The 70355-nt window shown below is 46.6% G+C and overlaps 2 protein-coding genes across 17 annotated transcripts in view; one reads left to right on the forward strand and one right to left on the reverse strand.

Moving 5' to 3' along the window:
- Positions 1 to 14070: 14070 nt before the first annotated feature.
- On the reverse strand, positions 14071 to 44499 carry YOD1 (YOD1 deubiquitinase). Of its 9 annotated transcripts, XM_053209627.1 has the most exons (7): positions 43956 to 44095; positions 29697 to 32108; positions 29505 to 29574; positions 24778 to 24973; positions 20712 to 20896; positions 18081 to 18258; positions 14071 to 16847 (listed from the first exon to the last, which is right to left on the reverse strand). In XM_053209627.1, exons 5-7 carry the CDS (start codon positions 20814 to 20816, stop codon positions 15265 to 15267), a joined length of 1866 nt encoding a protein of 621 aa, XP_053065602.1. In that variant the 5' UTR covers positions 20817 to 20896; positions 24778 to 24973; positions 29505 to 29574; positions 29697 to 32108; positions 43956 to 44095; the 3' UTR covers positions 14071 to 15264. The 9 variants fall into 9 exon arrangements, with proteins under 9 accessions (XP_053065602.1, XP_053065601.1, XP_026930369.1 ...); XM_053209626.1 differs by lacking the exons at positions 24778 to 24973; positions 29505 to 29574 and having other exon boundaries at positions 29697 to 29816; positions 30567 to 32108; XM_027074568.2 differs by lacking the exons at positions 24778 to 24973; positions 29505 to 29574 and having other exon boundaries at positions 29697 to 29954; positions 30567 to 32108.
- A 1411-nt stretch (positions 44500 to 45910) lies between these two features.
- Positions 45911 to 70355, forward strand: part of PFKFB2 (6-phosphofructo-2-kinase/fructose-2,6-biphosphatase 2) — a 25243-nt gene continuing 798 nt past the window's right edge. The window contains exons 1-16 of one of the 8 annotated variants that reach the window (XM_053209630.1): positions 45911 to 46092; positions 47710 to 47820; positions 52908 to 53033; positions 53546 to 53642; positions 54060 to 54126; positions 54257 to 54331; positions 54689 to 54745; positions 55650 to 55774; positions 57709 to 57916; positions 58321 to 58467; positions 59833 to 59937; positions 60668 to 60797; positions 61557 to 61619; positions 61893 to 61957; positions 62579 to 62770; positions 69146 to 70355. The exon at positions 69146 to 70355 is cut by the window's right edge and continues 798 nt beyond it. In XM_053209630.1, the coding sequence (XP_053065605.1) occupies positions 47730 to 47820; positions 52908 to 53033; positions 53546 to 53642; positions 54060 to 54126; positions 54257 to 54331; positions 54689 to 54745; positions 55650 to 55774; positions 57709 to 57916; positions 58321 to 58467; positions 59833 to 59937; positions 60668 to 60797; positions 61557 to 61619; positions 61893 to 61957; positions 62579 to 62770; positions 69146 to 69211 (1614 nt within the window). In that variant the 5' untranslated portion in view covers positions 45911 to 46092; positions 47710 to 47729 and the 3' untranslated portion in view covers positions 69212 to 70355. The other 7 variants (XM_015079957.3, XR_008293307.1, XR_008293306.1 and 4 more) reach the window with 7 other exon arrangements.

Raw genomic sequence — 70355 nt, forward strand, 5'->3', positions numbered from 1 at the left:
AGCCTCAGTGTGTTACAGGGCATGCCTCCTTTCTGCCAGCCTGCCTTCCATCCCTCCCTGCTTCTGTCCGGGGGCCGAGAGGACCCTGGAAGGCAGTGTTAGCGTTCCGCTGACCCAGACCATTTCCAGAATGTGCCTTTTCTGCCCTCTTAAGCATATAGTCCCACTCCTCAGTGCTTGGAGGGTGTATGTTCCAGTTCCCTTCAGGTACCAAGAGCAGCTTCAAGAAGTCAGGATGCCGGAACGGTGCACTCGGGTTCTGGGAATGAGCAAGGGTGTGAGCACGAGTTCGTTTATTCGACTGGAAAACGGGGGCAGTGGCTTTTGCAGAACAAATGTTTTCTGCTTGGGTGTGTTTACGTAGTAGCTGTATGCTGGTGAGAGAGGGGGCCTCAGGCACAACACCAGGGGTGAGGACAGCCCCACGTGCTCCCCAACCTGGACTGACCCAATGCCACCTTCCTTTCTCTGCACACTCACGCTTTCCTCAAGAGTACATGGGTCTGACCTCACCCGACTTCAGTATCAACACGGGTTCTTTTCTGTCATTGTTCCGAATGCAGTTTACTTCTCATCCCTACCTACGATGGCTGATGGCTATTTTAGACCTTTTGTCTTAGCAAGGGCCTGCCCCTTCGCCTACTTCTCTTGCCATCAGCGGTTGACATTCAGAGGGAAAATATTACCCATTAAGAGGGAACTCCTTCCATTTCTCAACCCATACCCATAAAGTTGGGTAGTTTTTTTTTTTTTTTCAATCTTTATTTATTTTTGAGAGAGAGAGAGAGAGCGTGAGCAGGGGAGGAGCAGAGGGAGAGGGAAATACAGAATCTGAAGCAGGCTCCAGGCTCTGGGCTGTCGACACAAAGAGTCCAACGCGGGGCTCGAACCCACGGACTGTGAGATCATGACCTCAGATGAAGTCGGACGCTTAACTGACTGAGCCACCCAGGCATCCCCCCCCCACTCCCCCCCTTTTTTTCTTTTTACATCTCTCCATGCTTTGCTTCTTCTCCCCTGACCTGGAAGAGAAGGTGCTGACCCTTTTTCCTAAGAATTCATTCTTGTTCACTAGATTCCATCCCTTCTTTCCTTCAAGAACCTTGCTTTATAATGATCACCTTTCCTATATGTTTTTTTTTCCTTCGTAGACTCCTCAGTGTATGATCATGCTCAAATGTTTTCCATCCCAAAGCAAAACCAAAACCAAAGCAGAACAATCCTCCTTGACCCTGATGGCCTATCAATTTCTCTAGCTTCCTTTCACCTTACAGCTAAGCTTAAATTGCATTCACTGTCTCACGTCCACGTACTGCACACAGTGCTCCTGGGTTAGCTTTCCACATGCAAATCTCCACCGGAATTGCTTTTGCTGAGATTGGGGACGTCCAAATTTCCGCATCCAATGGAAACGTTTTATTCATTGTCATATTTGACGTATCTGGGGCATTTGATACTGTTGACCATGTATCCTTCTAAAAACTCTTTTAATTAGCTTTCAAAGTCTCTCTTTCTCTCTCTGTCTCTGTCTCTCTCTCCTATCTTTCAGAGAACACCTTCCATATGTTATTGTTTTTTTTTAAACGTTTATTTATTTTTGATACAGAGGGAGACAGAGCATGATCGGGGGAGGGTCAGAGAGAGAGGAAGACACAGTATCTGAAGCAGGCTCTAGGCTCTGAGCTGTCAGCACAGAGCCCGACGCGGGACTCGAACTCATGGACCGCGAGATCATGACCTGAGCCCCAGTAGGACGCTTAACCAACTGAGCCACCCAGGCGCCCCCCTTCCATATGTTTATTAAACAAACATTTGTCAAATGCTCACTATGGGCCAAGCATTCTTCTACAAGATGGGCAAAGCCCTTGTTTTCACAGAGCTTACTTTTGGTTGAGGGAAAGAGATGGCAAATAAAATAAGTAAACAAAATAGGAGATAGTGGTGAGGCCAATGCAGAGAACTAAAGGGGGGAACTCTAAAGGAAAAGGTTGAGGGTCATCTTTAGATGGAGTATCAGCAAAGCCTTCTCTGAAGATCTAAAATTTAATCAGAGACTTGAAAGATAAGGAACCAGCCATGTAAAGATGAGGCGAAAAGAATTCTAGCAGAAGGAACAGCCAAGGCAAAGTCCAGAGCTGGGTCAAACTCCATGTGTTTAAAGAACATGCAGACATATTCCTGCATAAAGCCCTGCGACCCAAGAGGATGAGGTGGTGAAGACATAGGAGAAGCAGGTAGCACCCGGAATACAAGAGGAGAAAGGGTTTCAAAAAGAAGGGAGTTGTCCGTGAGAAGGATTGCTCAGAGACAGAATAAGATGAAATCAAGGGGGACCATTAGATCTGCCAACACGGACACCACTGCTGACATTCGCAAGTGCAATCGTGGGGGCATGGTGGACACGGACGCGTCTTTGAAGGGGTGGAGGTGTGAGTGTGGGGTGAGAAAGGAGAACCCAGGACTATTTCAAAGAACATTCCCACAGGAAAAGCAGAGAGATTACAATCACATTTGATTGCCTTTCCCTCCAGCTAGAACGTGAGCATCTTTCTAAACTGGATTTGTTTTCCCAATATTGGGTAGAGGATTGGAACTCAGGAAATTGTACAATGAATGAATGAATGAATGAATGAATGGACGAACTGAAACCAGAGACCTTGATTCTATCCCCAGGTCTATGCCTTCTAACCTCACGAGCTCTCGCAAACTCATTTTCTTCCTACGTAAAGCGAGAGTAATAATTCTACCTTTGCCAAGATCACAGGGCTGTCTGGTGTTCAAATGAAGTTATTCGTTTATGGTAGCTTTGTAGTGGCAGAAACAGCACTAACCTTGCTGACAGGCAGATGCGAATTCAACTAATTACCAACTTATGAACCTGGGCAAGGTAAGTCACCTGTCTGAGCCTCAGTTTCCTTAATGGGAGGTTGTATATAAATGTGTGGGGCTGTCATGAGAATAAGTTAGATGTTGGAGGTGAGAATGTCTGACTCATAACAGGGGCTCAATAAATGTTAGTTGAAGTGGAGGGGAGAGGAGGCGTTCATCAGCCTTGGTGGGGTCCCCCCGGGATGCCCGGTGCCTGGGGGAGAGCTCTAGTCCGAATGCTGCCGGGCAGCAAAGCCACAGAGCTCTGTCTCCTTTCCTTGTGCAGGATGACCCATGCAGAACCTCTCTGGGTCTCCGTCCCAGCATGGAGGAAGTAAGAAGAGAAACCGACATCGGCACAGTCCTTGTGCTTCCCCAAATATGCATCTCATGTATGTCTCAAAATAACTCGGTACATCCAGAACGTAGCAGAGATGTGACATGACTTGCTCAAGGGCACATGGCCATCACGCGATGGCACAATCGGGTCTCGCTGCTCCATATCCTGAGGACTTTCCCTGCTTCCTCTCTTCCAAGACTGAAGGAGAAGAAATCAAAGGTTTGAGCACCTAAGGAATGAGGAAGCCTTGATCACGGTAACCTATGCTTCCAGGAGCATGAGAAGGGGCATGAAGAGGGGGAGACAGCTCACGGGGGGCTCAGGAGACAGATCACTAGCATGGGTGATGGGTGAGCAGGAAGCCAAAACCAGCCCCAGCCTCCAATAGCTGACAGTCACTTTTTTGAGATGAACCCCAGAGAAGGGGGCGGGCTGTCTGCCTCCCACGCAGCTCAGGTGCCCACCCAGCAGGCTCTTCCTTGCCCCTGTGCCCAATCTTCCTGGGTCCAAATTCCTGCCACGTAGTCACTCACCAGTTAAGTTCAACAGTAGAGACGATGCCTCCAGATGCTGTTGAATGTGCATCATCCTATCCTGACGTGACAGGCAAGCAGAGCAGAGAGGCCACAGGAGTGGACTCTTAAGAGATCTTTCCGACTGGAACGTCTCCTGAAGTTGGACCATGTTCACCTCCTTGAAAGGATATTGGAGGAAGGACACTTTTAGGAAGCGTGCACAACAGCCAGAGTTCAAGACGGGACGCGACTTGAGTGACTAAGGGCAGCTCTCTTAATCTGTTTCTGCCTCCGTTTCCCCTCTACTAGGGGGAAGGATTAAACAGGATAGTGTGGGTAAAGTGCCTACCTCCGTGTCCTGTACATATTTAACTTCAGTAAATGTTGCCTGTCATTATAACTCTCAAGATGAGCCTCAAGGTCTGACTCCAGAGTCTACCCTTTTACCCTGTGCTCTGCTGCCTTTCAGGGACATGAGTATGTTCCTGGGGATTTAGGATGAGGTTCTCCATCTCTGGTTAGGAGGTTCCTCTGTATAGTCCCAGGCCCCGGGTGGAGACGATGTCCACACCTTTGCTTGTCAAGCCTGACTACCCAAAGGACCACTGGAGTATCTGGTTACCGACCACCATGCAAGTTGCAATATGAACAGGGCATATCCAGAGACAGTGAAAAGGTGCACCTCAGGGGCCCCTGGGTAGTTCAGTTGGTTAAGTGTCCAACTTCAGTTGAGGTCATGATCTCGCGGTTTATGAGTTCGAGCCCCGTATCGGGCTCTCTGCTATCAGCACAGAGCCCGCTTCAGATCCTCTGTCTCCCGTTCTCTCTCTCTCTCTCTCTCTCCACCTCCCCCACTCACGCTCTTTCTCTGTCTCTCTCAAAAATAAACATAAAAAGACGTCTTTCTTTAAACTTACTAATTTTAAACTTTAAAAAAGTTCCAGGGGTGCCTGGGTGGCGCATTCAGTTAAGCCTCCGACTCTTGATCTCAGCTCAGGTCATGATCTCAAGGTTTGTGGGTTCAGACCCCAAGTCGGGCTCCACAATGATGGTGTGGAGCCTGCTTGGGATTCTGTCTCTCTTTCTCTCTGCTCTCCCTCACTCGTGCATGCTCTCTCTCTCTCTCTCTCTCTCAAAATAAACTTTAAAAAAAATTCGAAAAAGAGTTCAGAGTTCCCACATACTCTTCACTCAGCTTCCCCAAATGTTAGCATCTTACAGAAGTCCACTTATTAAAAGCAAATCAAGGGACTCCTGTGTGGCTCAGTCGGTTAAGCGACCGACTCGAGCTCATGTCACGATCTTGCAGTTTGTGAGTTTGAGCCCCTCTTTGGGCTCTGTGCTGACAGCTCAGAGCCTGGAGCCCACTATGAGTTCTGTGTCTCCCTCTCTCTCTCTGCCCCTCCTCTGCTCGTGCTCTGTCTGTCTCTCTCTCTCAAAAATGAATAAACATTGGGGCACTTGGGTGGCTCAGTCGGTTAAGCATCCGAGTTCGGTTCAGGTCATGATCTCACAGTTCATGGGTTCAAGCCCCGCGTCGGGCTCTGGGATGACAGCTCCAGAGCTCGGAGCCTGCTTTGGATTCTGTGTCTCCCTCTCTCTCTCCCCCTCTGCCACTCATGCTCTGTCCCTGTCTCTCAAAAATAAACATTAAAACATTTTTTTTAATGAATAAACCTTAAAAAAATATTTTTTTAAACCAAATCAAGATGTCCTTTTCCAATGCAAGATCCAACCCAGAATTTTCACGGCATTTATTTGTCATGTCTCTTTTCCCTTCAATGTGTGATCGTGCCTTTGTCTTTAAATATCCTGGTGCCTTTCAAGAATCCTGGCCGATTATTTCTGCGGAATGTCTCTCAATTGGTATTTGATGTTTTCTCATGTTTAAGTTCAGATTGTGCGTTGCTGGCAAGAACACTGTGACATTGTGTCCTTTTTAGTGCAGTATAATAGGAGGCACTGGCTATCAACTACGCATCATAACCCGTGATGTTAACTCGGTTAACTTTGTTAAACTTGTATCTGCCACGTGTTTTCATCGCAAAGTCACTGCTCTTCCTGTTTCGACCAGTATGTATCTTACAGGTGGATACCTTGAGACTATGCAAAAATCCTACTTGCCATCATGCTTTCTTCCACTAATTTTAGCATTTATTAATGATTTTCACCTGTAACAATTATTACTGTGGTGGTTGCCAAGTTGTGATGTTTGTTTCCATCATTCCTTCAGCATTTATTTATTGGGATGCTACTGTACCAGAGTCATTTCTTAACCCCCATTTAATTATTTACTCAGTTATTTCTTTACATCACTATGGGATCATATACATTTATTTTATTCTGTGGGTTACAGTCCATGACCGTTATTTATTTTGTTGCTCAGCGTAGCATATTTGGCTAGAGGGAGACCCTTTACGTTGGCTGTTCTGTCCTTTTGACATGCTTCCACCATTCTTTGAGACTTCCTTGTGTTTTTAAAATGTGTTATTATTTTTAAAAAATGTATTAATGTTTATTTATTTTTGAGAGACACAGACAGACAGACAGAGCGTGAGCAGGGGAGGGGCAGAGAGAGAGAGAGAGGGAGACACAGAATCTGACGCAGGCTCCAGGCTCTGAGCTGTCGGCCCAGAGCCCGATGTGGGGCTTGAACTCACGAACCGTGAGATCGTGACTTGAGCTGAAGTCAGACACCAAACTGACTGTGCCACCCAGGCGCCCCAAGACTTCCTTGCTTTGGGCATCATGAGATGTCTGGGGCCCATCTTGTTCTTTCTCTGTTCTCAGCCTGAACTTTTTGAAGGACTACTGGACCCTATTTTGTAAAATTATATTAAGAAGCCTGATGTGGGTGCTAGATATGTTCGTTGCGACTGGGGTGTTATTACTCCTAGGCCCTTTTGATGAATAGAACGAGGAAATATATGTATATATTATACACACACATCTGTATCTTTATCTATACTTACCTGTCTGTATATATATATTAAAAATCATGAGTTCATATTGATAACTCCAGTTGTAATCTAAAATCACAGGGCTTTTTCTGGTCTTTCTCATTTTCTCATTTGTAACTCTCTTCTCCAACGGCAAGAAACCTAGTGCTTTCCTCCATAATAAAGTTACTTGTTTGCTCGATCCTGTAATACACACAAACGCAGAATGCTAGCCCATAAATGGGAAGTACGTCGCCATCAGCTAGAATCTGTCTTTAGCCTTTGACATCATTGTGTGAACCGGACTAACACCATCTTGGACGAACGTGTCACGACGACTGCTTTGTGACCTGAAGCTTTGAGTACAGCCCCACATCCACATTCTTTCCTTTTTGTCTAATCACACCCATAAGTACACCCTTGGGGCATAATATCCTTTAACTGCTCCGAAGACACGATATTTCCTACCTGGTGGGTTACTGGCACGTATTCCCCAGTCTCTAGAGTTATAGGAGCACATCTTACGGAGTTGAGGTTGCAGACGTACGTGTCTTGGGTCTTATAGCCACTCAAGACACGCTTCTGTCCCTGAGTCCCCTTAAGAAACCATTTCTCAGGGCGCCTCGGTGGCTCAGTTGCTGGAGCGTCTGACCTGATTTCGGCTCAGGTCATGACCCCAGCGTCGTGGGTTTGAGGATTGAGCCCCAAGTCAGGCTCGGTGTTGGGCGTAGGACCTGCTTGAGATTCTCTCTCTCTCCCTCTGCCCCCTCCCCCTGTGGCGCTCTCTAAAATAGAAATAAATGAAGAAATAAACAAATACATAAATAAATACATAAATAAGCACACCTGCCGTTATCCTCAAGCTGGACGTGTAAGCAGGTACCTCCCGTTCATGCAGCAATCACATGGTGAGAGTAGATTTTTTTTTTCAAGGTCAGACTCGTTCTTTTCTTCCCCACTCCCTTTCGTGTGGTATGACCTTCATTTTTAACGTAATTAAGTTTGTTACTGTGTGTATTTCACCTGGGATCCTTCCACCCTCCTCCAAACACACACATCCCGCTTATTTCTTTGTTATTTACATATTTATTTCCTGGATATGTGAAACATGACCACAGTTCTAAAATCGGAACTATGCAAAAAGTATACTCAGCCAAGGACAGTTCTTGCCATCCTTCCCACCCTCTCCCTGTCTCCCCTTTCTACAGCCTTCCCACCTACCCTCTGTAGCTAATCAGTCCCATTAGCTTGGGGTTCCCCGTTGCTGTACAAATGCAGGTACGCGTGCATTTCCTTAGGTCCTTTTCTTTTTTACACGAGAAGCAGCGTCCTACAGATGAAAAGATAATTTTGGCTGCTGCTGGAACGGGTGCGGGAGGGGGGGCTTGAGTGGATGTAAAGGGAACAGTTAGAGACCTGCCACCAAAAGAGAGCAGATGGGGGCACTGGGGCAGCGGTGGTGTTAGAGGGAAAGGAGGAGGACAGGTTTGAATGTTTGGAGGTGATGTGGTGATTTGGTAACTGATTACTCAGGGCCAGGGAGAGGGGCCCGGTCAGAGACGATGCATTGGTTTCCGGCTTCACTGATCAGACGGATGCTAGTGTCACTGGCTGAGACCTACAACACTGTAAAAGGATCAGATTTGGGCAGAGGGTCCCCCCTCCTGGGCCCGGGTCTGGACATGTTGAGTCTGAAGCGGAAACAGAGTTGGCAGTTGAGACATAAAACACAGAGGGGAGCTGTGAAGAGAAATGTCTCAAGCCGCGTGAATTCTGCCCTGGTTTCCTGGACACGTAGGTCAGGAAGTAAGAGTGCGGCGGCGCAGGGAGCATGATCTGCACCCAGTTCCGGTGAGGGGGGGGGGCGGCGGGGGGTTCCTTACACCACCAAACAAGGCCACAACCCCAGCTGGGTGTCCTACAGTTCAACTCCACTCTGGCACCGCTTACCCAGAGACATCAGCAGATCCACAGGCTGGGGGCCCCGTCGCACAAGACTGCTCCCCGCTTCGGACACCAGTGGGGAGTCCAGCTTGTGATCTGTGCTTCTGACCAGCTGGCTGTAGGTCAGAGGCTCCCGCGACCCCTCATTGGGTCCGATTAATTGGCTAGAGCGGCTCATAGAACTCAGGAAGCCCGTTTACCCCCTAGATTACCAGTTTGTTACAAAAGATGTTGAAGGATACGAATCAACGACCAGGTGGAGAGATACGCAGGGCAAGGCCCCAAACAAAGAAGTTTTTATCCTGCCGTGGATGCGCTCTGGTTCACCAACATGGATGTTTTCCAAACCGTGTCCTTCGGCCTTTTAAGGCGGTTTCGTTAACATCGGTCTGATTGATCAAATCATGGGCCAGTGGCAATTGAACTTCTTCTCCAGCCCGGTTCCCCTCCCCAGAGGTGGGGGACGGGGTGCAGGTAGGATTGACAGTTCCAGCCTCTAATCTCTGGATTGGTTCCTCTGGGAACCAGCCCTCACCTTAGCGGATCTAGGGGCTTTCCAAAAGTCACTCAGTAATATAACAGATGATATCCCTCTCTCCCTCTTCACAGGAAACCCCAAGGGTGTTAAGAGCCCAGTGCCAGAAACGGGCACAGAAACGAAGACCAAGTGTGTATTTCTTATTGCAAACCAAAATATTACCGGAAGATGTGCTGGTCCGGTGCAGAAGAACAACCCCAAAAAGAAAACCTTGGGAGTCACTCAACTCTCTTCTTGCAGGAGGCTGGTGGCTCAGGGCGGCAGCCCACAGGAGGACTGTGCCTTCCCAGCGGGTGAGGTCAGAGGCACAGGGCAGTGCCTGCCCCTCTAGGTGGAGGTGGGACGGCAGAAGATTCAGGCTGCAATTGTGCCTGATTTCAAGTCACCCTAAAATGCTAATGATCCTGTATGTGAAGTAACTTCAACTAAACCATATCCCCACCGCTCACAAGACCTACGTGGGCCCTGGCTATTACAGAGCCCCTGCCTGAGGCATGGGGGTTGGGGGAGTCGGGGGGGGGGGGGAGGGAACCAACCCTCTCAAGCAGATGGGCACAGCAGGGAGCGATGGAAAGGAGGCCCCTGGGATTCCTTAGGGAGAGTGTAGCGGGGGTCAGGTCAGTTGGAGGTGTAGATGCCAAAAGTCATCTTGTGTTTTCTTCCTCTCCGTTTTCAGGCCTGAAGGTAAGGAGGTAGAGAACATTCCAGAGCTCATTTCAAGGAGACAACCCTATTCATGGATAAGAAAATTTTTGAACAGTGTCTTGGGGCAGATGCTCAGATCATGAGGGGCTCTGAGCGTGGGTGTGGCGGAGAGAGCTTCCTGGTTGACCTACGTACAGCACCCACACCAGGAGGGAACAAGAGGATCGAAAGGGTGACATGGGAGGTCAGAACGGACGTGTGCCTTGTGTTAGGTCCCTTGATATCTCCTACCCCAATCTTTGGTTAAAAAGTCAGAGAACAACAAAAATGCTTCAAGTAACTTGGTTTCCTATGAGAATTGATTAAAAGCCTGGGCTTTGAGGCTGGTCGGGCTTGGGTCTGATTAATTTGCTGGGAGTGGGGACAGTGAGGGTGAAACAAGGCCACAGTGCATGGAGTAGGAGGGCGGGCAGTGCCGGGAGGCCCCGGAGCCACACCCCCAGATGGAGAGCACACAGGATGGTACATGAGCAGGTTGTCTGCAGGAGGTTCTGGAAACTGGAGGAGGGCTTTTGACTGTTCTGGGCTGAGGAATTTAAGTGTAGGCTGATATCAGTCCAATCCTCAAGGGCACCCACTGGCGTCTGAATTACATATGTATATGATAATAATATTAATAGATTCCATTTTTTGAGCAATGTGGTAAGTGTGTTTCATATGTATTATCTCATTTGATTCTATTTTCAATGAGCATCATTTCTCAAAATTATTGTAAAAGGTAAGGATTATTACTGCTTCTACAAGGTTCATTCTTATTATATAATTTTTTTTTTTTTTTACACTTCATGTTCAAACTAAGTAACTGTAGGATCGCGTTCCCTGAACCAGCATTCCCTGGTTCCCTGAACCACACAACAAAGGAAGTTAAAGGAATCAAAAATAAACCGAAAAGGAAACAGGTGCAGGGTGCTTGGCAGCCTGACTCATAAGCTTGCACTCTTGTCCACGATAGGTTTCTCTCCCCTCCCTGCTCCCATCTACCCATCCACCTATTCTTCCATCCACGCATCCATCCATCCATCTGTCCATCACCCGTCTGTCCATCCATCTATCCATCCATCCACCCATCCATCCATCCATCTTTCTGACTATATATCAACTTACAGACATAATTCCTTTTTGAGTGGGAGGTTGGATTAGATAATCTAAAACGTTCCTTCCAGGTCTTAGGTTCTATGAGGTATATTTTATCTTAGACCATATTGTGATTATTTTTGGCATGGTGTTTATCTTCCTAATTAAGTTGCTTGGACTCATTTTAACATATGTTTCAGAGCTGGCATGGATCTAAGAGATAGTTCCGTCCAAGTTCCCCATTTTATGAGTGAGATGCAGTGACTCACTATAGCTCATCTGGCTTTGCCAGGATACCATTCTGCTTTGAATTATTTTGAACCCTGGATACGTGGCAAGTGCTGAATAAGGACAATGATCCAGATAGGCAATGAGCAAGAGGGAATGGAACTAGAACATCACCTGTTTTTACCTCCCTTGTCTGCCAAGGGTCACTGATGACAATGATGATGATGGTGGTGGTGATGAGGATGATGATGGCAATGACTCCTGCAATTCACTGGGCCCTTATATTAGAAGGGATTTGAGGAGTCATCCAATATACCTTCTTGTTTCCTGCCAACTTATGCCTGATTCATTTCTGAAAGATGCCTACCTTATTTAGAAAATGCTTGAGACATTTTCTAGTCTCTATTTGAGCCACCTCAAATAGATTTGAGCCATCATTCCCCTCTGTTATATAGGTTTATTCTTTTTCTCCACTTTAAAAATGAATAACTATAGAACAGCATATAGGTCACTGAACCACACAGCAAAAGCAAGTTGGAGGGAGCAAAAAGAAGTCAACTATATGACCATGGGCGACAAGACATTGGTGACAAATTGGAAACTGGGTTTGGAGATAGAGAAGCTGGCTTCCCTGAGACACAAACACCATATTCATGCCGATCCCTTTCTTTTCCAATTCCAGGAAACCTGGCGTGGGTGAAGTTGAATCACCTGGAGGGTGTGCCAAAGCCTAGTCGGTACTTTGGACTTTTACTTGCAGCAAGATCGCTCCCATTTCCTCTTGGAGCTGAGTTGGGTGAGCTCTTGGCTTCCATCCCTGCCTCCATTTGCTCCCTTTGAGAAGGAAGAAATAAGATGCCGAAGACCATACTATCATTTGTCGAGTAGCTACACTATGTTAAGCACTGAGTTTTACAAATTTCATATCACTTGTTCATCTCAGCAATGTTGAAAGGATGGTATTATTATCCCCACGTTACAGATAGGAACAGCTCAGGGTTCCCTGATTGGTAAGCGATGGCTGTCCAATTGAGCCTGACCTATATAAGCTCTATAGTCAGTCACATGAAGAAAAGAGCATGGGCGCATTGTGGCTCCATTCCTCCTCAGATTCTGAGACATGATTTCTCCTGCCTGTCCCCTGGTCGCCACCTCCTCTAGTCTATGAGCTTCATGCTCTGACAGGATGATCCTCCTCTCCCTACACATATGATCATGGATCAAGGAATGGAGTGCTTTACCTCACACACACATATTGCAGACTCTTAAATCCCACCTCCAGCTTTAACTCATAACATCAAGTAGGGCCTGCTCGCCACTCATTCATCTGCTCTTTCTTCCGTGGAATTAACACCCACTTTTGCACACCTGTGCAACGTCAGGGTGCGGGGTGGCCTCTTCCAGACCATACTTCCCACTATGGAGGGAAGCACCTACGAGGCGAGTGGGCCCATCCCGGGTAGCACACAGCCCTTCCACATCGGGTCGGAGTACAGGGCGCCCAGGGACGCACGTGAGTGGTGATTCAGAGGAGCAGCTGTCGACACACTTAAGGCACCTGTCCCACTGTGCCAGGTGGAGTCAAAGCCAGCTCCTGTATTTGGCAGATAGCTCATTCCTAGTAGCAGTAAGATCGCGGCAGGGTACGACAGAGTTACGAGGCCACGCGGAAGGAGAACTGTCACATGGGTTTTTAAAATCAAACGAGTGGCCTTTATAAACGCCCATCCGACATCTTTCAAAAAGGGATAGAGGGAAAACAACAGCCGTGACCCCACTCTTACCTCCAGCTCAAGCTCGATGAAGACCAATCCTATATGGACGTCAGAGGGTAGATAAAATTCCTCAGGTGGCTCTAGGGCCAACTTCAGGATGGCAGATGTCCCCAGATGGGTTCCTTTGCCCCTCTTCAAAATGAGGACAGATGGGTTTGGGGTTTTTATCCTAGTACTTGGATCCCAAAGACCGTCCTAAGAGCAAGACGTGCCCTTGGAAGGGCGAGGACATGGGGAAGCCAGGAGGGAGTTGCGGGGAAAATGGGCACGTCACTAGATAAGGGTTCAGGGAGGGAAGGCAAGCTGTGTGTAACCATGTTTTGTTCGAGAGACGTCGCCTCTACCAGGGGTGAGGATGTAAGAGGAGGTACTCCTGACCCACCTGTGTTGATCATCCTTGTGTTGATACAAAGGCCTCAGTTTCCTACCAAGTCTTACTTTATAGGTAGCACCAAGTGTCTCTATTCATTAGGAAAACTGAAAAAAATTAAGTGGTCATTCCCAGGTTGTCTTGAAATACACGTATGAGGCAGCTCAACCAAATATAGCATGTCAAACCAGTCCTCCAGGAAGGGCCCTCTCTCTTCAGAAGAGTCTGTAATAACGTATGGCTTGGCCAGTTGTGGGAGTCCCTATCAGCTCCAACAGGCCAGGTCTTTACCAGGGCCAGGAAGGCACCAAGGTTTTGGGTGTGTGCATGAGAGTATATACAGAAACTGTCACACCCACGTCCCACATACCATGACAGGGTGGAGCCATTTGTTGTCCTCACCTTAATCTTTTCATCATTTTTAGAAATACCATGCTTTGACAGTGCTGGGTCCCTAAGGACACAGTCCAGAAATTCTCAGCAGACCTCAAGGGCACCTTTCCAACAACAGTTCCCTTTATCTGCTCCTCCCATCTGGGGATCCTAGACTCCAACCACAGCCACGAATAATATTTATTTCCTTAGGGGAAGCAGGGGTCATGTCTAGCTGTGTCTAATTTCCAAGCCTGTATCCACAAGCCTACGACGCCTACTCATAGTACCTCCTTTTGGCATTTTCTCAAGCTGTACAAAGCGGTCAGGGAATTTGGATTAATTAATGAGTTACTATATTGCTACTTTCTGAAGACACAGTAGAAAAAACAACACTCAATATGGTCTTGAACAACATTTAATCTCTCTAGGCTTTGGGGTTGAGCCTTTGATGGCGACTCCTGATCCACAGGGTGCTGTGTAGACGTACAGAAGCACTGCTTCAGGGAGGCAGCGTGCAGCATGGAATGAGGAGCCAGGGTCCCGGCTCTGTCACTGAATGGCAGAGTGACCGCAGATGACTCCCTTCCCTTCCCCAACAGCGTGGGTCACAAGAGTCTTGTCTCTAAGATTCCTCCCAGCTCTGATATTCTGTAACTAGCAGAGAATGTATGGTGTTGCCTTCCCATAGAAACTGAAAAAAATCTATGTGTAGTAGCATAGGTAAGGCCTCAAACAGTTCTTTGGTATTTATAAAGTCTCTGGGCTCAGACTCCCATCTCTCTGTTGGCCCGGCCCTGGGGTCAGTCACATGCAGGCTGAGAGTGGGAGCGGAAGAATAGGAATGCCCCCGGCAGGGGCCACCGCACGGTTTATTATTATAAATGCATCAAGCCCGTGGACAGGGGTCCTTCCCAGTGGCCGTGTGCTGTGCGGTCACCCATCTTGCCTTCGCAGGCCAACCAGAGCACTTCTGTTCTCAGTCAATGGACAGATTTAGCTACAGGGACGCGCCCTAACCTTGGGACCGGGGTGTCCAGAAGTCCAGAACCAAGGGACGAGCCAGTCCCCTTCCATGCAGGGATTCTGGGAGCCCCACATTTCACATGACACTGCATTTGCCTAATGTCCCCAGCACATCCATTGTCTCAGCTGACCTTTTATTCCTCAGACTCAGCCCCCTGCTCCTTCTCCCCTTAGTTCTGGCTGGGCTGAACCCTGCCCAGTGGAAGAAAATCTCCAACACAAGCAGAACTCTGAGCAATGACTCCTTGTGTCATATAAATAGCTTCAATGATATATACAGCCTATAGTACATGGACACACACACACACACACACACACACACACACACACACCGTCTTGTGGAAATCATCTTCAGGATGATTTGGGCAGGTACTCAGTGACACAACCGCTCTGAATATAAACACGCGCGTCCACTGGAATCCAGTCTCTTCCACCCCTTCGCCTGAGAGGTGCGCACTGGAGAGAAGCCCACTTTGTCCGAGCCCCGGGCTGTTGGGTGGGAGAGGACCTGAGCCTCCTGTATGGCAGAGGGTGAGACGGGGATGGCGGGGCCATGCTGGTGGCCAGTGACTACTCCTTCAACAGTCCCAGCTTCCTCAGAGCCTCCCTTCGGTGCTCATCCGGGACTCCTTTTGGGGAGATCTTGACACTGACACAGGGGGGTCGAGGCAGCTTGTCGCGGCTCTGTCCTTGGAAGGACAGGCGCTTGGTGCTCTGCTCCTGCTCCAGGTCAGCCAATTTGCCCACCTGGATCCCGGCGAAGTCCTTCCCTGTGCCCAGGGAGGCAGGCCGGGGCCTTGAGTTACGCAAGACGCTGGGAGACATCTTGTCCAAGAAGGAGCCCTTACCCAGAGAGGTGCTGGTTTGGGGACTGGGGTCTTTCTCGGCCAAGAGGTAGCTGCTCAGCCCCACACCCGAACGCTCCAGAGTGTTGGACTTGAAGCTCATCTGTCTCAGGCCAGGGACGTTGCTCTCCCGGAGAGTCAGCCCCGAGTCCGCCTTTGCCTGAGCCAGAGGACCACCTGCCCCAGGGGCTTTGGGGATAGGAATCGGCATGGATTTGGCAGTTGGAACCTTGCCTGCAGTGGGCTCCCGGGCAGGAACCAACCCCTTGTCCAGAGAAGAACCCTGAGCTGGAGTCGGAGCCGGAGGCTTCGCTGGAGAAGGTCCCCGAGTGGGAGCGGGAGCCGGAGCCTTCCCTCCGGCAGGCGCAGCGGCTGTGCCCTGAGCAGGCCGCGTCGGCTGAGCTGGGGCCGGGGCCGGAGCCGGAGCCTGGAAGGAGGCCTGGGCATGGGTCTCCTTGAATCGGGTGGAGCTGGTGCGTTTACTTAAGTGGGGGCCAGGTTCATCCTGGTCCTGGGGGAGCCCCAGCTTCTCCAGGGCCTCCCGGCGCGCTTTCTTCTGCTCCTGCAGCGAGGAGGAGGCCAGGCCAGAGTCTCCCGCGGTGGCCTCGGAGTGGCGAGACAACCAGTGGTGGGGCTCACTGTGCAAACTGCTTCGGCTGCTCTTGAGAACGATATTGGGTGGCAGCTTCCGGGGCTTGGGAGCTGTGAAGGGCGCTGGCTGGGCACTGGGGTCCCCCCCTGACGGGATGGGAGCATCTCTGGCTCTCGCGCTCTGCGATGACGCGGCGGGAGGAGGCTGAGGCTGCCCCGGTCCCCCTGTTGAGCCCTTCTCACTGGCTTTTTGGGACATGGCCGCTGAAGGAGTCTCCTTCCTCTCCTGGGGGCTGAGTGACGAATGGAGCCGGGGCGTATAGCTCTGCAGCCCTGGCCTGGGGACGCCCAGGCCGCCTTCCCCACGCTGCTCTGGCTGGCTGTCCTGAAAGGCCTCTGGTGGGGGGATGGGTACTGTGTCCAACCCAAGGGCAGGCGTCGGGGGGCCGGCCGGAGCCTGGCTGGGCTCACCGTTTTGGCCGGCCTGCTCTCTCTTGGGCTCTGGGACAAGCCCCTCAGGTTCCCCCGGGATGTGGCTATTCGTCTGAGTGGTGCTTTCCCCGGGGTTCCGCTTCCTGCCGATGTGGATATTTCTGGGGAGGCTATGGGAGCCAGACCTGAGGCCCAGGCCTTCGGGTTCAGGCAGATGGGGTGAGCTGGACTGAGTCCCTGTCCTTGGCTCCGGTCCTTGTGGGACGATCTTCTCCCCTGGATATCCTGTGAGGGCCCAGGAGAACGGGCAAAGAAGAGTGGACAGAGGTGAGAACCCTGCTGCCCCGGGGCAAAGCTAATACCTCCCAAACTCTGGTCTCCACTTAGCAGTGGGTTTTGTTTTGGGTTGATTCTTTGCTCTTCAAGGAGCCGCCCTGTTGCATGGCTATCATTCACACTGACAGATCGATCTGAGCAGGTTCCCTTCAACCTAGGATTACTTTTTCACGATGGTTGGGGAAAGAGCAGCCTCACGTAACTCCAGGTCCTTGACTCGGGCTCCTTCTAAGCTTCTACAGAAGCACCAGGGTGGGGGAGAGATTCCCTCTAGCTATCTCAGGGCTCCCAAGCAACTGAGTCCAGCAGCAGAGAATAGCATGAACAGCGGATTTGCTCTTGATTCGACCAGACTTCTGCCTTCCTCCACCTTCACTTTCTATAAACACGTGAATGGCTCTGGAATGGCCACAGCCGTCCCCACAAGAGTGAGCGACATGGGCTCTTTCCTTCCAGCAGGTGCATTAGGCCCACGGACCAGGGAATCAGTCTCAGGGAGCAGTAAAACCTTTGTCCCCAGTTACACCTCTATCTCCATGGAGGTTCTAACACACTGTCAGTAAATATTTGCTAAACGAATAAATCAATGATTGCAATCCTGATAGCAGGGGGGCTGTCTTCAGGAGTAAAGTACCCCCCTCACTCTGGGACATATGGCCCCACCTTCATGGCCACACTCATGTGCCATCCTGTCCCCCTTCTACTGAGCCTCAACACCACTGGCTTTCCACCCCCTCTCACAAGAGCCTCGAGGTGCCACCCACTGAAGTTCAGGGGGCCCTTCCCCCTTATCTCTTGCAGCCTCATCCTCCTGGAGCATCCAGATTAGCTCTCTAGACTCACTTCGTGTCCCCAGAGCAACCATCCACCCTTCCCTGAACCCCTCCCATGAACCTCTGCGGTCATGTCTCTTCAGCATTTCTGCGAGAGAATGAGAGCTAGTCAAACCCTTTTCCCTCCCAGGCCTCTGAGACTTCAGAGAAAGACAGAGGACGCCAGCTTGTCCGCAGTCTCTCTTCTGTGGGACATGGCTTATTTCTAGCCAGGGGCGTGGAGAGGAGTGCTATCGTTCCTTCTGCCAATGACCTTCAGAGGAGAGGGCAAACAGGGTGCAAAGCAGCCACAAGAATGTCCTGGCTTTCTGGGTTTGTTAGTGGTGCCACCCCAGATGGTCTCTCTTACCCTGAGGAGCAGGTTGGGTGACGGGCAGGGCTCGGGGGCCGCGGGGAGCTGTGTCCTGTTCAGACTCGTCAGTGGACAGTCCGCTGTCAGCCTCAGTGTCCAGTGAGCCGATGGTCTCCTCCAGGAAGAGCAGACACTCCTTCTCTTCTGCGGACAGGAAGTCGTAGCTGCCGTCACTCTGGAATGAGGCGTGGAGGACAGAGAGAGAGGGAGAGAGGGAGCTGTGAGAGGGAGCTCCGCAGAAACTGGTGGGGCTGAGAACCACCCCGTGTCCGGAAGGAATGCTGAAGGGCTGGAAACCTTTCCAGGAGGCGACTCCGCAAGCTTGCGGGAGTTGTCTGTCTCCTGAGAAACCGCGGGCACCGGACGGGGAGGAGACTGGCGGCTGTGGGCCCACCAGCACCCAGTGCTGGGCAGGCAGATGGCAGCTGCCTTTTCCACCCAGTCCTGGGTGGGATGCTTAGGGGAACAGATCAGAAGCAGTCCCGGGTTCTGATTCCAGTTCCTGTGTGTGACTGGCATAAGCATATCCCTCTACGTGTCTCCGATTTAGCTCCGAATTACATGGGTAACATAATGACTTGACCTTAAACTTCAATGGTATTAACTTGTCAGAGTACTTTTGCACACTTGATCTGGTATGTCAAGGACAGTATAAGGACAAACAAGAAACGCAGCCAGCCACTGGCTATCAGGCCAATGGCAACAGTGGTATGAGTAGCCACAGATAAATTTACCAAATAATTTACACTTGACTTTGAAATGCATTCCATACAGGATTTTTTTTTCCTTTGTGTATTTACTTTCTTGATGGCATTTGGCTCTGGCTAACATTCAAATAAGTGTGCATTTCTTAAGCAAATATTAACTAGAGGCGGGTAGGGTGGAGAAACCGGATGGGTATGGGAGGAGGGGAAAGGAACTTAGTGTGAAATATCAAGTAGATATTAAAGTAAATAACCGTCATGATGAAAAAGCACACAGGGGTATTTGGGAAAAAGTGTTACGGCCCTTTTAAATGGTTGCTGCCCACGGTCAGCAAGGCCAGGAAGATCCATAGGATAGTTGCTCTCTAAAGTTGAAGGTTGAAGGGAAAACCAAAAGGGCAAATGGAAATGTAAGAAATTTGGCCTGAGTTCCCTCCTGGCATCTATCTCATCCCTCTTCCTAATATTTAAGATACTTCAGAGTTATATATTCTCCAGACCCACTCAGATGGCCAGGAAAGATTTGAGACAGCCCTAAAAATACCCTAGGAGATGGTTGTTGGAATAACCCCACCAGTTCCCCTGACTCCTTAAAGGGCCATCTGGCAGGCCGACCTGTCAAAGGAAGCTACAAATGTAGCCCGTGGAAGCCCTGAAGCCGATTCCAGGGGTTCCCTGAACAAAATCTTCTTTACGGCCCTCTTCTTCCCAAAATAGCTTTGCCAAAGATAAACCAACTCTGAATTTCTCCTTTGTGGAGGATTCACCTTGCAGATCTTTAATCCCTGCCACACTCTGTGTCCAGTGTTATGTAACTGCTCGTATTGGCCTCAGCCTAACAGAAACAGAAAGATGTCTCTGTGGTCCCACCATCTCAGGTCAACAAGAAATTATATACGGACTGCCCACGCTTTGGATTGTGTGTGTACGTGTGTGTGTGTGTGTGTGTGTGTGTGTGTGTGTGCTGCTTTCTCTACTCCACTTTCACATATCAAAACTCACTGGCTGTATTAAAAGTCCTTGACATTTGGTAGAGATCCTCAGCATCCTTAAATTTTCAAGTACCTCTGTAGGATATAGAGCAATAAAGTATAAATTCTCAAGGGTTAGTAGGTATGCAACAAACACCAACAGCAAAGGAATGTTTCCATTTGGACGTAGGGCAGATTTACTCTTTCGCACCAGCCTTACAACAACCTTGACTTAAATTCATCCCCAGAAAAATTACAGTTTGTTACCTGCCACTCACAAACAGTTAAACACGATGACTTTGGGCGATTCTGAATCGATGCTCCTGGATAAGGCTATTTCTTTTCTACTTAGAGGCGTGTGCTGAGTGTTTTGTGTTTCACATGCATCTCGTTAACCGCCCCCCCGCCCCCCGGGGATTCGGTGTTTACCTTATATCCCACCTTAAAACGGAGGAGACTGAAGGTTACAGAAATTCAATAATTTGCCCAAGGCCATAGAGCTTATAGATCGAGAACTCAGACCGGCTTGGCTCCAGAACCCACGCTCCTAATTACTCTGTCCTCTGTGATCTTGGTAAAAGATTGAAGGTACCCTGCTGGCTGCAGGGAGGCTTCAGGAATGTGAGTGCTATGGTGATCTACCCTCTGCTTTCCACCAGGACCTCAGATCACTGGCCCTCGCTCTCACCTCAACTTAGCCAACCCCCCCCCCTCCCCCCCGCCCGTGAATGAAAGCTGGGAGCAAGTCTCATCTCATTGCGCTTTGGGACTGTCCCACCCTTTCTCTCGAGAACCTGGGTGACTCAAAGGCAGAAATACCAACCGGTGTGATTCACTCTCTGACAAGGAAGATGAAAGCGAAGGAGCAGCCAGGCGGGCGGTGGGCAGGGCGGGGCGGGGCGGGCGTGCAGACAGAAGCAGGGGGGGCGGGCTGCAGGGCGGAGAGTACGTACAGATCCAGAGCGGGTGGACACGGTGCTCATGATGCTGTCGCAGCTGCCGATGCGGGTCACGGGTTCCGAGCCAGGCCCCGCTGGCCACAGCTCGCTCCTGAGCATCGCCTGAAGCAAGGTGCAGGGGCGGTGAGAGGGGCTCCCAGAGGGGAAGTGAAGGGAAGTGAAGAATGTCCCAAGCCGGCCTGAAAAGACAAGAATCAAAGCCACGTGTGAGCCGATGGAGGCTCTCCGGGCCAGGCTCTGCCCAGGCCCCCGGGGCGCGGCGGCAGGGACACCAAGCAAGCAGAGAGCTGGAAGGGGCCGTGCACGGCGGTTCCCCACACCTCCCGCCTGCGTGGAAGGACGCAGAAGCGGGCTCACACACATGCAGGAGGACGGGCTCAGCAGGTGCAGAAGCAGTCTAGCCAGAGAGGGAACTCCACACTTGTCTTAGGTGCTTTTTTTCTCTGCGTCGGGGAGCTTAGGCTACATTTCCAGGACCACAAGCAATAAATAGGAAGGGGTTCATAACGTGGGTTCTGGAGGAAGTCAGATCTGGATTCAAATCCCGCTTGCATTTACAGTTATGTGACTTGAGGCAAATTACTCTTTGACTCGGTTTTTCTCATTAGGTAGGGTTAACGCAAGGATTACATGAGAACAGTTTGCACAGCTTAGTTGGAAGTAAATGCTCGACAAATAAAGGACTAACTGCTACTGTTCTTGTCATAAGAAAAAGACAAGGTCCTTCGAGGATCAAAGTAAACTGACGTAAGGGAACAAGAGTTTAGAAAAGAAGGGTTTGGGTTACGTGGGGGAGAAGGAACAGGGCCTTCAATGACACCAACCGCATAAGGTTGTCACGGACATATACTGAAATACTTCACGTAAAACACTGTGCAGTAACTGTTAGCTGCTGTCATAGCCAATATCATCAACAGCCCCCGCCACCAGGGCCACCATCATCTCCGTGGTCTGGGAGCCTCCTACGTAACTCACACAGGTTGATACAAACCCAGTTTCCCTCTTGTGTACCACCCACTCTGAGGCTGCACTTATTTCCAGCAAGGTTCCCTAATCTTTGTCAAATAAATGAGAGAAATGCCCTGCGTAGCTTCCTCCCAACTCCAACTCGTAGGGAAAAAGAGTTTCAAATTCACTCTGCCAATAGTAAGAGCAAAGGAAGCCGGTACCATTTTCCTTCTGAAAATCGCAAAGTCTAGAAAGGCCAGATGGGGCTCTCCTAAGTTGAAATAAAATTCTGGAAAAATTAAGTTTAAAAGCCAGTTCCAAGGCCAGATAGGGAGTTTGGAGAGAGCTAGGATTAGAATCTATATTTTTCCTGTGACACCATTTTATATTTTCTATCACCTTTCCTACTCCCCACCCCTCTCCCCCTTTACTAAGTAAAATGTCATAGAAAAAAATGTGTTCAATTGGAGATCTTGGGACCCGGGGTTTGGATTCCAGGGAGGTTGTCTCTTTGGCCTCTACCCGTAACTTCTTCCACTGCCAAGTCGGGTTTGGGCTGTGCTGGGTGAGTCAGCCGCCAATGCTGTAGAGCTGACCAGCACAAGGCCGATTTGGGGGGAAGGTCTGCAAATGGGACAGGTAGGGAGGGGCAGGACAATGGGGAAAGAAGAGGAAAAAATCCCAATGAGCCAGACACATGGAGTTCATAAGGGTCCAGAGCTTCTCAGGAGTTAGGGACAGGACCACAGGGGACAGACACACCAAAGAAGCCCAGCGATAAATCTGCATTGGGTAAGATAGCTCTTCAGCCTTCTTCGTGACGTTTCTTTCCCAATACCCAGAACCCCAAAGACAGAAACATGAGGAGTCACGTGGATGAAGTTCAGTCTCCTCAGCTATCCATTCCATTCATGACGGCTTAGATTCAGAGGATGCTAACTCATCCCTAACATTCTGTAGGGCTGAGGCCATTATAGCAAAAGAGATCCATTTCTCATAAGCTTAGGCACACAGAAGGCACTCAAAAAATGCTGGATGAATAAACTTGCCATCTGTTCTAGCATCTGTTGAGTTAAGCTGTTGGAAGACCACTTTTTTTGTTGTTGTTTTTGCTCTATTATTACAGACTCTTTCTTAAGTAGTTTATTTCCCTGAGAATATACGACTCAGTGGAATTTGGGCAATGCCTTCAGCTAAACTAACATTCATGAGCACCTAACAGGGATGGGGCAAGCAACACTTTATAAGACAAAGGCATTGCTTCCAAGCAGTCGGTGTAAATCCAAGGGTCTAGGTTTGGGCTCCAGTTTTATCAACATTGGAGCAATAAATATTAGTACTGTATTAATCACTGTAGTTAATATGATGTTCTCTGTGAACGGGTGACCAGATGATGCCTCTGCCTTTCAAAGACAATTACCACCCTGTTCTTCCAAGTACTCTTCAGACTTTATGATGGATTGCTAGCCTCTCCTTCCTCCCAGGGCAACCCATCACACTTTCATTTTGGAACTAAGGATAGCCTACAGTAGCTGGGAGGGAGAGAAACAATATGAATGGCACTGCTTCAAAAACAAAACAAAAACACGGTCTAGCTTACACTTCCAGATATGCCTATTAGATCTTCCAAATAGCCCGATAACTTAGGCAACAGGCGGTATTTTCTTCTTTGACAGATGACAAATCTGGGTCTCTTTCTACTGGTGCCTCCTAAGGGAAGTAGCGAATGACCTACAACTGCATATACAGGGCAGCCTGTGGATCCCGGTCCCTCCAGAAGGCATCTCGGAGATGCCAAGAGGGCCACGTTGTACCTGAAGAAGGGCCATTGGCTTCCCCTGACTAAACACTAAAAGCCCTAAGATCACCTTTCTGCTTTTACTTCACACCTGAAACCCTCTAAATTATCTGGTTCAGCTTTGTGCTTCCAGGCAAGCTTTCTGCCCCAACAACAGATGTTTCCAGAGTAAACAAACGCCACCAAATGCCCCTGGAGATTGTGGCGTCGGGCACTGCGTCATCACCGCAGAGGTGAATCTGAGCCTGAAAGCAAAGTCGGATGAGTGCTTGCATCCCGGCTCCGCACCTAGTTTTCTGATCCAAAGAACATGGACTGTAAGAGTCTTCTCTTCTTCTCCCCCTTCCCCTCCCTCTCTCAGCGCTCTGGCCTGACCTGGATGCTGCATTTCTATCCACCAACTTTACAACCTTGAAACTTGGGGGCTCTTTCAGGGCAGCCATCGAAACTTGAGGTATTTCGACCTGATAAGAAGCCTGAGAAACAAGCAAAACGCTCAGGGTGAGAGTTTGGTATCTTTTGACCCTTGACCTCTTTGGGGGATCTGAGAGGAGGAGGAAATGGGTGAAGGACATATGCACAGCCTATAGTCAGGGCCACTCAGGCAAAAGCGTGTTAAATATTAACTGCTCCACTGAAACCGGCCAAGTCTTGGAGGAGAGTAAATAAATAGCATTTGGAGTTCTGGCATGGGGCAGGGGCCGGGCTCCAGCCCCATTCCTGTTTGGCTTCTCTGTACCTTCTAAACAGACCCAAGGCCCCCTTGTCACCCTCCTCCCGTGAGCCCAGCTCCGTATCCTCCAAGAGCTCAACCTCTCTCCCCACTGGTCAAAGAGATTTCCTATTTCTTTTTTTTTTTAATTATTTTTTAACGTTTATTTATTTTTGAGAGAGGGAGAGAGACAGAGCGTGAGTGGGGGGGGGGGCAGAGAAAGAGGGAGACACAGAATCGGAAGCAGGCTCAGAGCCCGACGCGGGGCTCGAACTCACAGACTGTGAGATCATGACCTGAGCCGAAGTCGGACGCTTAACCGACGGAGCCACCCAGGCGCCCCAAGATTACCTATTTCTTTCAGAACAAGTATCTCTCCTTTTTGCCGACTATCCAGAAATATGCCTCGGGCTGAGGAACATCCTAAGAAAAACACCAGGAAGGACTAAAAGCTGCCCTGTGTGTACGTCCTTCTCCGTGAGCACATGGGCAAGTTTCTGAGTGTGTTTAGTCAACGCTAGAATCTCCTATTTCACAGATGGGTTTCAGGAAAAGGTGGGTCGAAATATCTTCTGCACAGAAGAGCTCTGTCTGACACTTACAGGCTATCTTGTCACCGACAAGTTCACCATCTGCGGCAGCCCTCAGTCAATGAGTTTGGGGGGCTGGTCCTGCGGTGTGGGCTAAGCTGAAACCAAGCGCCGGTTGCCAGGACTGGAAACCCACTATATTTGCTCAGGGCTTGTATGTGCCAGGCCCTGGGAGCCTGGTGCTGGGGTCTCCCCACTTTGCTCTTTCCTGCAGCAAGAGGAAAAGAGGCAAAGTTAGGGACCAGGACGTTAGCCCCCTCCCCTCCCCAAGGTGGATAAAGCTACTCTGAACTGACATCTACAGGTGAGCCTGCCACACAGACTGTCACCTGAAGGAGGACCACCGTAGGGGTCTGGCTCTTCTTTGTGGACTCAGCCACACTACTCTGGCCTGAGCCCCCCGGAGAACTCCCACCCAACTTGAGGTACTACTGTGAAATATTATTAATGTGGGTGAGGCCCCGGCACAGCGGGTGAGGAGCTTTGTGTTTGTCAGTCTCTGTGTCTAACAGCAGGCAAAGTCGGAAAATTGAGTCGAATCCAAAGAGACTCCGTTTTGCAACCAGGTTATTCATGGGTTTTCCAAAGGCGAACTGGTAGTCCGAGGTGGAGTTTTCCCAGCCTCACATCCCCTTACACACAGCCGAACGCAGCTCACGCCTTTACACACGTCCACAGAGAGGTCCATTACCACGCTACCATTATTGCACACACACACACACAGCACCCTTTATTGAATTCTAGACACTGAGTTGATAGAACCATGGGCAAATTTCCTGTTATAAAGGCAACGGAGAAACCATGGCACTCTTCTCCCCTGGGTGATACCCCATTTTGACTCCCTGTGCTCCCAACTATTCCTTTCCAAAATCACAGCTCAATTTCAGTTGGTCAGAGATGGAAATCTGCAAAACAAACCCATTTTATTTCCTTGTCATCTGCAAAATATGCTTATCCAACCTAAATAGGCAGATGGAAACAAAAAAAAATGCATCCGAGCCCTGGTCTCTCACAAAAACAGTCCCATCTGCAGAAGCTACCAGCCTACTGTGATTGCAGAGTGGGCTCAGAGAGTTAAGGAACAGAGAGGGAAGCCCCCTAGCTTCCCTCTATACAGGGTTCCACACATCCTGTGGCCCTGACTTCCCACGAAGCACCCCTTCTTGCTGCAGAATAAGCAATAGTTGGTTAGTGATTAACTCACCTTCACTGGAGGAGGGGCTGAAGAGAAGAAAGGAAGACCCTTTTATTTCAAAGGCCAGAGGCGGAGACAGAGACTGCCTCCCCTGCCTTCCACTGTTTTCTTCTTTTGACCTCCTCCAGACTTACCTGGACAGGTAAATGCTTCATCAGTGCTACCCCACCCCACCCTGGCACTGACTCCCAGCCAATCCCAGCAGCTTTCCCTCCCTACTTCTCATTCCAGCTGTTTCGGGAGGGAGGGTGTGGGAGGGGAATGGGCGGGACGCTCCCCCCCTTCCCTCCGCTCCGTAGCCAATCATCTCTTGCCCTCCCCTTCCCCGGTTAGAGCCAATAAAGAGCCCTTTAAAAAAAAAGGGGGGGGGGGGAGGAAGAAAAAGAAAAAGAAATAGGAGGGCTGGAAGGAGAAGACTCCTTTGGGCTGAGACTGGAAGAGGAGAGTTGGCCGGGAGGGAGTAGGCAAAAGATACTATTTTAAAATTTGACTGTAAAGAAACACAGACAGGCGGTATGCTTTTCTATGTCTGTTTGAAACTTGGTTTTCTATCTAGAGCTGCCTTCCTTCACTGGCGGGGCAAGTATTCCCCTGAATTCTCCAAGTTAAGATCCACTGTGGCCAGTTTTGTTAGTAGCTTTTCTAGTTGTTCGCAAGCACTTTTGCTCTCAAGCCTTTTCCTAGCAGCTCTTACTACTAGTCCCTGTCCTCAGGACTGCTGGAAAAGGTGACTGAGCCCAGGGGTGCTGGAGCTGAGACACCCTTGCCCCACTGTTTGGCAATGAGCTTCTTGACCTCATTTATTTCTGGGGGGCGTGAAGCCGTTTTCTCTCCCAAGGGGGTCCCTTTCCTGAGGAAAAAGTGACTGGATGGCCTCAAAGGAGGGAACATGCATGCTGTCATTTGGGTCTCTGATCTCTTTTGGCTGTGCCTGAAAGGTGGCAATGAATATTAAGAAATGAAAACAAAACAGGCTACCAGCCAGCTTAGCAACCTGTCTCCTTCCATAGGCAGATTCCTTGCATCTGCTGTTAAAACAACCTGAGGAGAATAGGGAGATGGGAGTAGGTGGAAGAAATCACGGCTTTCAGGAAAAAACTTCCCCCCCAGGTATGGAGGCCACTTTTACCAGAAAGGACTTTTTTTTTTTTTTTTTGCCTGGAAGCTGGTTTTTCCTGGATATAGGCCATCCTTGATGCCAAAAGGGCAGGGAGAAAAATTAAAATCAATGAACGTAATGATCGCCAACATTTATTGAGCAATTGCTGTGTACTAGGGATTATGCTGTGCTACGTGTGTTCGTGCATTATTCCATGCAACCTTTATTTCAACTTCGAAAAAGTAGGCGCTATTAGTATCAAATTTTACAGGGAGGTTAAATAACTTGCACAAGATCATGTAGCCAGGAGGCAGCAGAGCGGGGATTTCAATTCAGGCATTACGACGCCAAGCTTGCCATGCCTCAGTGTAATGCTAGTCAGCCTCCGTTTTGGACAAATTCCCAAGTGGGAAACGTGAAATACACAGATAATTTGCAGGTCTAGATTAAAGCTTTCCCATCTCATTTCTGTCTTGTAGCCATTCACACCTTTTATTAAAAAGATGACGCATGGCTTTCATCTTTTCTCTTCCTGTAATCATGGTTGGGTAGGAAATAAGAAGTACAGGGGCCAAGAGAGAGGAGAAATGGGGCAGGACTAGTCGAGGAGGAAGGAGGACCGAGGAAGCCTGGGATAACCAATACACTATCACAACTGAACGAGCTGACTGAGCATTTAAGGGTGATGACCTCTCTTTGTGGTGTGTCACGTAAACATGTATGATGTCACAGGAGTAACCAAACAGGAAAGGCAGCTGCACATCAGGGGTTCAGTGCAACGAGAGTCACACCCATGGATGGAATCGCTGAAGTTGACCCAGCTTCATACGTGTGTGATTTGAACATTTGCTAGAAAAATGAATTTGACTTATGAGCATTAACTTCAAAGATGATAGCAGGCACCATCTTGCTTGTGAACAGTTTTTCAGTTTATAATAAAATTAGTATTTGGGGCGCCTGGGTGGCTCAGTCCGTTGAGCGTCCGACTTCGGCTCAGGTCATGATCTCGCGGTCTGTGAGTTCGAGCCCCGGCGTCGGGCTCTGGGCTGACGGCTCAGAGCCTGGAGCCTGCTTCGGATTCTGTGTCTCCCTCTCTCTGACCCTCCCCCGCTCATGCTCCATCTCTCTCTCTCTCTCTCTCTGTCAAAAATAAATAAAACATTAAAAAAAAATTTAAAATTAGTGTAATTAGGAAGGACTCATCTTTTCACAGGTAGAAGTAGGAACATAGATAAAATGATTGTTCTGTTCCTCTCTCTTTCCTTTTAGACATGTCTTCTTGAAAATTATGAAATATTTCCGATACCTTGGCATGACAAACACCATTGTACCAACACCCAGTTCAAGAAATAGAATGTTATAGTTGAAGTTACTTACATACTTTGCCCCTCCCTTTCCTCCTACCTCCTCAAAACACACATATGCCCCTGCTGAAATGAACCGCTGTCCTGAATTTGGTATTCCTCATTCTCTCTATCTTTAAGTGTCTTACCCTGGAATTTTTTTGGTTTGCTTTCTTTGGTTTTGCTTGGAAAAATATCAAGTCTCTAAAGGTTCCAAGAGAGTTGGAAAGGAGGCCTGGACTAGGGGAAAGAGAGTCCTTCAAAATCAGAAACACTTGAAAGACTAAGGCTACGTAGTTGATGTAGGTCATCATTTGAGGAGGGAAGTGTGTAGTTGTTTCTTGTTGAAAAGCAATTGGATTCCTATTTGATGACCTGACCGTGAAATCCAATTACAGCCCAGTTCACCTGACTCATCCATCCTGTATGCTGTTGTGGTGTGCTCATCTCCTTGACTGACACAGGCTAGTTTATGGTTTCCTTTCTCGGTACAACTTCCTACTGAAAGATCTAATTTCCCCTAGACAACTGCATTTTTCCTACACACACACACACACACACACACACACACACACACACACACTAATTCAAAACCAAAAGTTACCACAGTCATTGGTTAATCTTTCCTCTTTGGGCCCCTTATAAAGTTGAACTCTCTGCACAATAGCTGTGGATGTCCATTCTAACCATTCATGATACTTATTCATTCACATTATAGTCACATCCTGTCAGTGTCGCATGATACTGTATACTGGGTCTCCGAGTGCTTTCCCAACATATCAGGGAGAGGGAAGCTTTTATTCCTCAAGTAGTAGCAAGAGTTTGCTTTAAAGAGAAAACGGCTGGGGTGAGGTTCAGATGCAGGTGATTATAATTTGGCTATAAGACCAAATTGGAATTGATAGGCCATATTAAGACATCAAATAGATCACCCAGTTCTCACCAAAGTGGTATTAGTGTTAAGCCTAAAATGATTAGAGGGGAACTAAAGGGTGTAATTAAGTGGGTTTGGACGAAGAAATTCTGAAATTAATCATTAAGTAATACTTAGGGGTAGATTTGTTTTTCTTTTTTGAGATAAGTGTCTCTTTGGCCCACCTACTATGGAAATTAGGAGGACTCGGCAGTCCTTTTCCTTCCAGTGCTAATGAAAGTTTGAGGGCTGAAGTCACCTATTAGGATCAGAGAGTGTCAAATCTTAACATGTTCAAAATTGAGCTCATCTTGCTCTCCGTGCCCCCACCAACATGTCCTCTCTCCCCTTTCCCCATGCCAGCTAATTGCATCACCATACCTATTCTCACCCAGGCTCCGTGCTTCATAGCAATCCTCCCTTGTCTCCTGTGAGATCATTGCCGCTCTTCTTCCTCTCTATTCAGCTTCAGGACTGCACAAGTTATAGGGTTGTGGACCACTGAAGATGTGAAGAGACGACAGGAATGTCTTGTTTCACATATTCCATTTTACAGGTGGGTTTATAGATTATGTGGGTGGTTGATCGTCTCAATTCTTGGCTGCAAGTTCATAGTGCTCAGGATTAAATTCAAAGACCCTATGTGACATAGAAAGACCCTTGTGAGCAGGCCCTACGTGCTTCTTCCTGTCACATAGTCATCTATATTGTTTATTACAGTCAATCTAATATTTCTGAAACTGCCATGCATTCATGCTTCTGAGACTTTTGCACATGTTGTACCCTCTGCTTGGACCCATTCCCATGATGTCCTCCTGGCTTAGTCTTATTTTTCCTTCAAGATTCAACTCAAGTACCATCTTCTTTTGGAATGGGATGTTAGGTGCTGCTTCACTGTAATCTGATGCAGAGCGTACATCTCTGAATTGAACCCACTAGGGTGTAACTGTCCTCTTTCTCACCCTGTAAAATTTGAATTCATGAAGAACATCGAATATTTCTGTGTATAACTCTTCTATTGTCTTACTTATAGTAGTTATATATTAATGCCAAACTGATGATGAACTTTTTGGCAACTGAAGTGCTTTACTTAAGAAAAATGTCCTAAATTTTAAACTTCCTTTTTTTTTTGAGATCGTATTGATGGATAACTCATCTATTGCCACGATTTTGCTTATTATTTTTTTTCTAAATCTTATCTTTTGACATCCTGTTACACTGTGCCTTCCCGTTCCCATCACATTTACAAACCTGCTTTCCTTTGTACTCATTTTCTTCTTCTCTCTTGGGACGACAAAGAAAATGTTTTTCCAATAAAACCCCACCGTCCGCATATGCTCTGGATCACATCTCATAGACTCTCTACCTTTGCAGTCCTCTCTCTTACATCATCTTTTTGACCTTTCTACTAAAATAATGCCCATCAGCATTCAAATATATGACACTTAGGTGTCTCTGGAGCCAAAATGTCTGATTTGATTCTCTGCTTCTGCATGTAAATAAAATGCTATTGACAGGTGGGCTCTGAGATATGCTATGTTTACTTTTCCATTTCCATTTATCTTTTTTGTCCATCTACTCTTGCCCACTGTGTAAATCTCCTCTCAATACATTCAGAGGTAGCAGTAGTTTCATCCTGGAGAAACATTTTCCAGAACATTCTGATTTGCTTCCATCTGGATATGTTGTTATCTAGTCTGTTGCATGGCTGTCATTTTCATATGTGTCTTCATCGTCCTACTGGGAAAAGTCCTTTCACCTCTTTCTTGTTGGGTTACTTGAATCTCACATCTTCCTCTTTCCTGAGTTAGCTCTCTCAGTTTGATAAAACACATTCTCTAGTCGTTTCCCAAGAAAGAGTGCATAAGATCTTACATGTCTGAAGTACTGCTATTCTAGCCTCTCATTTGATTGTTTGTCAGGGTATAGAATTCTAGATTAGTATTTGATAGATTTTGGTGCTGCTGTTGCAAAGCCCAAAGTATCTATGATTCTAAATCTAAGGCTTTCTCTTTATTTCCAGTATTCTGAATTTTCATAATGATGTGTGTTGGAGTGAATCTATACTCTGGGTACTCAGTAAATCCAATCTGGAAACTCATGACATTCAGTTCTGGGATATTTTTTTTTAATTATTTCTTTGATGAATTCCTATCATCCACTTTCTCTCTCTCTCTCTCTCTCTCTCTCTCTGTTGTTTCTTTTTGGAACTTATATAATTTGGATGTTATTGGATACCCTCCTGGACCTCAACTTCTGTTTTGTTTTGCTACTGAGAGATTTTTAAAATTTATTTACAAATTCCTATTGCATTTTCTTTTTGCTATTGTATTTTTAACTTCCAATAATTATTGTTTGTTCTCTGAATTTTTATTACATTTCTTCCAGTTTCATTGATGCAGAGTCTTATTACTTTAAGAACATATATAGTGTTAGTGTTTTTCTGCCTCTATAGAATGTTTTCTCCAAGTTACTTTTTTTTTTCCTATTTGTTTTGGCTTTTCTGTTTCTTATTAAAGAATATTTTCACATGTCCGATGATTCTTGGCTATCCACTCAAATTCAACAATTTGTCAACAAAAAGATACATTTGAAGCTGTGGCTGGGGCTGGTTGACCATGGACTTCGCTACAGAGCAATCTCATAGGGCCATTTGATTGGAAAATCTCTGATGCCTGTATCTTTACTCTTTTTTGATGGCCTGATTGAAATCCTCAGAGCAGATCCTTCAGAGAAGAGTTTTCCAAAATCCTTCTTGAAGGGCACAGTTCTGGCAGCTAGCGTTCTTGGAGCCTATGGCAGAGGAAGGTTGTTGCTCTCAGCATTTAGTATGTAAAAACAACACTTCATCCCCTTAGTTTTAGTACAGAGAAACCCTATTTTACCCTCTCCTGAGAGGGGATGTAGCAAGTTCTTAGTTGCTCTGAGTGGGAGAGAAGATCTGAGAGGTCTTAACTGTTTATTAACCAGACTCTTTACCCACCTTCCTGATTTTTTTTCCCACCGCTGTCTCCAGGGTTACTAATGCCACCAATTCTTGAATTTTTGAGGGCCGGGGGACTCCATGGTAAAAATAGGGTTGCTAGCTTAGGGTCAGCTCTTTCAAATCTGCTAGGTCAGTTACCACTCATCCAACTGCTGGCTAGCTTCCAAAATTTTGTTGCTATTGTTTATTCCACCATCTCTTTGTCCTTCAGACTTTATGCCTTTCAATAAATCTTAATAATAACTATGCATCTCAGAATTGCTGTGAAGATTATGTAAGCTAACATACGAAAAAGGCTCACAACGTTGTAAGTGCTCAACAAATACTATTATAATTATTACCATCATCACTTAAATAGGTCACTGCAGTAGCCTGTTTCTAACTGGTCCTCCACTTCCATTCTTGCCCCTTTCAACCCATTCTCCGAAGAGCAGTTAAAATAACTTGGAGAAACATAAATCTGATCTTTTCCTTAATAGACTTTCATGTCCTATTAAGGTTATACATTGATTTCATTCATTCATATGTTCATTCATTCAAATATATATTGAATGTCTACTATGTGTCCAATACTTTGCTAGGTGCTGAGACTACAATGGTAATAGGGAGAATTGGTCTCTGCCCTTGGACAAACTACTTGGGGACACTCATAAAATAAACAAGCAAATAATATGTGGCAAGTAGGTATTCAGGTAAGTGCTTAATATAGCTCATAGAGGATGCAAATCTGGATCCTTGCTTGCTTCTAAAGTCTTCATCTCAAGTCCCCCCCCCCCCCTTTTTTTTTCCTGTTTATCACGCTATGGCCAGACTGGCCTGGAAGAGGTTTCCTTTCCTCCTGCAATATAGGGTTTGCAAATGCTATACCCTCGCTTGGAATGCTCTTCTTACTCTGCAAATGACTAACCCCTATTCATGCTTCAGGTTTCAAATAGTCACTTTTGCCAAAAGACTTTCCCAGATTCACCACTTTGAGTTAGAATTTCCCTGCCCTGTTATTCCCTTCATAGCACCTGTATTTCTATTTCTTTATAGCACTGTTTGTGGACCCCTCCACCCCCACCCAAATAAACCCAGCACCTAGGGCAGTTCCTGAAACTTAGCATTCAAAAATACTTATTGAATGAATGACTATCCTTGTTAAATCCTAAGGTATTTGACAGCATACTTTGTAAGAAATAGAAGCTCAGTAAAAGCTTGTTAAATTAAACTGCTGAACAATTAATCGCAGATAAATTACGACTTTGGCTGCTTCTAGCCAAATCCAAGATCATTTTCTCAGTCTTCGTTGTTATAGATTAAGAGTAAGAAAAATAAGGCGAGATGCTAAAGGGTGGATCCAATGGGAAGGGTCATTTTGGCAGAAGGTTAACATAATTCAGTCTGTACCTTAGTTGTTTTGGCTTAAAAACTTCATTAATTTTACTCCATAATATTCAAGCTCTAAAAGAAGTAATTCAAGACCGTAAAATTCCAAAGAGAAAGACTTATCAATTGCCAGTGTGAAAGTCATAGTAGAAAGTTTGGAATTCTAATAGGTGTGATGTTCCATCCACAATTAGGATGAATAATTTTCTGAAATATCCCACATAATAGACTCTAAAAAATTATTCTCATTCCATAAGGGACACATGTTCTACTTAATTCAATATGAATACCCAACAGAGCTGAAATGAACTGTGCTAGAAATATTCATGGTTACTTGAAAAAGTATTTTCCATCTGGAATTTTAAAAATAAACGCGGACAAATTTTTTACTATCTTCCCACCATTGATGACGGAAAAAATATATTATTAAATAATTTGCTTCTTACCTTATATTTCCAAGATTATTCCCACCCGACCCCCGATTTTTTTTAGATATAAATTTTATACTAGCTGTTTCTTGATTATCATGTGAAAGATGTTGCTGGGGACTTCTATATCCGGTAACGTCGGAGTAGGTAATTCAAACAACCCCTCCTTGCTGAAGCAGTGGGGAGCTAAACATACAATGAAGACTTTGAAGAAAGAATCGCCAGGCCTGGGTCAAGATGAGGAAAGAGGTCAGGTGTAGTACAGCCAACATTTGGGACTTTTCTTCTGGAGACATCTCTCTATCCCAGAATGGGTGGGTGAGATACTAAGGGGTGCTTCTGACAGCTTCACACAAGCGAAGAATCAGCAATTGGGAGTCCAGGATCCACCAATGGATGGGGACCTAGTGTACTTAGTATACCGCCCTTGCTTGCTGTGGGTGGGGAACTCCGAGCTGCACCGCAGGAGTGAGCATAAACTCTTTCAACACTAGCTGTGTTGGATGTACTGTTGTGATTCTATGAGCCAATTAAGGGGTTATCGGGAAAAATGTCCGTATTTTGTATTTAACTTCAGCATTGACTTTCGGCTGAGGAAGCTTCAAACTTCAAACTCCTAGCTTTCAACCTACTGCAGTTATTCAATTGCAGGATTTTAGAACATGGCCAAGTCGTTGTGACACCTGCTCTGATATCTTAAGATTCACTAATGAAGCCCTTCAATTGAATAAATGCCCTCAAGTAAGATCAGAAAACCCCTGTTGGTGGACAGAAGGAAATCTTAGGACACAAAGGCAGAGAAGCAGTTGAGAGAGGCAGTCACTAAAGCAGAGAAAGGACTATTCATTCAGAACTTGTTCCTCATGAATTCTTGACTTAGTATTATTATTTTCTTTTAACTCACACATAGGGAAATCCTAAGTTTAATGAGCCTAAGGAACTATGTTATGATGCCTTGGCACTTGATCCCATCAGATAAATATCCTCAAAATCTACAAACACAATAGAGACAAAGGCAATCCAAGTTCGAACAAATTTTTTAAATAGAAAAAATATTTGAGGTGCTTGCTTTTATATTCTTGAACCTCTCGTTTTAGGCTTAGAGATATAAGAAGCATGGCATATACCACTGCCAAATATGTCAGTCCTGCTTTGCAGGCTCTGCTGTTATTACTAAATAAGAGTACAAGCCACACTCCTTTCTAAACACTAATGGGAGGGGTAATGAGGAAACAACAACAAAAAATCGATTTTCCTCTAGGGAAGAAGTTCTTTTTGTATCCGTTTCATGTAACTAGCACTTGAAACAAAATTTCCAAGATGTCAGGGACCTAATGACTTGTAGCTCTATTTCTCACAAGGCAGGAGGCTAGATCACAGTACTTGAGCTTTCATGGTAAAGCATCCCTTTCTATTTGTGTTAGGTTTTTATGGTAAATTTTGCTTTGCAATATTCACTCCTTATTGGTCTGAGTTGTTTCGTCTAGAGCCTCAGGAATAAATCTACATCTTCCACATAATACTTCCCCGAATTTGAAGCTGTCACATCGCCCTGCGATCTCTCATCCAGGTAAGGATCTCCAGTTCCTTTTGTCAAACTTCAGTCGTTCCTTAGGTTTTCCATGTAAAACCCTCACCCAAACCCCCAGTGCAATGTGACTAAAGCATTTTACACGAACACTAGTGTTTCCTTTTTTTCTAGACCTTTTAACTATTAAAATGCAACTGTTTCTGCGGCCCAGTCGCATTGCCCTGCTGGGATAGATTAGAGGTAAAATATTATTGCTATTTCTTCATCAGATCAACTACAAAACCAGTTTTTACCCATGCTGGACTCACATAATAGATTTAGAAGTTAGGGGCAGGGCTTCACATTTATGAATATCCAATCTTAGGGTTTTTTCAGTCTGTTGAAGAGTTTTGAATGGTCATTCGTTGGACTATCAGTCCCTTCTGGATTTATATTACCTGTAAATTTAGTAACTGTCTTTAAGTAGTGGATGAAAAGGGACTGCATGAAACCAAGGACAAAGGACTGACATCAGCCATCAGAGGTCTTCTGGAAGTTAATTAACTGTGGTTATACTTCTGGTTCTCAAACCGTATCATACATCAGAATCAGAACAGATTGTTGATCTTTTTGACAATTTGCATTTCTAACAAGTTACCAGATAATAAGAGAAACACACTTTAAGCAGTATTGCTTTATGGGTGCAGTTAATTATTCCACAAGCTGCCATCATAGTTTATGAGACTCTTTACAAACCTTTTAATGAGGTTTGTCCTGACTTATTCTTTGGATGTATCCTGATCTCCCACAAATTGATTAGATTATATTATGGTTCCATTTCCATAGTTTTTAAGCTTCAATGAGAAGGAACGGAGAAATGGTTCAAGTCTAAACTCTGGTCCTAGAGCTCTCTAATAACTCCAGTGTTGTTTGAAATAAGCTTAAATGTTGAAATTGTCAACAATTAAATAAATTCTCCCACAGGGATGCTGCAGTGTAGATCTCAGTCTATGACAAGTGGAAAGGGAACATTTTAGCCTTCCCACAATTGCTCAGCAACAGACACTGAATTAACAACTTTCAGGAGCTGATTGCATACCAGAAAATTTGGGAAATCAAGGAAGGAAAATTTCAAATGCCCTCTGGTGTTAAGAAGAAACATTTTAGTTTCTCCGGTCAAAGTCATTAAGATTCCACCCACAGAGTGAGATTCAGCAGATGTTGGCACCCTCCTCAAAGCAGTGGACTATTATCAGCTTTTGGTAATAAACATGCAACTTGGGTGTCATGGCTGTCCACCGGCCTGCTGCATTCACCCCAAAATATGCTCAGACAACAATATTTTCAGTTCATTTATTCCTTCAAAACAAGTCACTTCATACAGCATTTAGATACTTAAAATCATGGACCTCATAAATAAAATCAATTCATCTTAATGACAATGGCAAAATCACATAAGAGTTGTACAAAATGAAATCAGACATCTCCCAGGTAGCAGCAGTGCATTAACTTAAAAAAAAAAAAATGCTGGCAAACAGACAAAAGAACATTTTTAAGAAAACACTGTCCATCTTAATGAACAAAAATATGCCAAGAAACAAACTCTTCTGTTTGCCCTTTCCTGCTACTTTTTTCAAGTCATGTTCTAAGCTCTAAATTTGACAATCTTGTGGTTTCCTTCTTGCTTCAGGAATCTCCACCTCTACTCCATTAATACAGGAAATACAGGACTATTATCATTCTCTATCCCTTTTGACAAGCTATACATGTTGAGTCCACATTTTCAGCTGAATTCAATACTTCTGTAATGGGGAAAAAAATTACTCTTTGCTAAACAGCTTGTAAACAGCTTGAGTCATGAATGGCACCAAGGTGAACTGGAAAACTGCCAAGAATTAGGTGCCCTGGTCCTTTTCAGTAACTTATGGGCGACAACAAACTACAGATCCTATACCATGTATAAAGTCAGTCTCATGTAATCTTAGTAGAAATTCTAAACCTTTCTTAGGTTAGCCTGTTACCTACTACTTAACCAAATCGTATCTTCACATCCCTAAACTACTACATGTAGGATATTTTTAAAAAACAAGTATAAAAAGGCATCATAGCAAAATGCTCATATTCATGGTTTTATACATTAATGACAAACTTCTCAGTTATGGCCCTGCTACATTCTATGCCAAGAAATGGGTGAGGAGGGTTGGGATGACACAAAGGCATTGCTTGAAATTTTTTTCAAAAAGCATAATTCACAACTAAGGAAAGGATTCACTTGGGGATCTCTTCTGTGATAAGTGGTACTTTATCCCCCTTTCTTTTTAATCTAAAATAGCAATCTCTTTTAAATTCATATGGACCAAGACCTACCTAAATCAGCACCCCACAATTCAATATCAATGTAGTTTCTTCAAAGTCAAATATTCAAAGCACTGTAAACAAAATGCCGTTAATTTTTGGAAAAGAAAAAAAAAATAAAACCCATTCCCACAATCAGGCAACTTTTATAATCTTTCTAAGACGAATTACATGTGTTGAAATATTGTAAAACTCTTAATCTGGAAACATCTCTGGTTAATGAACCAGCTTATTCAAATAAAGTGTTTCACTTTAGACTTAAAAATGATACATTTAAGGCTAAAAAATCAGCTCCCATAAAATAAGTTTGCTTAGCAACAAATGAAGAGTTTTAAGATTCTAATCTTTTCTAAGTTGGTATAGTCCTCTTTGTGCTACAAGGATAAATTTGAATACTGCACCGTACAATGAATGATAAAGAACAATCACATTATAGAAACAGGTAACTTTCTGAATGCTAGGCCACACAGCATGCTCCCAAGTGACGGACATCAAGTTGCACTGTTATCAAAACACCAGAATGCTGTACCACTGGATGGATACAGCATACACTGATGGCAATGTTAAGAGCTGACCGTTAGCAGCTCAAGAATTATATTTTAATGTCTTTAACAAGAACCCTGGAGAGGGCTAACATGTAAACTTTTACTTCCTATCTTTTAAAGTGCTGCAAATAATAAGTGTGTCTCAACACATGAAAGAACATAAATCTTAACATATGAAAGTTTAGGAAGGCCACCTGATCCATAAAGAACAAAAATTACTCTCATTTTACATACTCCCCATTCTAATTAAAAAGACAAAAAACTACATTTAGTTATGGCAACTTGCAACATACATGTTTTAATTAATGCCTACGTAGGATAGAAAGAATATGCTGGATAAGTAAATTAGGCGTGGGCACTTAGGGGCATTTATAGAGAGACAATACATTAACGCATTCCTGATTATGACTTTGCTGGGACTTGAGCGTGGAGTAATCAACTGGCATGATTAAATTAGTTTTGTCAAAAGGGTCACGCTGACCAGCAGCCAAACTTTCAAGGGTACCACTCGACTGTGCCCATTTTTCATTCCTGGGAAATAAGAAATCAACTAGGAATGATTAACACAAGATGTGCCACCCTGATGTCTTTCTATGGCTATCCCATCCCCAAATCCCTAGGGGTATTCATTTTTATTTCTGAAATCACTCTATCCAGAAGTGCATCTTCATGCTCCCACACCGAATCTCTAAATCCAAAGAAGAATAAGGGAAAGAAGAATAAGAGAAAGGGGTGGGGGACAGGAAAGCACAGTCCTCATTCATTCAGCCACGAAGGTAAACTATCCTCATTTTAATTAAAAAGATATTCTTGAATGGCAGTCAAAAACTGAATAAAGAGGAAGAAGGGTTTCATTCTGCTCACGTGCAAATTGAAGAGAAAGTTTCTTTTGATCCTGTTGCAAGTACTAAAACCCATAGGTTTTCAAAATTCTGAAGATTAGAATTTATACACATTTATAAACTAATTTCAAGGGGCACCTGGGTGGCTCAGTTGGTTGAGCGTCCAACTTTGGCTCAGGTCATGATCTCCCGGTTCAAGAGTTCAAGCCCCACATCGGACACACGAATGTCAGGTGGGGCCCACTTTAGATCCTATCTCCCTCTCTCAAAAATAAATAAAACAGTAAAAAAACAACAACACCCAAAACTGATTTTAAGAGTTCAATAAGTGCAGTTAAAAAAAACAAACAAACAACAAAAAACCAAAAAAACAACTTTAAATTCTGTGAGGTTTACAAGCTTGAGTTTAGAATGAGCACAAGTTTGGGTTTTTACTCCTCCATAACTAAAACAAACTGTCCGCAAACAATGCATCATCTTGGATTTTCCATGATCAGAACATTCAAGTCCTAGTGCTGAATTTCAGCAACTGGTTAATTTATAACTCATTATTGACAGCAATTTGACAGAGTGATCAGTGTCCAGTGGTGAATGGACAACCTATGTAACAGGTAAAATAGAGTAAGATCCCTGGAATAAATACTTGACACTTGCTTTGTATAAAAGCATAAGCTTAAATATGCAAACAAAAACACTTAAAAATGAAGGAGTTTAATTTTATGAACTATCAGGTTCTATCTCTTTCTATTTGTTAAGTTAATCCAACATAGATAAGATACACTCCATCTTAAAGTGACAGAATTTTATGCTGGGACACATATCAATACATGCCTGGGATATTATAAATTACTCAATAAATATTTATTGCATGAATAAACCTGTCTAAAATCCCAGTAAGCAAATGTCAAATTTGGCTTCTGAAGTACCTAAGAAGGCAAGCTTTATGAATGGTGATGTGTAAAGCTCAATTTGATGGATGCTACCCAGTGGGTATTCTCGTAACTTCTAGTTTTAAACTTATTTTCTGGGGAAATGAGAGATACAAAAATCTTTAGACCAAGATGACAGCCAGGTGCAAAGAGATCTTCAAACATATTCATTTGTACGTCGTATGATTGCCAAACATTAAGTATCTCAAGCTCACAAGTGCTATTTTAAGGCTCAGTAAAATAGAAAATTCAACACTTAATTTAAGTTATACTGACCATAATTTACAATGCCTAAAGTAGTTATTCACTAAAAAGGTACTCAAGAAAGGTCACCTAATGATTTCAAGCATACTTTGTGAATTCTTCCTTAAAGGAACTTGTCCACTGAATTGTTTCCATGTTCCTAATTTTATATGGCCACCTCCACCAAGTGAAGTGCTAAAAGTAAATCTCAATTTTAAAACATTTGCCAAGAAGAGAAGCTGAAAGAGACAGAAGTGCTTTAAAATATTCCATTGGTATTCTAAGTGAGACACTTCATCAAAAATGAGACCAAGATAACAAAGCGTCACAACATTAAACCTCTTCACATTTTGTGAGATAATACATAACAAATTATAATTTAGCATCCCTGATCTTCAGAAGAATTAAGAAAAGAGGTAGGAAACTTTTATCTGGAAGATCTCATGGTGAAGCTAATTTTAGAGGGTGTGCCTCGCAGGTCAGCCCACCAAGCAAAAGAGTACACATCTAATATTAGGAAGCAGAATTCCGAGAAAAGCTGAATAAGGCAAGGATTTAAAAACGGTCATATTTTGGAAGTGAAACAAATTCATTCAACATTACTATCCCCGCTACTTTAAAACTCTTCAAAAGTCAAAGTAAAAGATAGTAGATAAGCAAAGTGCTAATTTGCGGAAATGTGAAATTATTCAAAAGAGCATTAGTGGTCAGATAAGGCTCGCATGAAAGTAGTACTGTGTAGGTAAGAAAAGATCTCACAAAAATCAAATCAAAGCATAGCATTATCCCTTTAGATGAAGACTGTTTAGGAGTTGGAGAAAAAGCTGAGGAGAGTGAATCCCTCCAGATAAATCATTAAAAAAAAAAAAATCAAGCACTCAAAATACAAGAAACTTCAATTACAAATAAATACCCTGCTTAATTAAAAATTCTTATCCAATGTGACAAACATCAATAAATGAGTTGCATTAAAACACGAGGCCAACGGTCTTTTAAAGCTTTAGTAAGCTGCTCAGGCACCTGTTCCCTCATACATTCTCCTTTTATACACTAGAAATCCTAAATTGGGTACTACCAGTTCCTTAGGTAACATTCTCAAGGAACAGACTCATCCCTGTAAAAATTGCTTGTAATGTACTTATAACTGGTTAAGTACACATTTATAAAGTCTACCAAATTGCAATATAAAATCAGTTTTGACAACTCTGTGTATCTTCATTTGAGGAATCGATGCACAATTTAGAAAATTATTACTCCAGAGTTTTTAAAAGGACTCAATTATGGAGACACTGTGGTCGATGTCCAGTGGCCTCACGTGAGGCCTTCCGCATTACCCAACATACACAGTTGTTTTCTTCTACAAGTTAAAGCTGCTGGGTGCTAGCTTATAATACTAGGACTCAATCTTCCAGTGAGTGTCAGTAAGTGGCAAGGACCACCTGGTCTGTCACCCCAGCAGAAAAAGGGCATGTATCACCACTGGAGACACACATCTGTAAACTTGCACACTCATTTTTAATCTTGACAAGGAATTTCAGGGTCTTAGTGGTTTTAAGTTAAAAAAGATGGTTCGAACATTGTGTTCCTTTGTTCTTCAGGGTTACGAATAGCTTATTGGAAAACCCAGAGCCTTCTGGATCTGTGAGGTAGTAGGCGGCAGTCCTCATCATGCATAGATCACACTTCTCCAAAGTTGGTATGGCCTGTCTCCTTGGCGTGGTCCCTTGCTTCTGCTTGTCCGACTAATCCCTTCTGACACACCATGCATCTCAGGGTGAAGCGGTTTACGTCAGTGAACTGTCTCTTTCTTCTAGCTTCGTCTGCTAATTCCAGTGCTTGTACAAGAACAATATCATCGTTAGAGGAGAAAATGGTCAGAGGCGGGGTGTCTGGGTCAGGGAAGACACGCTGAAGCGGGTCATAGTGGATGCCATCGTAAATAAGCAGGACCCTTTTGGTATATCCTGCATCTTCTCCAAAACGATCAATTCTTACTGTCTGTGTATCCACCACACAGATTTCGCACTGGTAAAATTTGGACAAAATTGATATCTCAATAGCTCCTCCCCAAGTGTCATCCCTTTTGATCCAGTCACAGTACTCTTGATTTGTTTTTCCCAGTATTGCCTCACTATAGAAGTCTGGATCACTTGCTACAATTTGTGCTATGAGGCGTCTCATCTCTGGGGCGCAAGCTGGATTCAAGACTCCTCCTTCTACAACATAGTATACACTGGTAAAGAGGCAAGAGTTGTCTGCTGGGACCACAGTTCTGCTAAGCACGGGCAAAGTTTCCCTGACATAACTAGGAGCACCATGTTTTGTAAATGCAGGTGAAGTTTTGGGCCTGGTTTGGTCTTCTTCAACGATCAGCATGTCGCCTGTTAAAAATAAAACAAAGCCAGAACTGCAGAGACATTATAGATGAAATCCGTTGTTCATAGCCAAGTTTGCAAATTACGAACAGGAAGAGTTAAAAAAAAAAAAAAAAGATAAACTGGGTTACTGGGGAGAATACAGCTTTGCAAACAAGTGATCGGTAACACCTCTTGTTCCTCAGTCTTCATAAAGACAAAAACAGACCAAAGGGAAAAACATTTGAGGGGGCATTCCAATTAAGGAGCCCTGGTTATACACCTTTATACTTACATGAAAAGATACACTTCAACAACAAAATTTCCTTATGCTCCTTCTCTGCATTTTAAAAGCACTCGTCTTCCAAAAGGCGTTTACCCAAGACTAGGCCACTAGGGGGGTTCTTGTCCTCTGAAGCTTAACATTTTATCTACCCAGTTTAGTGTTTACAGGATCCTTGACACAACAACTGAAAGCTTTTAATGGTCAATATTGCTGTTCAAGTTTTAATAGCCGACGGAAATAACTGCTGTTGTTTAGAATTTGAAAGGGCCTTCGGTGGATGTGTAAAAGCATACTCTAAAATGAGTACAACGAGCTCTACGTGAAGGTGACTGCAAAAACCAACCAGGAAAGCGAAAAAAAGTATTCTGCATCCTTCAGACCTGCTCTTTTTTTTTTTTGGGGGGGGATAGAGGAGAAAAAGCCATCAGGATAGAGAAAATAGGCCTTATTATTATTTTTTTTTTTTGGATGTTTGTGGACTCAGAAAAAAACAAAATGAATGAGACGTTTTCGAGGCAGACCAGAAAGCACATTGAGGAAGGGGGGACCCCGAGGCTTTGGGCTTCTCACACGGGTTGGGCCCTCCCTCCCTCTTTCAACCAGGTATGTGGGCGAAGAGTTGCTAGATACTTGCCCCGGCCTCCGTCAGAGTTCTCCGTTCCTTAATTTATCCTTAGCCCTGTCCTCAAAACCCCCAACAGACCCACAGTTACCTTGCCTAGATCAGTTCTGTTTCCCCCATGCCCCTCTCCGTCCTCCCAGGACTTTCCCTGGCCCCAACCTCGATTCCCTACCTGACTGGATGGGCAAATCCCCAAGAATGGTATCCTCGTTGCTGAGATCCAGGCATTCGGGCGGGTATCCTACGAGGATTCGCTGACAGCCGGGGGCGATGCCGGTGATGGCGGCAATTTGGCCCTGGAGTTCCCGCACTCGGGTCCGGCTGGACAACCCCTGCAAAACATGGGTGCCGTCCTTGGCCTTGCAGCGGAGCCGCCACATCGTGTCGGTCCGGCTGCCCGCAGGCCAGACACCCGTGGGGCCAGCTTTGGTCCCGGCAGCGGGTTGGCAAACGCCGCCGGGGCAACCAGCCGCCGGGTGGACTCCAAAATGGCCACCCTTTGCAGGGCCAAACATCGCGAGAAATCGCAGTGGCTATAGTTCTCGCGATACTTTGGTGTAGCGTAAGCTTTAGCACTTTAAGATGCGCGAACTCTCTTAAAGTGACAACTAATTCTCTGCCGCCAACCCTGCAGGAGCCAAAGGATGAAGATTTATCCCTGTTACTCCAGTACAAGTGGCTTTGCTACCTGTCGAACGAGTGAGGTGCCTTCTGCGTTGGCAGCATATATGCTCAAGGAAAGAGGGCGGAGGAAGGAGTTCCTGAATCGGGTACATTGGAATGTAACCTTGCAGTGAGTGAGGTCGGAAATTAGTAAATTGGGGCTTCCAAACTACACTGGGAGAAATAGAGTCATAGTTCAGAACGCAAATGAATACCAAGAATGGTCAGTGAGTCAAAATACCTGTCAAAAAACAATCAGACACTCGTGACTAGGCTCGTGGCTGCAGCAAACATTGACTCATTGAGGTTAAGGGAGCCAGACAACTGGCCTGGCCACCTCGACGCTGTAACTTGAAAATGTCCATTTGCCACATCAGAAAGCGCAGTATGAGGTCATCATCTGGGCCTAGGGCAATTGCTACACGTGGGTGGTAGCAGTTTAAGGAAGAGGAAGGAATGTTTGTCATTCGGATTCCAGTTCAGGCTCTGGGTATAGAGATATGAAGACGACTCCATTCCTGCCTTCAGCGTTGCAAGTACTCACTGTAATCAAGAGAGAGGGTGGGGTGTAAAGGGCACATACCCACCGAATTTCACAGCCACGTGGTAATGCTAGATTATGTGACCTTTGGCAACCCTGTATCCCTAGAACCAAGGACTGTGCCTCACCAAACAAGCGTTCAACAAACACTTGCTGAATGCATAGAGTTGTATTGGTACAGATAAGGCAGTTATACTGGTTGTTGTAAAAAGCCTCAAAAAGGAGGCGCTAGTTGAGCTATTTTGAAGGATGAATTTTATCCCCAGGAATAAAGACATCTCTGAATGTATCTCCTTTCCAAGAAATCTCTATTCCTTGTTCTTTTTCCGTCCTGGAGCAGCACGCCCTAGCCTGCGTAGAGTGAGTTTATCAACAGAATCAAGCATCAGAAAGGCCTGGGAGCAACTGTGAAAAGTTCCCTTGAAATGTACAAACTCACCTCTACTCTAAATACCTCCGAATAAGTTATATGGAAGGTTTGCCTCTTCACTTTTGTAACCCAATATTTTTGCTGGAGCAATTTTCCTCTTTGGGTCTTCAAGACAACCAGACCAGGTGGTATAGCATAGGAGGCAGAAGGGAGACCACTGGAGTATGTGGAAGGTCCAGGGAAGCTCCTGGTTCAGCCATGACAGAAGAGTAGTTGATTTTCTTAGGTTACAGTGTCTGGCCTATGGGAAGGATATACAAACCCCCTACGGTGTAATCAGCTCAAGGACAGTGGTAGCTTACTTTAGCAAAGCACCTTCTAGAGTTTACGTTCCAATTTACGGATCTAAGCGAGGTCCCTCTGGGATTCAGGGAGGAAAGCGTTAATCTCCGCAACATTTCCCCATCACCAAAAAGTCACAACCTCCGAAGACGTCTCCTTCGTTTCCTCTCGCGAGAGTATGAAAAAAACTTATGCTTTTTTATTAGCCCCGCCCCCAGCCCTATTAGTTGCCTAGCAACGATGCAACCAACCTCCGCAGTGCGAGGAAACTTGGGAGCTAGCGATCTTTTTGGCTTTACAGTTTTCATCCACCTTCCAGAGCCGGCGTCAGCGATTCGGATTTGAACCCGCCCCCTGGAGGCTGCGGGCGCCGGATTGGTCGATCCTCTCCAGGTGAGGACCGACGCCTGGGTGGAGGGGCCAGACCCGGGCACGTGATTTGCCGGCTACGGAGGTGCCGGGACCCGGGCCACAGTCTCCCGGCTCCCGTCCGCAGCGTAACGGGGAAAGTGCCGGGGCCATTGCCGGGAGGGAGCTTAGGAGGGATCACAGGGTGAGCGACAGCTGTACTGTGCCCGGGAGGGCCTGGGCGGGAGGGAGGAGGGGGGCTACGTGCAGCCGAATGAGGTGCGGGACGGTGATGCCTTACCGTTTGGGGAAGTGCTGGCACTGCTGAGAGTGCGGACTTTCGGGGACCGGGAGCCGCGGCTGGTGTTGGGGTTGGAGCATTTGTGTGGTTGGTGGAAGGGCAGTGACAAGGTTCTTGAAGCAACAGGACTTTCGGTCCTCACGAGCCCCTTGTCTGGGTGTGGGGCGTGAGCACGAGGCTATCCCACCCCAGTTCGAGTCTTAATCAGCAGGTGACCTTGGGGAAGTCATTTATCACCTCTTTGCGCCCCCGTGTTCCTTATATAGACTGCGTTCCGAGGGAGGGATGGGAAGAGGGTGTGGAGCAAGGGCTTGCGAATGGGAACACCAGAGGAGAAATGGTGACGTACTAGGGCTGTCCCTGGGTCCAGTTACAGTTTTCCTTAAGGGAACATGTTTGAGATTTCCCCGTTTCTCCCGTTTTTTTCTGTCCATCTTGCCGTTGGGCTGCAGTGACTTTATGATAATGAACTGCATCTATTTGCAACCCACCTCACCCCCAACTTCTGCCACTAGTCCCCCCAGATTCTTTTTTTCCCCCATGTTTATTTTTGAAGGGGGGGGTGCGACGGGCAGAGAGAGAGAGAGGGAGACCCAGAATCTGAAACAGGCTCCAGGCTCTGAGCTGTCAGCACAGAGCCCGACACGGGGCTCGAACTCACAGAGTGTGAGTGAGATCATGACCCCAGCCGAAGTTGGACGCCCAACCAACTGAGTCACCCAGGCGCCCCACCATCAGCATCTTTTTTTTTTTTTTACATTTATTTTATTTTTGAGAGGCAGAGAGAGACAGAGCACAATTGGGGGAGGGGCAGAGAGAGGGGGAGACACAGAATCCGAAGCAGGCTCCAGGCTCTGAGCTGTCAGCACAGAGCCAGAGGCAGGGCTTGAACTCATCAACTGTGTGATCCTGACCTGAGCCCAAGTCAGTCGCTTAACCAACTGAGCCACTGAGGCACCCCTACTCCCCAGATTCTTAAACTAGAATCTGAGGTCAGGAAGGAACTTGGATGAGCCACTGACTGATTAAACTCAGTTTTTCAACCTGTAAAATGGGGGAAAGTAACAATGGTAGCAAAATATGCCTTACTGAAGGATTATTAGAAGGATTGAATTTATGTGAATGTAAACCCCTAAGTAGCATTTAACATGGAAGGTTCTAGTGCAACTGAGTTAACAGATGAGGAAACAGGGCTAGGGAGGACCTTCTCCAAAGGTCCTCCCAACTTGTTAACTGGGAACAACAAGTTCTGGGATTGACTCTTGGCCCCGTGTTCTTTCACTTATACTGCACCTGTCCTCTTCCCTGAGTGTTTTGAGGGATGTCTCCTTCCTTCCTTCCATTCCTTTTGTCCCTTCCAGACATCTCCTGAAGAGCTGCCATGTCTGGGAATTTTGCATCTTCCTCAGAACAGAACAACAACAGCTGTGAAACCAAAACCTCCAGTCTCCGAATGTCAGAGAAGAAATGTTGTGAGTTCGGGGAAGGAGGAGGGGCTGCTCCCTCCCAGGATTTTATCTTGGGAATAGAATTGTAATCCTTGACTTTAATGCTTGGTGGGAGTAAGCGATAATTCTTTGACATGGGAACTTAAAACCAAATCTACAAGGGGAATTTCTTGTCCGAAACAAGGAGACCCAGTGAAATGTCTGTCACTGGGGCTAGACTGCTGGTATTTCTCTACATTTTCTTACTGCTTTCTTTAACTGCCTCGTGGGGTGGGGGTGGCGGGATCTGCACACTTGACTGATGTTGAAAGTTACACGGTGTGCAAGGCAGAATGGCAGGTGCAGGGATTACTTAGGGCTGATACTGTTAACAGTTTCCCTCTATTTGGGGGGCCAAGTTTTGTGAGGATGCTGCTCACTGTGGACGTGGCAGGTGAGAGCCAGCAGTCGTTCATTTTGACTGGCCTTAGGGGAGTCAACCCTGACATCTGACTTCTCACTCTGACGTGGGCACCCTGCTTCCCACAGGGTTAGCCTTTGCACTTGGCAAACTACTTTTCCCGCAAGTTCACTCCTCTGGGGACAGGTATCACCGGAGTGTTTCCCTGCCAGTTGTTTAGACAGAGACATCAGGTGGGTTTGTAGAGAAATGAAGCATCATTTCTTCTCCCCATGCACCTGCATTCCTGACCATCATTGTAGACTGTGTGGTCCAAAAGGTCCTCAAGGAATGCTAACCCTCGCCCCTGCTCCACGTGCCCCTTTCCTTTGGAACCCTGTCAGTCAGTTCCTACTTCAGTGGTTATGCGTATCAGCAGGTGGGAACGACAGCCAACCAGCACGAGACCTGGAATCCATCTCTCATGGTCAAAGCTTTCCCTCAGGTCTCGGCCTTGATGTCATGTCCTTGTCAGTCTCATGATTAAGGACGATGATCTCTTTTCATCTAGCACTGACGAAGCTTGCTGGGGTTTGCGCTGCAACAGAGGCGGCCTGTTTGGATGTGACACTGGGGTTGGCACACCTCTATGATTAGGGTCTCCGTTCTCTGCCAGAGCAGGAAGCCGGGTACTCAGGGCAAATAGGAGATAACTAGTATAGCATGATGTTTGAGTGCATCCCTTGGAGTCAGACTGCTTGGGTTTGAATCCCGTTTTACTACTTCTTAGCTGTGTGCCCTTGAACATGTTGCTTATCCTCTCCGGGCCTTAGTTTGCTTATTTATAAAATGGGAATACAAATAATATCTCCCCCTAGAATGATGTGAGAGTTAAATGAGTCAATATAAGAAAGTACTTACAAGAGTGTTTCTGTAGCTGAAGTGTGTTAGTTTTCACTGGTGACTCTATTTTCATTGCATATAAATTGAAAATGCTGTGCTGGGAGCTATTTGAAAGAGCCCTGTGAAGGATTAGATTCTCAGTAAAGAATGCTTTCTCCTCTTGCTCTACTGTAACCCAGATTTGGGGGTATGGGATGCACATCTTAAAGAGAGGTGCACACATGTTACTAGGACACTTGAGCTGGTGGGGACGCGGGCTGCACAGTGCCCAGCATCAGCCTTCTAGCTCTGCTTTATTCTCCACAGAAACCTGCTCTCCCGCTCTTCTGCAGTTTTTCTGCCTTGAGGGCTCTCGATAGTTAAGGAGGCAGTATTCCCAGGTCTCTTTCCTATCCTCTAGTCTCTGATTCCTGCTCTGGGCTCTGATTTCTCCTTTCCAAGCTCCATCTTCTTCTCCCCCACTGGAAGCGTCTGGACTGTCCTGACACCACCATCTTTCATTTACCCCCTTTTTCTTCTCCCCTCGTGGGTTGGACCGGGGGACAGCTGCAGCCACAGTCAAAGGAGAAACACACACGAAAATACGTGTTAGCCAATTTCCTTTTTTTCTGTTGCTTGCCTGTGTCTTGGAGCAGGGCTCCCCTGGCTGCTTAGTGCTCACCCCCAGCGGTGGCTTCATTAACAGGTCAGCCGTTATCCCCTTGCTGCCAGTTACACCTGTGTTGGCTGGCTTCACTCCGGGAAGTGCCTGAGCTGGGGGACCAGAGAATGACTTTAGGGAGCCACAGCCTCCAAAGGAGCATTACTGGAACTTCAGCGGCTCCAGGGATGGGGGCGACAGGGCGGTTGCTGGCCGAGGTGCCTTTAAGGTGCCCAGATGACTGGCTGCAGGGCATCTTAAAGGTACCTCAGGAATTAGGCCTGTTGGGGATAGGGGTGAGTGTGGGCGTACATGCATTTCTTTGTTTCTTTCGTTCTTTGATATTTTGAGTGGGTCTGGAACAGACCAGTTCCCATGTGTACCTCCATGTATCATGGAGCGTTTTTTTGCGTGTGTTCATAAATGCAAATTTACCTCTTTCTGCGTAGTAGTACTTAACTGCATTATCTGGATATGCCAGCCTTCCCCTGATGCACATTTGTGCTGTTTCCAGTTTTCCATCATCATAGACAATGCTGCAGGGAGCATGCTCGCGTGTACACCTTTGCCTGTTTGCACAGAAATCATAGGAGGAAAGATAGGCACATCTGAAATGTTTGTCAGCATTGCTGGTTTATTCTCCTAAAAACTTCTACGTTGTTAGCTATTTTTAATACTTCAAAGCACATGAGTGGAAATTGGGCATTATCAACTATCGCTGCAGAACTTGGCTATTTCATGCCTATCAGTCAAATAGCAAGAGGTAATTGGCAGTTTTATGACTTTTCATACAAGAAAAAAGATACTACTAATGAAATACATTTTAATAGGCTGTATATTCCAAAAATATTGGGTGTATTTAGAACATACTGTGGAAGAAGACCTTGTTCATGGAAAGGCTGGGAACCACTGACCTTCTACCTTCGAACCATCAATGCTCTCTCCACTGACCTTCTAGACCACCTCTTGGGATTAGATTAGAGAGTGTAGTCGTACTTATCACATGATTGCCGTCACCAGGTGCTGACAAGAGCTAGTGGCTGGAACTGATGGGGCTGTCATGAAACCAGGAGTCCGGTCAGAGCCCTGACTTGACCTTCTGTAGAACTGTGGGCCGAGCTGTTCACTTCCCTGGGTCTCAGTGTTTCTGTTTATAGGAGGGAGGTTATCAACCCCTCCATTCCTCTAATTATGTTCATGAGGGAGAATAAATTTAAGATTGAGAAAGGGAGGGGCACGTGGGTGACTCAGTCAGCTAAGCATCTAACTCTTGATTTCGGCTCAGATCATGATATCACAGTTCATGGGTTTGAGTCCTGCATTGGGCTCCATGCTGATGGTACGGAGCCTGCTTAGGATTCTGTCTCCCTCTCTCTCTGCCCTTCCCCTGCTCTCTCTCTCTCTTTCAAAATAAATAAGTAAACATTAAAAAACAATTTAAAAAAGATTAAGAAAGCAAATTAAACCTTATGTAAAGAAGGTAGGAGAGAATTTTCAGCATTGAAACAGCTTTCTATTATATGTCAAGGGGTATGTTTCATTGTCCCTGAAATTAATCAGCTTGAACTATCTACTCTTCAAATTAAGGTGGTAGTGGTTTTGTTTTGTAACCAGCGGGACAGAAAGTTCCTAATTTTGTCAATGTGGCAATCTGAGATAGGAAGTGTGGCTTCGTTTCAGAAACTAAGAAGTCCTGGAAAATGAGAAGCCCAGCGGTGGGAGGTGTGGTGCCTAGGGGAGTCTTTAGAGACCCCTGTTTTCTTTTGCTCTTAGCATTCTCTGACCGGTTAGGTAAGCATTCGGCAGCTGGCCCCCTGTTTAGCTTCAGAGCAGCTCCCAAGTATCAGTTCATGTTCAGCTTTAGGGAGGGTGAGAGGACCTTAGTTAGGGGGAAGTGCCTAATGGGCTGGAAGTTGTGGACAAAGCAGGCCCAGAAGTGCAGGTAATGAGGCAAATCACGGGGGATTGAGAAGAGCATCGCGCTGAGCTGGAGAAAGTGAAGACTCAGGAGAATTTTACTACTGAAACCCGAGGCAGCTGCTTCCGGGCAGACCTGTTAGGGGATCAGAGATCGGGGATTCACATCAGCTAAGTCTGCAGGTTGGTGTTTTTGCCTGGCTTTGTGCTCCCTATTTGTACAGAGATGAAAATCATTTGTGTTGCTCATTACCTACCTTGGAGGAGCCCCTGCTCAGGCCCAGGCATTTTCCCTGTGCACACGGGTAAAGGACTAAAGGCCAAGTCCCCTGACCCCTCATCTCGGCATCTACTCCTCCCTGACCACTTGGGCCACTCTTTGATTTCTGGGTACTTCTTGCCAAACACCGTAAGGAAACGCTCTTCCTTCTGTGGTCTTCCTCTACCCAGGCCCTTCTGCCCACTTCTCCCCTGAGATCTGTTGAAAATGACTTTCCCGTGCACGTAGCCCAGTTTAACTGAATTGTTTCTTAGCCTTATAGGGTCACCTTGTCTCAGAACAGAGAAGCAGCAGCGACCTGCAGGGCACCTTCTGGAAAACAGTGCTGGGAAGTGGAGAGGGGAGGCAGTTCTTTCCCTTTCCCAGCCCTGGGCGGGGCCTCCCCTCACAAGAGCCTGTAGAGCCCAAGTCCTACATGACCTCAGTTTGGGTCCTGGCCCAGGAGAGTGGCTGGCAGCAGTGGAGGCCCATCTCCTGCCGCTCCTCTGTGGCAGGATGGGCCGGGTGGTCGGGGTGCGGGCGCAGCCAGGCCCCGTGAGCAAGCTGCTCAGGAAGCTCCAGCTCTGTTGGGTCTGTTCTAGGAGCCAGCCCAGCTCTGCACTGGAGACTCTCCAGACACAAGGCGTGTCTCCACAGCCGGATCAACCTTGGGTTACCCGACATGGTTGTGTCAAGGAAGGTGCCATGGTTCTTATTTTCCTAATCCTTGCCATTTTGCCCTCTCTTCCCACCTTAGGTACCTCTGTGGAGATGTTGCATATGTGAGGAAGACATATCTTGGTTTGGGTACTTCTTGGAAATCTACATGACCTTTTAATTCTCTTTTAGGATGTTGGACTGCTATCTCCTCAGTTTGCCTTCCCAGTTTTTCCTTGGGTTTACTGAGGCTTATAAAGATTAAATCAGGTTATGGCTATGAAGTACCTAGCCCAGTGCGTGAACCTTACTCAGCCCCTAGCCATTCAGTTCTGCTCTCTTTTTCCCCCCTCTAGCATGGGCCTCTTACATGACCAACTCCCCAACGCTCATTGTTATGATTGGTCTGCCAGCCCGGGGCAAAACCTACGTGTCCAAGAAACTCACACGCTACCTCAACTGGATTGGAGTGCCCACCAAAGGTAGGTGCAGGTCATGTATTCCTTGGGAAGGGAAATGATTAGCTCTTGGGCCTCCCGGGCCTCTGGGCGATTTATTCTCCTTGGCATCAAGGTTATAGGGTGCTCCTGGCAGAAATAGTGGTTGCTTCCTGATTTACTGGATTTATTCCCTGTTTACAGACTTGTTTCCTTTTGGCCTGGGGGGATGGGCCTAGTTTTAAGGGAATGCCTTTGGTAATACAGGGCTTTGCATTTTCAGAGCCCTTCTGTATATATCATCCTGCCTCATCCTAGCAGTACCCCTGTGAAATAGCCAAAGTGACTGAGGAAATTGAAACTCAGGCAGTTTAAGACTTGTTCAAGGTCTAGTAAGTCTGAACTTGAATCTAACTTGTCTCTCAATCTGGTATTGTTCCCAACATACCATGGTGCTTTTTTCATTTCCTTGGCCATTCTGACAGTAGACCAAGAAGTCCCCTTTGGTGGGACCATTGTGTTGTTTCACTGCTGAAGGCTGTTGGTGTCATCTGCAGTGTTTAATCTTGGGGTATATCGGCGTGAAGCAGTCAAGTCCTATAAGTCATATGACTTCTTCCGGCATGACAACGAGGAGGCCATGAAGATCCGCAAGTGAGTCCTCTTAGGCCTGACCTCCCAGCCAGCTCTTTCTCTGCCATCACAAGACTAGATGTGACAGGGCTCGGTTTTCATTTCAGTAAACATCCTGTGGGGCTTTTAGCTGGAAGTTGTTTGGTGGACGGGTCATACTGGGTTTGGGAGGTAGAACAGGCTCAGGGAGATGCATGTGTGTTTGTGGGGTAAACCTGCAGAGGGACGCTTGGTATGCATGGGGCAGGGGAAGGAGAAAGGTGTGGGGGGGGGGTGTAAAAACTTCAGGGGGGAAGTTGAAAAGTCTAGTTAGGGAAAATGCTTGACCATTGGGAAAGCCGGGCGGGAGGGGATGTGAGTCCTTTAGCAACCGAGTCGTTCACGTCTCTGAACTTGGTCTGGTGCTGCTCTCGCTGATGTCCTCTGTTCTCACGGCAGACAGTGCGCTCTGGTGGCACTGCAAGATGTGAAGGCATATCTTACGGAGGAGAGCGGGCAGATCGCGGTGAGCCTTCCCTGCCCCTTCCCCATCCTGGTCTTCCAGCAGCGTGACTGCACGGCCTCACATTGGGTCTGCCTTGGTGGGATTCCCAGTCTCTCTTCCCCCTCATCTACTTTGTGGTCTCTCTTCTCAGGTGTTCGATGCCACCAATACCACTAGGGAGAGGCGGGACATGATTCTGAACTTTGCCAAGGAGAATTCCTTCAAGGTAGGAACCTGGCTTCATGCTGGGATGAGTGGAGGTGGGGAGCCAGGAGGGACACGTGGATCTCTTTGACTCTGGTGTCTGAGGACCGGCTTGGCTCTCCCTCTTCTTTTCTTGGGGAATACCCCCAGTCCTTGAGTGTTTTCTTTCAGGTCCTTTCTCAGCCCCGTAGCCGGTATGTCTGAGGCCCCGGGGATGTGGTAAGAGCTATTTTTAAACGAAGAGGCCTTGGAGGCCGCTCTCATGAAAGAAAATCCTGGAGGATGTGGTGACTGGGGTGGGGCAGGTGTGAGCACATGCTGTTAATTAACAGCCTGGCCATTTTGGACTCATTTATCACTGCCTTCTCTCCCTGGCCAGGTATTCTTTGTGGAATCTGTCTGTGATGATCCTGATGTCATTGCTGCCAACATCCTGGTGGGTGACTCCCCTGCATACCGCCACCTCTCTATCCTCTCTGCCATGTGTTATGTGTGTGTTGGTGGCTGAGCGGGGAGAATCAACCGGGTGATGAAAGAAATAGACACGTTTAACAATACAAGCTGATCGTTTTAATCTGCCGGAGCACCATTTTATACTTCCACACCCTTCCCTTGGGAGGCGAAGCTGAGGCTTTGAGGAATAAAGTAAGAGCTAGTTGTTGAATGGAAGCCAAGACTTAGACGGTAGGAGTTTTGGCCCCGCGTTCTGGGTATCAGCTGGGTGCCGAGACCTCGGTATATCCTTAGAGTGGATCCGCCCCTTCGCTGTCTGTCAGGGCCACCGTATAGGAAGTTCACCTGCCCACTAACTGTCTACCATTCAGGTCAGCGCTCCATGCACTGAATGCCTCATGCTCTGTACTGTTGTAGTGTAAACCAGTGCTCATTTGATGGGTTGTGCTGTGCTGTGTAGACATGGTGTCATGGTAGTGCCCTCCTAGCAATGTGGGAACTTGGGACCATCTCAGAAGAAGCATCTGGTCCAAGTCAGGTCTGCATCAGATCAAACACCCTATTCTGAGTGGTTGTGTAGAGAAATTGAAGTCCATTCTGTTTTCCTGGCAGGGCGCATAGAGGGATTGGGGCCCAGGAGCATTTTCAGCTGCGTGACTGCCTCAGTCCTTCAGCCAAGGGCAGGCACATGATTCCCCAGTTGTCTTTCCTTTCTTGGTTGCCAGGGCCACAGGACAGGGAGGGGGCGCTCAACGAGTGGGGATTGCCAACACTCTAGTGAAAGGGCCCTTCTGTGGACTTCCTTCTCTTTATTTAGCGCTGGCTGTTTATGGGAGGGCTGTTAAGGGCAGACCTCTGACCAGGCCCTATTCTTCCTGTGATTCCAGGAGGTAAAGGTGTCGAGCCCTGACTACCCTGAAAGGAACAGGGAGAATGTGATGGAGGACTTCCTAAAGAGGATCGAGTGCTACAAAGTCACCTATCGGCCCCTTGACCCAGACAGCTATGACAAGTAAGGTTTAAGGCCATGGTTTGAAGGGCCTGAGGCTAGGGTCTCATTTGAGAAAAGAGCCTTTCTCCCCCTGTCCTCAAACCTTCTGTCTGACAATCCAGACCTGTAATGTTTACATCCTTCCAGAGAAACAAGGTGTGGAAATGTGGCTTCGATGTAGGTCACATCTTACACTTGAATAGTGAGGTGTCTTTTACCACCATTCTTCTTCTCTGTTCTCTAAAATAGGGTTTCTCAGTCTCAGCGTTGTTGACGTTCTGAGCTGGCTAATTTTTTATCAGGGCTGTCTCGTGTATGGTGGGATGTTTAGCAGCATCCCTGGCCTCCCCTCACTAGACATCAGTAATACTCCCAATCTGCCTCAACCTAAAGTGTTCTCAGACATTGCAGATGTCCCTGGGGAACACAGTCACCCCAGGTTGAGGACCACTGCTCTGGATCCATGGTTCTCATCTAGGGTGTTGTAGGAAACCCCTCAGACAGATGTGTCATCGGTTTTTGAAAAATTTTTAAAGTTTATTGCGTGTATGTATATTGTGTAATGTGTAAGTGTGTGTGTGTGTGTGTGTGTGTGTATATATATATATATATATATATATGTTACATGTATCGCCCTAACATTATGTGGAAATATATGTTCATATAAAATATGACATGCAGACATGTACAAATATGGGTAATGTATATATACTGTTGTTTTACATATGAATGCACATAATACGAATAGATACAAACAAAAATTTATAATAAACTCAAATATATGTTATATATAAAACGTGTGTGTAGGGGTATGAGTATGCATATGTGTATATATACCTGTATGTATATGTATATGTATATGTATATGTATATGTATATGTATACACACACAGACACACGTGTCTGTGTGTGGATATATAGCACGTAAAGTCCTTGTCACGCCTGGCTCACCAGAAATGTCTGGTCGGGGCCAGCCATTATTACTGTGCCAGTGTCTGTTAGCAATGTAGTGTGCAGTATGGGATAAGTTGATATGCACGAGGTACGAGAGCTATAGTAAAATGTCAGGTCCGTTTTGGAGAAAGATGTGTACACAGAAACCTGGGAGAATGTGGCCTTTGGCAAAGTATGTAGTCGGGGCAGTTAACAGCCAGCCGTGTTCAAGAACACAGCCCTGCAGCCAAGCAAGTGGCGACATAAGTGTGCATAGCCCATCATTCGGTTGTGTTAATGGTCTGCTTAATGTTTGGAGTCTCAAAGTTCCTTCAAGTAGATTGCCCAGAACGTTAGTATTTGGATGTGTTCCTTAATTTAAAGGTTGAAAACCACTGTTCTAAATAGGGTGTAATAGTATATTCTTCACAGAGGTCCTATATAGAGTAACATTCTAAAAGTGTGTGTGTTGGTAGGTAGGGTTTGGGTGATGTTTATTTGCATCGTTACACATTTTTTTGGAAAATTTTTTGGAATGAGCATGGATCATTTTTATGGTGAGACAAATTCTCTGATGGGGCAACAGCTGTGGAAGTGCCTCTGAGAGAGGCTTGGTTCGGTCGATGCAGGAATGTAGAGAGATTTCTAAGATTCTGCTGCCTCCTGCCCTCCCTGCCAGCGAAGCTGTTCTCGCTCCCTTGGATGGGGAATGTGCTTCTCACCAAACTTCAGGGTAGCAAGATTATCACATCACCTAGTCTAGCCCCTGAAGGAAGGTCTGGATTCTTTGTATCATACCTGTCTACACTGCATGGCACAGTATAGGCCCTGAAGAAGTGGTAGACTGGATCTGAGGTGTAACCCATCTCTTACCGCTTGTTTCCTTAAATGTGAGTTGGCTCTGATAGGAGAGGAGGAGGAACTGTCTTGAGCCCGAAAGTGGCTGTGGGAATCCTTCCCTTCCCACTGTTATCCTCAGATTTTCATTCCCGGGGATTCTCTTTTCTCCTGCTCTGTCCCAGGGATCTTTCTTTCATCAAGGTGATAAATGTGGGCCAGCGATTTTTAGTGAACAGAGTCCAGGACTACATCCAGAGCAAAATAGTCTACTACCTCATGAACATCCACGTGCAGCCTCGCACCATTTACCTTTGCCGGCACGGAGAGAGTGAATTCAACCTCTTGGGGAAGATTGGGGGCGACTCTGGCCTCTCGGCACGGGGAAAACAGGTGAGTGGTTCGGCAGCAGGCTGAAGTTCCCAGGCTTAGGGTTGGAGGAAGGGCATGGCAGAGGTCACGCCTCTTATCCCATTACTTCTTCCTAAATCCCATTGGGGCTTAGTCAAGCAAATGTTGAAGACATTTTCTCATCCACTGATTCTGTGTTGTAATGTGGATAACTTAGAACCACTTCTGCTGTTCATGGGACCGTCAGGTATCTCTTGGGCACGACTTGTGTCCAAGCATAGTACAGGATGCTCCAGTTGAAGTTCATTTCCCCTTGGGTTTATCCTAACTGTGTAGCATGTTTTGAATTTTGACCATGATCCTACATGTTGTCTTTTACAGGCCAGGCTAGCAATCACGTGTATGTGCGTGTGTGTCTCCTTTTAAAATTTTATCTCAAACCCCAGTTTGCCCAGGCTCTAAGGAAGTTTCTGGGGGAACAGGAGATAGCAGACCTCAAAGTGTGGACAAGCCAGCTGAAGAGGACTATCCAGACTGCTGAGTCCCTGGGTGTAACATATGAGCAGTGGAAGATTCTGAATGAGATTGATGCTGTGAGTAAGAAATTCTGATGGCTACAAAGCCAGTAAGAGTCTCTTATTCAGGCAGGAACTCAGAAGTCAGGAGATGGGCAGTTTTGTCTAGAAAACCAGAACTACCGGGTAGTAGTACGTGGGGAGGAGGTGAGAACAATTGCACCCCCAGTCAGGACTGCCTGCCTCATGCTTGAGCCCCTGTGCCAGTGATGGGCCCAAACCAGTTTGCAACCTAGCCGCTCTGGTACATGGGGAGAGGGAAGCTCCATTTTGTTCCTTTGCCTATTTTTCTCCTGGGAAAAAGAAATGGCTAACAACACTTTAATTTCTGGTTAGATCATTTGGTCAGCTCTTTTGGAAAAGTCCTTTCCAAATTGTTCTTGGCTTTTTCTGCCCTTGAGCACAGAAGTAGGCCTCTCCTTCTTCCCTTCCCTTCCCTTCCCTTCCCTTCCCTTCCCTTCCCTTCCCTTCCCTTCCCCTCCCTTCCCCTCCCTTCCCCTCCCTTCCCTTCCCTTCCCTTCCCCTCCCCTCCTCTTCCCTCCTTCCTTCCTTCCTTCCTTCCTTCCTTCCTTCCTTCCTTCCTTCCTTTCTCCCTCCCTCTCTCCCCCTCTCCCTCCCTCCCTCCCTCCCTTTCATTATTATTATATATTTTTGAATGTACATCCAAGTTAGTTAACATACTATATAAAAATGATTTCAGGAATAGAATTTAGTGATTTATCACTTACATATAACACCCAGTGCTCATCACAAGTGCCCTCCTTAATGCCCATCACCCATTTAGCCCATCCCCCCACCTACCTCCCCTCCAGCAACCCTCAGTTTGTTCTCTGTATTTAAGAGTCTCTTATGGTTTGCCTTCCTCTCTGTTTTTACCTTATTTTTCCTTCCCTTCCCCTATGTTCAACTGTTGTGTTTCTTAAATTCCACATGAGTGACGTCATATATCTTATTTCACTCAGCATGGTATATTCTAGTTCCAACCATGTTGTTGCAGATGGCAAGATTTCAGTCTTTTTCATTGAGAAGTAGACCTTTCTTTTTCATTTCTTTCTCTGTACCTTTTTATGCCTTCTGTAAGAATTCTCTGGTCCCTTCAGTGTCCCCTCTTTCCCTGTTTCCTGTTCCCTCTATCCTGCTGACTTTTCTTGACTTCTGACTCCTCCGAAGTAGCCGGAGCAAGCGACAGCTTCAGCAGCCACGTCCTGTCCGCAGCGGCCCTCCCCCTGCCAGTGTCACACGCCTGGGCCAGTCAGTGGCAGCGCGGGCAAGCACCACAGTGCCTGGCATGCAGTGAGAGCTGGGGTTCTTCAGTGTTGTCCCCCTTGTGTGGGGGGGTGCGTGGGCCGGTCTGCCTCCTCCAGCCAGCGTGGCTCCCTGCAGGGTGTGTGCGAGGAGATGACCTACGCAGAGATTGAGAAGCAGTACCCAGAGGAGTTTGCGCTTCGGGACCAAGAGAAATACCTGTATCGATACCCTGGCGGGGAGGTGAGACTCCCGTCACGTGGGGCAAGTGCCCAGCCCTCGGTTGGGGGTTTAGCTTTAAATTGGGGGAAGGAGTGAATGTGATGTGGAGGGTCTAGAAAGGGTGGTCACCGCATCGTGTCGTTTTTCCCTTCTGCCTTTGGGTCACGCCGTGTTTAAGTCAGCTTAGACAGTCGAATGGCTCATTGAGATCTCCAGGGGAAAAGGTGACAGGATGTCTTCTGTGTTGACTAATTGCAGAATCAACATCATCTCTTTTACGTCTTTCTTTCGTACCACTCCCTCTGTCCCACCCCACCCAAGCAGGCCTAGGCCCCAAGTAAATATATGGGACATGAATGATCCCCCTATCATCTGGCATGTTTGAGGCCATTCCCTGGCTTGAGTGCTTTGTAGTCTGGAGTTGTGACGCAACGGCAGAGGCCCGGGGAGCCCCTAGGAGACTCTCGTTGCCTCACGTGCTGCCTGTTCTTCTGTGGGAAGGGGAAAAAACACAGGCTGAATTCAGATTTCCTCCTTTGGACCGCAGTTTTCTCGGTCCGAATGTTGCTCTTGAGTATTCTCAAGAGATCCCAGGGCTGGGGGGAGTTAGCAGGCGACATGAAGTCGCTGAACCTCCAGGAGGAAAGCCAGCTGGGGAAGGAGAAGTGGCCTCTTGACTCCGGACCCGGCCGCCAACCTGGCTGCTGGCCTGTGCCTGGCCTCTTACCGGTGTGCCCCACTTCCTCCGCAGTCGTACCAGGACCTGGTGCAGCGGCTGGAGCCTGTCATCATGGAGCTGGAGCGTCAGGGCAACGTCCTCGTCATCTCCCACCAGGCTGTCATGCGCTGCCTCCTGGCCTACTTCTTGGATAAGGGTGCAGGTGACATTTGAGGGAAGGGCCAGGGGACACAGTCATGGGGAGGGGGCTAGACTTGAGGTGGCACCAGGATCCTGGGCAACTGGACCTCCCCTCTTCCACTCAAATTGGAGTGCATTCTTGAGGCAGCGGCCTGGGGCTCCCAGCAGCCACTGGGCCAGCTACTGGCTGAATTTACTCCGCTGGTACAAAAGCCCTCACCGGAGAGTGGCCGCTGCTGGAGTTCCTTGATCCTCCTTGGCTAAAGGGCCAGCGTCAAGCTGACACTCCTGGCAGAATCAGGATGTTCAGTGGTCAAACATTCCCAGCTTGTTATTTGGTTACGAGGAGCGTGGTGTCTTAGAACCATCTTCATTCTTTGGATTGGGCGTAGGACAGTTTCTGTCTGGGTAGAGCCCTAAGGAAATTGCTGGCTTTTCTGACCCTTTCCTTCGTGATCTACCTGAGCTGCTGGGAAGCTTGCAGGCCGGCCTCTGGCATACCCAGCTGGGCCCCCATGTTCTCATTCATGGGGCTCTGGCTCCTGCTCTTACTCCTGTTTTCCCTGCGTGGAAGGATCCAAAATGGACTGATTTCCTTTCTTAGCCTCTCCATAGCTTGGGCAGCTTCTTTGGTGACTGTCCTGATAATTGTCGGGGATTCAGGAGGGGGATTATACAACTCTAGGTAGGGTAAAGAAAACTCATGGGCTGAGATTCGCCCACCAACTTGACCTTACTCCATAATACAGCGACTTCTGGCACCTGGTCTTTCTGCTTTCAGATGAGCTACCGTACCTGAGGTGTCCTCTCCATACCATATTCAAGCTTACTCCTGTGGCCTACGGTAACTATGAGCTAAGGAGCTGGGCAGGAGGTGGGGACCGAAAACAGTCAGGATATTTGAATTTTGTCTGAAGTTTGTCCAGAAGTTCAACTTCATGACCCCTGTATACCAGGGGAATCCCATCAATGCCTTCCATTTTTAAAAGTATGTATGTATGTTTGTATGTGGGCATATATACGTACTTTTATGGTATGCTTCCCATACTGAAACTAAGAGTTTTTCTTTGAGCTTTTTTTTCCCTGAAAGCCTGTTCTCTTTCCTCCGTTTTCTCAGGATGCAAAGTGGAAACAATTAAACTCAACGTGGAGGCTGTGAACACTCATCGTGACAAGCCAACTGTAAGTGTTTTCTCATAGATGAACGTGCAGCTTCCCTGCCACCTTGAGTCTTTGCACCTCTGACATCACGAGCCTGGGCTTTTGTTTATGTACAAAAGGAAAACGCGTCCAGAACTCGTGTCCTGTGTAGTCTCCTTACTTCCAGAAGGAAGAGATGTTGGAATTATTATTTTTAAAAATTAGTACCTCTTTCCTGAGTCTTCACTTGAAAGGTGGCTCCTGGAAATCCTGTTAAATATGGAAAGTGTTTAGCTGAAGTGAAATACAAATTTTTTCCCCCAGGGAATGCTCCCTTTAGAATATAGGATCCAGGAGACCCTATACAGTGGGGTTAAGAGGAATAGATTCGTTCCTTGGTCTGTCCTGATAATCTGTGTGATCTTAAGCCCCTTCCTTTTGCGGGCCCTCTTTCACTATGGACTGTGATACTCAAGGACTTTTAGCTACAACCCTTTAGTTTCCAGGGGCTGGGGACAAGGCCATGGCCCACGTCTTATGAGAGGCTCTGTCTGCAGAGGAGCAGGAGTGGAGGAAACTTATGGTTACGAACATTGTTTAACCTTGATGAGTGAGCTTTTGGCTTGCCTTTCATTTGTATGGTGTCCCTCCATTTCTAATCAGAACAACTTCCCCAAGAACCAAACCCCTGTAAGGATGAGAAGGAACAGCTTTACGCCTCTGTCCAGTTCGAATACAATAAGGCGTCCAAGAAATTACAGTGTTGGGAGCCGGCCCCTCAAGCCCCTCAGCCCTCTCCGTGCCCTGGACACGCAAGAAGGGGCCGACCAGCCGAAGACCCAAGTCAGCATTCCGGTGGTGTAACCCTATATCCCCCACCCCACCCCTGCCCCGGCTTGGCCTCCTGCCCTTGTCACTAATCACCAAGGAGTCATTTAACTTCTAGTCCCCCCCCCCAACAACACACCGTGGATCTCAACAGAGAACATGAGCTCATGTGTTTCCAGACCAATCTTAGCTGTTCTCCAGTGTGAAACATCTTCCCGCCCAGGGGCAAGTTGACCTGCGGCCGTTTCAGGACATGTCCTCGGTTGGGGTGGTCTGGAGGAGGAGGAAAAGGGGTACACTCCCCTGGGTGCTTAGCATAGCTGGCTCTGAGGTTAAGTATGCCCCATAGACTTGGTTTTTGTCCTCGGTGTCTAAACTCACTAATGTCCTTGTGTTGCTAAAGTGGGGGGCAGGGCAGAGGGGGGACACAGAAGCCCATTTTGCCTTCACTTTTGTCTCTTCAAGGTGTGCTCTACTCACAGTCCTTACTTGCCTGCTTTGTTCCCCTCCCTCATCTTCCCTTTGGATTGTCCGGTGTGATGCATGGCATTGTCATCGTGGTGTCTGTCGAGGTGGGAAGGGGTGGTGGGCGAGAGAGAAGTCAAGGCTCTGTTGATGCTCTCTCTACAGGGGGCTTCAATGGATCGGGACTGGGGAGTGTGGTTTTTTCCCCGCCCTCTCCTTTCCTCTCAAGCCAGGTCGTGAAAGGGTCAGCCCAGGCCTCAGCACATGCACAGATGCTCTGGAGCCTACAGGTGGACACAGAGCGAGAGCTCGCACCTCGGTTCACGAGAACCAGTCTGAAGTGTGCGGTGCCCTGGGGGAGTTGGCTCTGAGCACGTGGGAGATAGCTGGGTTGGTAGTTTTCACTTCGGGAGCCAGGCACAGGGCCCTTGGCAGTTGTGGAGTGAGGTTCGGGAGAGGACGGTCTCTAGCTCTTACTGGGCTCCTGTAGGGCGGTTGTGTCTTTTTTTCCCCAGTGGCTCCCCATTTGCCAACCACAGCAGCTTTCCTGCCAAGGCCAGTGACCTCTGGGGCTGTTGAGAAGGACAGAGTTAAAGAGTCACCTCTGATGGAATTGCTCAAACAGCAGAGAAGAGTCCACTGGAGCTTTTTCTGATTTTCCCGTAATTTTCAACACACTCCCCTCTTTACGTTAAAAAAATTACGCAAGAGCAGTTGTTGTTTTCTTTGTTCTAAATATGGAGAAGCCTGGTCATGAATTTAATCTCCCTCCCTGGCATATTCTTTTGTCTCATCTTGCCATCCAGAAGTCTTCGGGACCCTGAGGGGTCTAGCCTTTCATTGTCCGGAATTGCCTGTTCACTTCCGTCACCTTATTTTCTCAGTAGGGCTAAACAGGAAATGTTTAGAGCAAGGAGTTCTTCTTAGCTTCTTGGTGACCCGTGGCGGCATACTCCTCCCCCCTCCGATTCTGTATCTAAAACAGGAACGTATGTGCAGTTTTCTGAGAGGGAAGTCCAGATCTCTCATGAGATTTTGTTTTAAAAGCGATGGAATGGGTCCACACCTTGAAGTTACCGATTTGCCTTTTAGAGGTAACCAGCAAGAGCCAGTTACCTGTTTGCCAAGGGTGTTTTCGTTGGGTGATAGATGACCTTTTGTCATGGTTCTCACCTAGGAGCAGTCATTAGAATCCTCTTTAGAACTTTTGAAACCTAGATGTGCCTGGGTCCACTTCAGGCTTAATACTAACTCAGAGTCTTTGGGATTGGGGTCTGGACATGCACGTGTTGAAACAACTTCCTGAATACTGATTCCTACTCCATGTTAGAACTCCTTTTTATGAAGCTGTTGGGGGGAAATACTGGAATAGTTCCTTGGACAGCACGTCAACCTAAGAATTCGGAATTCCACTCGGCTCGGAAGGGGTGATTCTTTGGAGTTAGATGTGTGAGCAGATCACAATATTAAATGAAGTGACGCCTGTGGAGGCAGTCTGCTGTGTTCTAGAGGGTCACCCTAGGTTCTAGTCCCATCTTTAACCCTTTGTGTTGAACAGATCCCTGTGTGAATAAATGCACTTGGGTAATAGCTGGGAATTTTAAGCACTCTGGGTAAAGGCACAGAGATAAAACTTGTCGAATGATAAGGGTTATCATCATAGGCAGCCCACTTGTGACCATGAGTCCTTTATTCTTACACCCATCATGGCCTTTCCAAAGGCAGCTTGCCTAGATTCTGCTCCTAATTGTGTCTAACCTGCTATTCCTGTTTTGCTGTTGCATTCTATGTACACAGTGTCTTTGTGGGGCTTGGTGGTGAGGGTGGTGGAGGGGTAGGGTACACAGAAGTAGAAGAAAAGGTCCTTGCCCTGAAGAAGGTTATATTAGAGACAGGGTGTACAATTTATGCTAAATGAACATTTGCGAAAGAGCGACACATCGAGTCTGTAAATGTAGACATTGCAGTGGAGTTCAGATTACTTCTCGTGACGTTCCTCTTGTCCTCTGGCTAGGAGACTAAAGGGGCTGGGAGGAGAGAACCCCCACCCCGCCAGGTGAGAATGAGGCCTAGGTGGTATGTGTGGCACTTTGAGAAGGTGGCCTCATCTCACTTGGCTGGCAGCATTTTAGCCTAAATGATTATTCTTTTTTTTTTTTTTCTTCTTTTTTTCCTGCTGTGCAGCGAGAGCAATTCAGAGCTCATGAATGACAAGCAGGAGCATCTTGAGCCAAAGACTTTGGATTTGGGCTGTACGTACTTTTAGTGAGAGGAGAATTCTCTAACGAGCTAGCATTGTGTTACCCTGTTGTAAACCCCACCACGGGACACACAGGTCACTGGGGAGTTCGTTCTGGCCCTCAGCCCGCCCATCGTTTCTCCACCCTCCCCCTGCCCTAGTGTGCTTCCCCTGAGAAGAGGAGCCTGAGGTGGGCTTACTACGCTCAGGTGGGACCCAAGAAATTAGGATTTGACAGTAGCATGGGTTTCAGAGTCCTTCAGTTTCTAGAGCAAGATCCCTCCAGAGAAGTTAGAGCAGGAAGAAGCCAGGAGAATACGGAAGGCATAGAGCTCTTACTCCACATTTCAGAGAAGTTCTACTTCCTTTTTTTTCTGTCTTCCTCTTCCTTTCTTACTAAAACGTGTATTGGTAGTATATACACATGACTGTAATTGTGCCTAGATCACACATTCTACAAAGAAAGGATGGATTCCGGAGTACCCTTTGCTGAGACTTTCCATTTCGTTGTGGGAGAAATAGGCGAAGGTTTTAGCATTTAATCTATTAAGTTATTTAGTCTAGCAAATGAGGAAAGGAAAATCGTTGTATATTTTATTTTCTCGCTTGGAAGCTGAACGATGAATTTTGTGACAGACTTGAACGAGGAGTGTAAAGCAGATTTAGAGAACTAGCTTCTCTGGTCTCTTAATCCTCAAATTAGAATTTAGCTCTTATTATCTGTATTATCTCTGGTTTTGTTTTGACAAGGGGATTGCTTTACATTCAGTTGCAAAGCGGAATAAGAAAATGTTTTAAAAACGTGCGTGGTGCTAGGGGTCCGCCCTCTCTTATTGTCTCAGGTTTGTTTGCTGTCCTTCCGCGAAGTTAGAGTTAGGAATACAATTTACTCCTATTCCTAGACAGAATGAATAGTGTTTCCTGGGAGGTTCTGGGTGTTCCTCTTTGCAACCCACAGTTGATCTGCAGAGGCCCTGGCATTTTGAAGAAACATGACATAACCTTGGAAATAAATCCGTCTTACAATCTTTCTGTGAGTAGGAGATCTAAGTTCTGGAGAAACTCATTGGTGCTTGGAGTAGCCAAAGGATGGGGAAGAGTATCCAAGAACTGAGAGAACTATATCCGGGTTACACAGTCTTACGCACATTCCGTTGTCTTTGCTGAGTTCAGAGGCCACGTTGTGTTCGTTTGCAAGAAATGTGATAAATTCACTCGGGTTTTCTAGTATGCATTTTCACTTGGTCACGTTTTAAATATTTTCATTTTGAAAAATATCTAACGATCGAGTCAGATTGCAGCATTGGCAACTGGATCAGGGTTGATCTCTGACTTCCCGCAGAGGTGACATCAGCCATCAGAAGTATGTCCGGGAATTTAATTTAGATGCATAGTGTCCAGAAGACTGTATCCAGTAGTAGTATAAGTATGCTCACTGACTGGCAGACCCTGGTAGAGTCTGTATGTTGACTGACTGACTGAGAGACTATGTATGGTAGGGTCCCGGTGCTGACTGGCAGACTCTGGTAAGATCCATATGCTGACCGACTGACAGACTCCAGTAGGATCTGTATGCGGATGACTGACGGACTCTATTGGGGTCTGTATGCTGACAGTCTGTTTTCTAATTGTGGCAGTTAATAGTATATGCATATTATTGTCATTCTGTGTCTGTTGCATGAGCCCTACAAAGAAAGGAAGGAAACATTCACTTTTTTTTTTTTAAGGGGGACATTCTGTATGCTATGATTTTTAATAGACCTTTCTTTTAGAGTAGCAGCCAAATCCCCACCGTTTTGCAGCAGATGATGAAAACATCACTTGTGTATAGTATTTTGTAAACTCAGCGAAGGAAATGCCTACTCAAAGCCTGAAATTGTTACCTCTGCCCGAATTCATTCCATCCATTCTCCCACTTCTAGGCAAGACTTCCCTTTCACTGCCTGTTTCTGAACCTTCTGTGTCCTCAGCTTCCCTGTTATGGGATGTAGCAGTGGCTCATGCCGCTGTGTGTAGTTGGCCATGCATTTGGCTCTCTCTCATAATCTGGTACATAAAAATGCAAGGGAAATTTTGCACTTAAAAATTGATTTTAAGAGTTGGCAGAAGTATTCTTTCCAGCAAGCCTTTCACTGGGGATCTAGGACCATTATTTACCAACTTGGTGTTTTTGTATCTGAATTGCTTGTGCACATTTTTTAAATCGTGTTGGAATAACAAAATCAACTCATTCTGATCTGGTGGCGGTTTTACTGTGGCAAAAGCAAAGGACTGATCACCAGCTGTGCCCCTTGGAGGGGGTTGGAAATGGGTGAAGGGAATGGACTGACTTGGGAACTCACGTACTAGTTATCCTGCGGATTTCCTAGGCACAGCTCTGGTGAAAAAGGAATGTGAGTCCTTACCAGCGTTCTGATTTAATCTGGTGACATTGATATCAAAATATGCCACTCAGATCCACAGAAGGTGTGTATAACTATATTTGAAATGTTTTTTGTGTGTGCGCGTGTGTGTAGAATGGGTAAATAAAATTGGCGTGTAACTGGAACCTATCAGAAGGCTTCTGGGTTTTTTGTTTTGTATTTCGGATTGTGTTCTCCACCCACTCTCCCCACCTCCAAAACGATCTCATGCTGCTCCGTGATCGAGCCTCAGACAAGCCAAAGCCAGTTGGCAGTGTGACTGGAGTCCTTGATGGAGTCATGGCTCTCTTCCACCACCTTCTGGGAAACATGGGTAGGACGTTATGGAAGGCACGTGAACTTGAGTAGGAGTTGTGTGTACTTTTTGGCGCCTCTGCAAGAATTAAGAAAAAATTAACCTTTGCCCACACCGTACTGTGACTCCCATTAGCAATGTGTACCTCTTCGTTGTAAAGAAAAAATGTAGAGATCTCTTAGAATTTAGTGGGCTGTTCCTTCTGGAATATGACCTGCCTGTTTCTAAAGCGCTTACAGCCAAAGGGATAAAATGGCATTTATCTTCTGAGACAGGAAAGATAGGTGGGATTGTGTCACTGTCTCCTGCCTCATTCCTTGGTACCCACGCAAGGAGCAGGAGCTCGTTAGACATGCAGACTCTCCGGCCCTGTCACAGGCCTCCTGAATCAGAATCTTCATCCTCATGGGATTAGCAAGTGATTCAGATGCACATTTATCACTTGAGCAACGCTGCTCTCGGGGCAAGAATTTCTCCAGGAAAAAAAAAAAAACATTAAATCCCAGTTTATGGGAAGAAGTTGATTTGTGCTACGACCGATTGCGGGACGGACTGGGATAACAACTGTAGAGACCCTCTTCACAAGCCAAGTTGCCCTGAATGTGGTGCCATTTTCTCGGCGTGGTGTCTTTTGGCTGGTAGGGGCCCACATGCCCTCCTTTTACCACAGGGCTTATGTGGCTCGTATCTTGGGCATATAGCTTATGGTCTAGGTCTGGAAGAACTGCCTGGTCCAGCATGGGTACAAGGTTGGTTTCTCAGGAAAGAAGCCCATGACTGTACCGGTGGAGTTTGGCTGAATCCCAAGGGTAAAACGGGTATGTGTGAGCACACCAGAGTGTCCACGCGTGTGTGCGGATGTGGGGATCTGGCCTGTGGGGGAGCTGTGGAAGCGGGGGCGGGGGGCAGGGATTCTGCGTTACTTTTACCAGTCCCTTTGTGGTGGTGTAATGGCTTTCTCTTTCTTCTCCGGCTCCTAGGCGGAGTCCATGCTGGCTGTGCACAGGCACTTGTCTTCCACGATGTCCCTCACGTCGCATTCCTGATGACGAGAAGGCTGAGAGGCCAGACTTCTCCAGGATCAACTATAAAGCTTGGGATGTCAGCTCCACAGGGGCTTGATCAGGAAGTTGAACGGGGATCGGACGTTGGGGTCCCCCAAAATGAGACCTGGAAAAACATCACATTTCTTCCCCTCATGCCTAATGGAATTTCTGCTACACTGAAGAACTTCACTTCCCTGTGCCTCAAAACATCTAACAGCCTGAGTCCATTAGTTTTTATTATCTCTTTGCTGGGTGTGACCTCAGTTGGTCAATCTTGTTCCGTTTGGGCATTTAACTTCCTACCTGCAATTGTATCCCTGGCTGGCTGTTCTTTCCTGAAATGCACACGTACCTCTTTGGATTTAATTGTTTCCAAGTGAGCGGGCTGTGCTGCGCAAGCCTTTTCTGTGCTCTAAGAGCTGGTCTCTCCATCCGTTCCGGGCGAACGGGCTAGAGTACGACATACCTATGCGAGCAGTCCCTTTGTCACGTTGGAAACAAGAGACACATTCACCAGGTGAATAGAGAGGGTATCTGAGAAATTCAGTCCCTGAAACGTCTCTACTGTGGTGATGGAGAAGCAGCGTCAGCTGCCTTTTCGTTTAGAGGTTTTCTTGTTCCAGGCCCCGTAAGGGCAGGATCTGACTGCAAGGCTCCCCAGAATGCATACCCATCTTCTAACTTCCCTTTTCATTTTCTACCTGTATTTTTTAGCTGATGCTGGGTCCTCTCATAGCTGCAGAGGGATAATACCGTTCTCCAGTGGGTGGGAATGAAGACGAGAAAGAAAAGTAGGGCACCATTTACATTACCTGAAGAAGTAAAGAAGGTTCCTTGGGAATCAACTCTACCAGGGAGTTCTGGCTTCAAAACAAGTGTAGGGGGACGTGACTTTCTGTGGGGTCTGTCACCATGATGTGGTCTCTAAGCTGTCGCTGTGACTTCAAGAGCAGTCTTCTGATGCCTGCCTCTTAGCTGATTGTCACTATCGGGGTCTACTGATCTGGTCTCTTAGGTAAAACGCAGCAGGGGGGGCGGGGAACAAGGGGGAACCGCGTCCTTGATGTATCCATCATTTGGTTTCCCTTAAAGATAAGCCAGGTAATCATTCTCTAGATCAGTGGTTGTCCAATGTACAAATATC

This window comes from Acinonyx jubatus, chromosome E4, assembly GCF_027475565.1.
Source record: "Acinonyx jubatus isolate Ajub_Pintada_27869175 chromosome E4, VMU_Ajub_asm_v1.0, whole genome shotgun sequence".
Classification (NCBI taxonomy): Eukaryota; Metazoa; Chordata; class Mammalia; order Carnivora; family Felidae; genus Acinonyx; species Acinonyx jubatus.

Coding starts and splice junctions, on each gene's coding strand:
- YOD1 (XM_027074567.2), bottom strand. CDS start 44,298: ATGTTTGGCCCTGCAAAGGGTGGCCATTTTGGAGTCCACCCGGCGGCT. Junction 20,897..43,955: donor GGATTTGCCCATCCAGTCAG/GTAGGGAATCGA, acceptor TTGTCTTTTCAG/GCCGGCTTGGGACATTCTTC. Junction 18,259..20,711: donor TGTCCACCCGCTCTGGATCT/GTACGTACTCTC, acceptor GCCTCATTCCAG/AGTGACGGCAGCTACGACTT.